Source organism: Neopsephotus bourkii, unplaced genomic scaffold (assembly GCF_033783945.1).
Source record: "Neopsephotus bourkii isolate Nb327-2 ecotype Australia unplaced genomic scaffold, CSIRO-AGI_Nbou_v1 NB_1628, whole genome shotgun sequence".
Taxonomy (NCBI): domain Eukaryota; kingdom Metazoa; phylum Chordata; class Aves; order Psittaciformes; family Psittacidae; genus Neopsephotus; species Neopsephotus bourkii.
In genome coordinates, this window is record NW_026902103.1 from 663,228 (window position 1) to 735,316 (window position 72,089).

At 40.2% G+C, this 72,089-nt stretch overlaps 1 protein-coding gene across 4 annotated transcripts; it reads right to left on the reverse strand.

The window, feature by feature from the left end:
• Window positions 1-5,368: 5,368 nt before the first annotated feature.
• Window positions 5,369-33,363, reverse strand: EMB (embigin). 4 transcript variants are annotated; one of them, XM_061373123.1, is made up of 11 exons: window positions 33,138-33,363; window positions 28,033-28,122; window positions 25,657-25,746; window positions 24,309-24,389; window positions 21,779-21,953; window positions 20,561-20,649; window positions 17,215-17,342; window positions 15,758-16,037; window positions 14,950-14,983; window positions 11,363-11,433; window positions 5,369-9,518 (listed from the first exon to the last, which is right to left on the reverse strand). In XM_061373123.1, exons 1-10 carry the CDS (start codon window positions 33,220-33,222, stop codon window positions 11,379-11,381), a joined length of 1,107 nt encoding a protein of 368 aa, XP_061229107.1. In that variant the 5' UTR covers window positions 33,223-33,363; the 3' UTR covers window positions 5,369-9,518; window positions 11,363-11,378. The 4 variants fall into 4 exon arrangements, with proteins under 4 accessions (XP_061229107.1, XP_061229106.1, XP_061229109.1 ...); XM_061373122.1 differs by having other exon boundaries at window positions 28,033-28,128; XM_061373125.1 differs by lacking the exon at window positions 28,033-28,122.
• Window positions 33,364-72,089: the final 38,726 nt, after the last annotated feature.

Here is a 72,089-nt window from a genome sequence, read left to right on the forward strand (position 1 = left end):
GCAAATTAATTCCTCTTTTTGCTTTATTTGCACACACAGCCTTTTCTTCCCCTATTAAAAGTGTCACTGTATTGATACAAGAGTCTTTTTGCCTTCCCTCTGTTTCCTCCCTGTCTCAGAAGGGAGTGTAGCAAGTGAGCAGCTCTGTGGTTATTTCACCATTGGCCAAGGTCAAAACCTCAAAGCTGGCTACCGACCAACATGAAAAGTGTACACTTAGAGAACATGTATCCCTAATACAGCCCTCCTAACGTAGGAAAGATAACTGAAGAAAAGAAAATCAACAGCATTTCAACTGTCTTTTTTTGAAATATTTATAGTGTACCACTTACCTTTATACAAAAAAAAGCACAAAGTAAATCACACGTTAAGAACACTGGTGGCTTGATAAGGTATATACATGATTGCTACATACCATTTTTCATTGGTAAAAACAAAAATCTGGACAAACTGTACCTTGGTTTCTCTTGATGTCTTGAAAGCATGACAGGAACACAGTGATATGCTTCAGGGATATCTGCCATGATTTGAATCATCCTTGGATTAGACTGTCCTTGAGACAAAGCCTCTTACCAGTACTTGCTAATGGCAGAATCTTAATTTGTGAATTTACGTAATTACTTTTTCAGCTTGTCTAAGCTTTGATATTCACAGTATGCTGCAGCAGTTAGTTCTCAAGTTTAATGACATCTCATGGGAAAATTACAACCTAACAATATGTATGTAAACTAGCTCTAGTTTTGCTTGTATCAGCTTTTGTTATCTGCTACTTAATCTTGTTCTAAATGTTATTCTGCTACAATTCTGAGAACTCAGTTTCAGATTTATAGTCAAGAACTATCATCAAACTTCCTCATCTCACTAAGCACCCTTTTTGCTAACATGTAGAACATGAATCTTACCCCTGACCCCTCCTTGCTCTGTGAAAGCTGAATATTAACCATGTGTGTTTGTTTCTTGTTAAAGCAACTGTCGGCTTATAATGCGTCTATCACTTTTTCTCTAGTTTTTTCAGAATCACAGGTATGGGACCCTGTTAGAAAGCCAAAGTACATGATTTCACTCCACATGTGTATCGGTTCCTTCAAGTAACTCCTAATGACTTCTGTGGAGGCACTACCCCTATGCTGACTCTTCCTCATTGTATCACTTTACTCGTTTGCTGTTTTCTTTACTGACCTATCACCTGAAAGATTTTTTTCCAGATACTTTCCAAACTTTAACTAATAATGAGCATAGCAAGCTCTGATCTGGTGGATAAGCTTTCCTGTATCTGCCTTTCATGTGTCTCAGACGGATGTGCTGCCCAGATGTCTCACCTGGTTTATTCTTCCTTGCATTCCTGAGCTGGTCTGGTACCAAGGAGGAGAACTTTTCTAAAAATTTTTATCTTGCAAATGCATATACAAAATACCTCTGGATTCAAAGGAAAGTCAAATAATCCATTTGGTTTGCTTTCATATATATTAAAACCATGAACTTAGAAAAGGACATTGGCGTGCACGAAGGTGGCTTTTCCTAATGTATGCTGTAACTGTGCACATAGGATGTGGTAGAAAAATTACTAGCCTCATTCCCTATGCCTGGCATCTATTTCATCAAGTGGCAAACCATAACATATCCTGCAGCAAAAATTTGCACAGAGATGACTGCTCCACAACATCCAACAGGAAGCCTCTCCTTCCCTATGAAGCCATAGCTGTTCCCCTTTATTCCCCCCTTTTCTGAGACCTTTGTAGTATTCCTCTGTATGTAGTAAGGTACAGTGCCCTAAAGTAGCCCACAGATTACTTGAAGTAACATTTATGCCTCCTGTTGAATGAACAATGAGCATGTAATACTTTACTAGGTCTGATGTACTCCAGTAAATGCCATTCTTTCTATAATACGAGTTAGGAGAAAGCTTGCTCCCCTTTCAATGCACACACATTGTTACTGCCAGAAAACAGCCAAGCAATGTAAAACTTTTCCAAAGGTGTAGAAGTCTGACGGTTTATAGGAAGACATTCAGAATATTAGTTCCTATATCTGCACAGTCAGTAACAGGCTTGGCAGAAGTTAAAAATCACCTGAACTATTTTCAGCCATAGTATCTTACTTCCTCACAATGGCATCTGATGGTGCTATAGACACCTGAAGTTCCATCTGTTTAACCTGACATAACAAGTATAGCTCAGGAAGCTAGTTTCCCCAAGTTAACAGATCTGACAAATGCTTTTGTTTACTTCTCCAAAAGCAAGCTGTGTCAAATTCCATATTTTCTACTCTATACACATGTGCCTGGCAAAATCTGGGAGCAGATTCTCCTGGAAGGCATGCTAAGGCACATGAAAAACAAGGCGGTTGGTGACAGCCAGCATAGCTTCACGAAGGGGAAATCCTGCCTGACCTATTTGGTGGCCTTCTATGATAGGACTATGGAACTGATGGACAGAGGTAGAGCAGTTGATGTCATCTACCTGCACTTGTGCAAAGCATTCGACACTGTCCCACATGACAACCTTGTCTCTAAATTGGAGAGACATCAATTTGATAAATGGACCACTCGGTGGATAAAGAACTGGCTGGATGGCCACACACAGAGTTGTGGTCAACGGCTCAATGTCCAGCTGGAGACCAGTAATGAGTGGTGTCCCTCAGGGGTCGGTGTTGGAACCAGTCTTGTTCAACATCTTTGCCCGTGACATCGACAGTGGGATTGAGTACACCCTCAGCAAGTCTGCCGATGACACCAAGCTGTGTGGTTCAGTTGATACACTGGAGGGAAGGAATGCCATCCAGAGGGACCTTGACACACTTGTGAGGTGGGCTGATGCCAACCTCATGAAGTTTAACCATGCCAAGCGCAAGGTCCTACACCTGGGTCGGAGCAATCCCAGACACAGCTACAGGCTAGGCAGAGAAGAGATTCAGAGCAGCCCTGCGGAAAAGGACTTCGGGGTGTCGGTTGATGAGAAAATGAACATGAGCCAGCAGTGTGCACTCACAGCCCAGAAAGCCAACCATATCCTGGGCTGTATTCAAAAGAAGCATGACCAGCAGGTCAAAGGAGGTGATCCTGCCCCTTTATTCTGCTCTCATGAGGCCTCACTTGAGAGTATTGTGTGCAGTTCTGGTGTCCTCAACATGAAAAGGACATGGAACTGTTGGAACAAGTCCAGAGGAGGGCCACGAGGATGATCAGGGGACTGGAGCACCTCCCACATGAAGATAGGCTGAGAAAGTTGGGACTGTTGAGCCTGGAGAAGAGAAGGCTGCATGGAGACCTCATAGCAGCCTTGCAGTATCTGAAGGGGACCTATAAGGACGCTGGGGAGGGACTCTTCATTAGGGATTGTAGTGACAGGACAAGGGGTAACAGGTTAAACAGGGGAAGCTTAGATTAGATATAAGAGTAAGTTCTTTCCAGTAAGGGTGGTGACACACTGTAATACGCTGCTCAGGGAAGCTGTGAATGCTCCATCCCTGGCAGTGTTCAGGGTCAGGTTGGGCAGAGCCTTGGGTGACATAGTTTAGGGTGAGGTGCCCCTGCCCATGGCAGTGGGGTTGGAACTAGATGATCTCAAGGTCCTTTCCAACCCTAACTATTGTGATTCTCTGTAGATGGAAAGAGGCAAGTAAAAACTTCTACATACACTGTACATTTCTGAATTGGTGGTTTTATCTTCTGGGCTTGCTTGATTCATAACATTTTCTTTCTTATTGTTTATTTACTTCCCTTCTGTGTCCTAAGAGTTCATGGTTACAGGGATTTGCATGGCCATCCACTGAGCAAACCACCACACCTGAACCTAGAACAACCCCAAGTCCCAGCTGGACAAGTGGATGCAGTGGCTGAGCTATGTGGCAAATGGAGATCAGTCCATCAAGACAAGCACACCACCATAAAACCAAAGTAATTCCCAAGTTTCAAAGAGTAGATGCATGACTTCATCTTTTCTGATGGTCTCAGAGGGAGCTGAAGATAACATTGTAGGTGCTCATCTATCAAGAAATCTAAAAGCTAATGTATTTTAATATGTTGGACATGATTATCAACTGTTTACCTATAGACAGATGAGAAGTAAAGGACTAAAGGGACTGAACAACAGTTATTAAACAATATGGGAAGGCTATTGCTATTTTATTTGCGCTGTGGAGATTATTTGTTTCTAATCCATTGGACTTGTTTGAGCTGTTACTTTATTATTTGTTTTAAAGCAATACTCTTCTACAAATTTTCCTTTATGGTTTTCAGAAGTACAATGCATTTAGAAGACTATGACCGTAAACAGCAAAGGATATAAATCCTCCTATTCCTCTCTTGGAAGAACTCCAAACTTTGACCCTCTGCTATTATTCTCCATTTCTATGGCAGATTTTTGAAAAAGACAGTAGAGAAGTATGTGGTATTGCAAACATATGGCTTCACTGTTACTCTCTCACAGTAAATTGTCCTCCAAGAGCCCAGGCTGCAGATCCTACATCTGCTTAGGATGTGCCTATTTATCAGCAGCAGTTAGGTTTAGCTTTTGCTATTTTTGCCTAGACTGGTACTTCTGTAAAAGAAGTTCTAAGTAGCAGTAATATAGCTAATGGTACTCTACTCTCTTCCAAACATCTTCCTGCCTACCTCACTATCCTGTGCTGGGGGGAAACAGGTGCTCAGAAACATTCAAAACAACTGCCAAAAGGGAAACTGAATGTACACTCACTGCTTTGCAATTTATTTTAATTATTTAATCTCATTTGAGCTCCTCAGGCAAACAGGGCAATCAGCTATGATGAGATGTGTTACTTAACACAGCATAGATGGCATAAATATGTACTAAGAAAGTGTCACATTACTTCTTTTTGTAAACATAGTAGAAGGCAACTTAATGAAGTATCCTCAGGTCACCAACTGAGAGGTGAAACTAGGTATTACTTCAATTTCAAAGCCAGGTGCAAAGATTTGTCTTCATGGGAAGACTAACACCATTTTAAATACGTTTTGATATAAAAAAATACTGACTCAGAGGCTGAGATTTATCCTGCGTAACTCCAGATTCCATTTAGGCTGTTATTTTCTACTGGAAGATAATCCTGCCCACCCACCCCTCATTAACTGAGAAAACAGAGACAGGTTCCCAATTTGAATGGCCAAATTAGAAGGGATTCATCTATGCCAAATGCAGTATATGCATTTAGACAGAAATTACTTAGGCATTACTTATCTTTGGTAATCTACCTAGAAGGTTACAGCTCCGAATAAAGGCAGTTTGTTACTCAAGCAAATCAGCAGTTTATGTCCAGCGTTAAGATATATGGGTATGGACAAGAAAACAAATGAGAGTGTGGTTTTGCTTCTCTAAGACACCAAGCATAAGATCACTCACTCTCCACTTAATGGCTTCTTAATGGTTAAGTTTATTAGAATTATTTGTAAGTACAGTATTAACAATTCACACTACTCATAACTACTCTCCTTGTTATTTCATATACATCAAACAGAGGCTATTTCAATTTCTGTATACATTTTAGAGATCAAGCAAAACAATAGAACAGTTGAGTGAGCACAAAGTATAAAATCAGAATGTAAAAATAAGGCAAGTGTGATAAAAGCATTAAGCTTAGTTGTTCATTAGAAAAATAGATTTTGCTGCCAGGTTTCCTCTGAAACTTTTAACAAGCATATTGCAAATGAGAGAATAGAAGTTAACTACAGTAAACAAATTCCTTTAAGGCACTATTATGTAACTTCTAATGTCAATTTGAAAATAATCCAGCAAGTCAGTTGACAGAAGTATTACCCTAGCAGTAATCAAAAAAAAAAAAAAAAAAGGAAATAAATAAACCCCAAATTTTTCTTTGGTTAAATGAAAGGCAGAATGGAGAAACAAATCATATTATGTTTCCATATGGAAATAAAACAACCATTTTGGCTAAGATGTAACAAACAAGTATGAAGTCTTACACAATTCAACTACAAAAATGAACTTACCAACAGTAAATTTAAACTCAGTTTCAGTAACAAGTTGTTTAATGCATTAGATATATACGAACTGGGTAAGAATAATAACAAGACTTCAAAACTATTTAAAAACAGAGGAGAAACATTTTTCAAGGATATTGCTTCCAATGAAAGATTTATCACTTGTTTTTTTCACCTGTGCAAGTGCTGAGCAATGGCAGACTGCTTTCAGTCACTGTACAGAACTTCCTACACAAACATTCTGAATGGCAGAGTTAGAAAGAAATTGGCTTTTTTTTCCTACAGATTTGTACTGTCTTCCCTGTACACATCTTAACTGCAAGTCATCTCAGTTCCTGCTGTCTGTCCCTCAGGACCCCTGCAGAATAACTGCAGGTCCTTCCCATGTCCTCACAACTATTCTTCAACTGATTTTTCCTCATTCCTTGCCCATTCCTAATCTGGGGGAGCTGTCAGCTATAAGTGCAACATGATACAGTTAATCATGGTGAGCCTGCATGTGCTGCGTAGCTCAACACTTAAAGGACCTTTCCACTCAAGAAATCTCCCTACAGTTAAGACACCAATCAGTTTCCTTCTAATTGCTCAACAGTCAGCGTGGGAAAGCTATGAGGGTGAATTTAAAGCAGGATACAAACATCATTTTCTTTGGCTGAAAGAGTTAATGGCACACAGATGCTGATTTCAGTATCAACAGCAATACTCATGGGTTTTCCCGCTCTTCCTCATGACTGCATGTGTCAAATGACCTGTAAGTAATCAATTATCTTGGCCCACTATTGGGTAATTCTTAGGTTCTCCATCCTAAAGAAACAGTCTTACAGCTCTATCTGAGCTCAAAGCTTGGAAACTCTCTTATTTGTCAATCTTCACACAGAATCTGGCCTCACAGCTGCTTGCGTTTACTTTGGACCTATGTACAGGAGGAATTTGCATTGACCACTTTGAAGTATTAGGAAACAGCCCTTCAGGATTGTTTTGCAGACCTTACAGTCTTTTCCTCTAAAAAATGGATAAGGCTTTTTTGGTATAGAAACCAATGAACTCTTGCATGAAAACAACGATTTCATCTTGGAAGACAAGATTAGCCCAACAAATGTATACAGCTGAGCCTAACAATTAGGTCAATTATGGATTAGTGTACCTTATTAAAACTAATTTTGTGGATTCTTACAATTAGCCCTGTTGTTTGTAGGAGATACCATTAATTATGCCAGTTTTCTAATATGTATCCTTTAATACTATTTATTGCCCTTTGTAGGGGAACCCAAGTTTTAAAACTAAGCAGACATACGATGAATAAAACCACTTACCAATATGAAAAGCTACTTACCAACCTAAAACCAAATGGGAAACCCCTTGCAGACATGGCAAACACAACATGCTAGAGGTAGTTCAGGACAAAACAATTGTTACAGAAGCCAATTTGACCCAACCCCAAAAGTCCTGATAGGAGAAACACATCACAGACGTAAAATCCATGCTTAATCCAGGTTTCCCAGTTCCTGCTTACCTTCAGTGCAACCCTTTTTTGCTAACACCAAAAAAATATCTTAAGTCTGGCTGATGTTGGCCAAGACCTCATACCACAGTTTCAGTATCAGACAGGAATGCTCCGTGAAGGCAGAAATAAGTTGTTACCATTTCTGCTTAAAAGGTGGTCTTTTTTCCAGATAGTACATAGCCTCCTTTTTGTTGAAAGAGATACTAATCCTGCTTTATTCCGAATCTAATTCTTAGATCTATTTAAGCTTACTCTTTTTCACTACTGAAATAACTACAAAAATTGTTTCAAGCAATATACAGAAGTAAGTCTTTCCAAACTGCAAACCATTTACTTGGTACAACAAAACAACTTTATAGCAACAATAAATTTGCATGAAAAGCTGTAAATGCATTATAGTTTTTACACTGCATAGAAACTTCAAGGCAAAATACAATAAACACAGTACCTTAGAAAGGGAAATCTTTATCAGTGTTCAGTCCTTATACAGTCAATCACTTAATGCTTATATACTTCCCATCGCTTTCCACCTGTCCTTTAACTTGTAATTTTAAAGACACAAACAATGAAAACAAAAAAGCATGTATCAGACTGGATTTTGTCCCCTCATCTCCAACAGCTAATGCTAGGCTTTCTGTTATTTTCAAATCCATAAGAACAGTAAAATCAGAAAAATAAAGGAAGGGAATTAAACATATTTTCAGTATTCCTTTATCTATGTTCAAAGAAAAATGACCAGTTTGAGGAAGTTCTGTTTAGATGTTTTTTCCTTTCATTTCCCTAGGGAGTTTGCAAATGCTGCCTCCTTTTTCCTTGCATTTTTATTGAGAAAAGTATTTTGAAGACTTGACTTTTCTCTTTCTTAAAATTTAAGTTTTTCTTTTTTTCTTTTAGATTGGCAAGAAAACACTACTAAGGCAATCAACTGATATTCTATTAGCTGCACCTTTTTCAATTGCCAATTGTGTAAGTAAATGGTGTATTTAGAATTATGGCAACTACCTCCTCTAAAGCAGTATCTTAAGTCATAACAGCAGTGTCACAACTTTTTGTGTATGAGAACTACTAGTACTCATGTTGCTTTATTGTAATACTCTGAAAATTTTAGCTGCTCAAGATCTACTCTGTGCCTTAAGAGGAGTTTAAGGAACAATACAGTATGCTGCAAGAAGCAAACGGTATCAAGTAGACGCGATGTAAGAACCACATAGTTGTATTTGTGAAATTTCTGTGCTCTGTATAAATTACAATCGCGAAACTGGGTTTGCAGCTCTCAGATCCTGCAGTAATTTTACAAGTGTAAAGAATTATTTCAGTTTCTTTGGATATGGTACTGTATCCCCTTTGCTTCTTTCATCTACTCTGGAATACTCTGAAATATCTGATCTGCACAGTCTGTAAGTATTTAGCCTATTTAGAATAACAGTATAGTAGTACATATATGTGGCAGGACATCTTCAGAAAATTCGTATCTTAAGTATTCAGAATGTACCTATCTTCCTCATTTAAGTGAAGCTAAGAAAAGTCAGAATGAAGACATTTTACTGCTCAGAGCAAACTGCAAACCTGTTAATGTGTAACTTAAATAATGATAAAGATTTCCCTTTGACAATTTCTGTCATAAGAAATGGCCGTGTCACATTCGCTTCATCTTCTAGTAAAAGGCTTTGTCTTTGGTGGAAATACTTTTTTGATCTTACAAGCCCAGCCTTGTAACACTTATAGGCCCATTCTATATCATCTGTTCATTCAATGAATGCGAAGTTAGTTCCAATTTAGAACATAAAATCAAAGACATCAGTCAAACAACAGGAAGTCTAATCACATAAAAAAAAGCTTTTTAGTAAAATAACAAATGTTACAGACAGCAGAGATCTAAATGCAGTACATTGGAACACATTATCATCTGTATAAAATAAGCAGTTTGACAGCTATTTTTAAAGCATCTTATTTTCTTAAAGTGTAGAGGAGTTTACTTAGAAGCATAGTGGACGTTTAAAATGCACAGCTGCATACTTCTGTAGCTTTGTGATCATTTCCATTTCTGCTGTACTAAATCTCCTGAATGAAAGATAAACATATTTCCTTAAAAAATCAATTCTATTATTTTGCTACTTAATATTTTACCATATTTGTTTGAAAATAAGCTTCGTTACAGTTCAGATTTTACTACTTTTTTTTTTTTTAAACAGTCCAGTTTGCAAATCTGGGTCCTTAGTGATTCACCGAGTATCATGTGCAAAAAGGGCTTTACAAGAATAGGACCTTGGAACCAATACTGGATAAATTCTTTTGTGCTAGTTTTGGCTGGGATAAAGCTGATTTTCCTCACAGTAGCTGGTGTGGGCTGCGTTTCAAATTTGTGCTGGAAACAGCATAAGTAACACAGGAACATTTTCACTATTGCTGAGCAGGGCTTACAGAGTCAAGGCCTTTTCTGCTCTTCACACCGCCCCGCCAGCAAGCAGGCTGGGGGTGCGTAAGTTGGGAAGGGAAAGCCAGGACAACCAACCCCAAATGAACCAAGGGATATCCCATGCCATAGGACATCATGCTCAATATACAGAGCTATGGGAAGAAGGAAGGGAAGTGGGATAATATGTGGAATTAAAGCATCTGTCTTCTCAAGTAACCATTATGCATGTTGGAACCTGTCTGTCCTGAAGGTGCCTGAACAACTACCTGACCATAGGAAGTGGTGAACGAATTCACCAATTTTTTTGCTTGTGTGTGGAGCTTTTGCTTTGCCCATTAAACTGTCTTTATCTCAACCCACGAGTTTTCTCACTTTTCTCTTTCTGAGTCTTTCCCCCATTCCACCAGGGGAGCATGAGCAACCAGCTGGGTGGGGCTTAGTTGCTACCCAGGTTTAAGCCATGACACTTTGAAAAACTAAGTCACAGCAATCATAACATATAGGAAAACAGAGGAGAGAACATGCTCTTGAAAGTACTTGTGATTATTTTCTGTTTGTTACTCTTCACCTGCCACTTCTCTTTCTGCTCTTTAAAACAAAGGGTATGGAAACAATCTTTCTTCAAGTAGATGGCTGGTGATGAGGAGAAATGCTACAAGCTGTGACATGAATACAAAGTCATTAATACCTCATCTTGAGATGAGAGACTGGGGTGCCAGCTGCAGAGGGGGGAATAACAAGAGGAAACAGCTACTGTGTAGGATTGGTGCTCAACTGACAACACCATCCTCTAACAAGCATTTCCATCTGGCGTAAGTAGAAGCAATTTGTAATTACGCTGTAAAGAGTAACAAGGATGAGGGTGTTCACTATATAGCTAAAGGGCTACATATTCGCTGCTTCCTTCTACCACTAAAGCTTTCCATCTATTACACTTTCCATCTATTATACTTTGCCTACTTTCCTAGACTCCTATAATCCCTTGTTTCATACCCCTGGTACTGTCACATTCCCCACTTGCATGTTTCCTCCATAAACACACTCAAAACCCAAAATACAGCCTAAAAAGTAGGGGCTTAGGTATATCAACAGTTATGCACCTCAGCACTTACCCTGCCAACTACAGATATATTTCATCAGGAACCAGGTTATTAAGCAAGTTAATCCAGGTCCTATTTTAAGAACTGCATAGGTGAATGGAACTACTAAACCACAAGGATAATGACAGCATTGAATTCTAAGGGACTGGACTCATTGTCTTGCTGATAATACATCATAAATTACTATATATTGTTTTATCTAAACAATGGTTCTATTCCTATGTTCCCACATTTAAAAAATAAAAATAAAAATCAAAACAACCAACCAAAAAAAAAAACCACCAACCAACCACACTGGTACACTGGGATGGCACAATGGATTTCTTCATCCTTGTATTAGGCTGTTAAAGAAAAGAGTAAATTCTTGTCTCCATTTCATTTCTACATACCTTCTTATGCACCAGATCAAACTCTTCTCTGCCTAGCTTCACTGCTTTCCAGACCACCGTCTTCTGATTTACTATAAGAGATGTTAAATCCCAGAACTCAACTTTTTCGTAGGAGCACAGTCATTCCAGTCCCACAACCCAGTAACAGAGTACATCTAGTTGATTTTCCCTCTTCTAACATGTCAAATTATAAGATTAAAAAAATTAAGCACCAAAAAAACCCAACTCTTGACATCTTTTAGCCAAGTAGTAAACAAAAGTCAATCACCCTCAAAACCCCACAAAGTTCTGTGCCTAAGGTATAACAGTGACACTAGTCCCAGAAATCATTTGCTGTACTATCATCTTATTCAGTGTATAGAATTTGTATATAAAGTGAATGCTTAAAACAATATACACCTCAACTTCCTCAGATTATTGGCTGAAACACTATATGATTGCTTTTTCTGGAGTACCTACAACTACCTATAGGGTGTTGGTCACAAAGACTTATATTAACAATACTCTGACTTAAAAAAAAAAAAAAGTATTTCTGAATCACTAGCCTCCTACCTAGAACTGTAGCATTACAGCATTATAGAACTGTAGCATTATTATATATATAGCATTAGAATTGTAACACTCTAATTACAGCCTCAACAATCAAATTCAGATGTACATGAGTCATCATTTGACGTAATAGACCTGAGAAGTTCCTTTTGAGACACTGATACACAATTCTAAACAGCCAGTAGCTGATAAAGCTTTCAGTTATTAAAATCAGGCAAAAAATACAACGTTTAGTAGAATTACTTCACATGTGTGTATCTAAGATAGAACTCCAAAGTAAAGATTTATCAGCTGATCAAAACCGCATCCCACATCTCATCAAGCTTGAAAACATTATTTCAGTGCACTACTGTGCAGGGTTGCACAACAAGGGCGATTTTCAAGCCAAGACATTTCCAGTCAGTCTCACCTCCATGCCTGGCAAAATGTTAGAGCAAATTCTCCTGGAAGGCATGCTAAGGCACATGAAAAACAACAAGGTGCTTGGTGACAGCCAGCATAGCTTCACGAAGGGGAAATCCTGCCTGACCTATTTGGTGCCCTTCTATGATGGGGCTATGGAACTGATGGACAAGGGTAGAGCAGTTGACATCACCTGCCTGGACTTGTGCAAAGCATTTGACACTGTCCCACATGACATCCTTGTCTCTAAATTGGAGACACATCAATTTGATAAATGGACCACTCGGTGGATAAAGAACTGGCTGGATGGCCGCACACAAAGAGTTGTGGTCAATGGCTCAGTGTCTGGCTGGAGACCAGTAACGAGTGGTGTCCCTCAGGGGTTGGTGTTGGAACCAGTCTTGTTCAACATCTTTGCCAGTGACATCGACAGTGGGATTGAGTGCACCCTCAGCAAGTTTGCCGATGACACCAAGCTGTGTGGTTCGGTTGATACGCTGGAGGGAAGGAATGCCATCCAGAGGGACCTTGACACGCTTGTGAGGTGGGCTGCTGCCATCTCACAAAGTTTAACCATGCCAAGTGCAAGGTCCTACACCTGGGTCAGAACAATTCCAGACACAGCTACAGGCTAGGCAGAGAAGAGATTCAGAGCAGCCCTCTGAAGAAGGACTTGGGAGTGTTGGCTGATGACAAACTTAACATGAGCCGGCTTCAGTGTGCGCTCGCAGCCCAGAAATCCAACCATACCCTGGGCTGCATCAAAAGGACCGTGATCAGCAGGTCAAAGGAGGTGATCCTGCCCCTCTACTCTGCTCTCATGAGACCTCATTTGGGAGTACTCTGTACAGTTCTGGTGTGCTGAACTTAAGGACATGGAACTGTTGGAACAAGTCCAGAGGAGGGCCACAAGGATGATTAGGGGGCTGGAGCACCTCCTGTATGAAGACAGGCTGAGGAAGTTATGGCTGTTCAGTCTGGAGAAGAGAAGGCTGTGTGGAGACCTCATAGCAGCCTTTCAGTATCTGAAGGGGACCTATAAGGATGTTGGGGAGAGACTCTTCATTAAGGACTGTAGTGATAGGACAAGGGGTAACGGGTTAAAACTTAAAGCAGGGGAAGTTTGGATTGGATATAAGGAGGAAGTTAAAGGTGGTGAGGCACTGTAATACATTCCCCAGGGAAGTTGTGAATGCTCCATCCCTCACAGTGTTCAAGGCCAGGCTGGACAGAGCCTTGGATGACATGGTTTAAGGTGAGGTACCCCTGCCCATGGCAGTGGGGTTGGAACTAGATCTCAAGGTCCTTTCCAACCCTAGCTACTCCATGATTCTATCATTCTACTGTGAGGGTGGTGAGGTACTGGAACAGGCTTCCCAGAGAAGTTGTGAATGCTCCATCCCTGGTAGTGTTCGAGGACAAGCTGGATGGAGTTTTAAGTGACATAGTTTAGTGTGCGGTGTTCCTACCCATGGCAAGGAAGTTGGAACTAGATGATCTTTAGGTCCTTTCCAACCCTAACTGTTCTATGATCCTTATGGAACAGCAGTATAATAGCACAATAAATTTCCAAGACATATTCCCAGCTTATAATGTAACTGAATTTCAAAACTGGTTAAAAAGAGGGATAAATACTAAAAATATATTTTTATCTATCACTGCAAATAGGAATGGAAGCATGAATACAACATAGGGAAACAAAGGTCACTACATCAAGAAATTTAAGAAGGGTGCCATGCAGAAGGACAAAGAGATAAACATTAAGTGAAGGGACTGAGAGTAAAACATGCATTAGACTGGACACATCAAAAAAGAACTGCTAGGCTGCATCTCAAAACAAAAGGAAACTTAACAAGCAGATAAAGTGACTGAGCGTCAAAGGTTGGGCTGAGGGAGAAAGGTATAGCTTATTTTAGCAAGCGAGCTTTGCATCATCCTCAGGATGGGGAAGCCTACATGGGAGCACCAACACTCAAGCAGCAGAACAGCAACAGAAGTGCCTACACGTGCCCCTTCAGCTCCAGCAGTGCAGCCATCCTTGTGCTCAGTGAGCCCAAGCTATCAGCACCACAAGAGGCACTACTCCAGAGGCTGGTGTTAACCACCAAAAAAGGCAACAATACCAGCTCCCAGTAATCCAGCAACTACAGGCTTACCCAGGATAATATGGGCTTTGACCACATGCAAGTGAGAGAAATTTATGTTAATATGGATAATAAAATAAGAGAAAAATTTCAAAGACTCTTTTATTAAATTTTTACCTGAAAGTGACTTTCCCCCTAATCATAGAGCTTCCCTGCCCATGGCAGGAGGTGATAGGATGAGATGACCTTTAAGGTCCTTTCAACTCAAACCATTCTATGGTTCTATGATTTTAGAATGAGTTCATAATGAGAATACATGGTGTTTTCAAAAAAAATGAAATCTATTCCGAACACCAAAATTAAGTGCTGCCTACAAAACAGCATTCTGCATACTGGAATTTTTAAGGAAGTCTCAAGGAAACGAATGAACTGTACCTTCTTATTCATCACTAAACCTTATCAATTGGGTCAACAACAAGGTATAATTTTATACAACATACTAATATGCAAAAGAGCAAGTATTTAACTGTAGTACACAAATTCTTTACTTACAGATGCTCAATTTGGTCAAATTCTTTTTCGGCTTCTGCATAACAGAAAAATAATTGTATAAGGTCTCAATTTAACAAACACTAGAAAAGTTCTAGCTTATTATTTTACTCCATGTCTAAGCAAAACATTTTTTTCATTTTATTAGTTTTCCAAGATTTATAGTTCAAATTATGTTGTTCCTCTGTTCAGTGGAAGTACCTGTGAATTTTTCAAAAAGCTTACTTTGATCAAATTTTAGCCTGATTTTAATACATTATATATACTATATATATACATGTACGTATAAAACTGAAACACATATACATGTAATATAGACACATATATGCATAGGGGTTTTTTACATAGATACATCACTTTACATAGATACATCATCTTGTACATCTAGTTTGGCTCACCTATATGTGCCTTAGGTTCAACCACCAACAGTGTGTTCTGGTTTGATGCATTTTTAACTTCTTACTCAATTGCTTAACAGAAGTTTCTCTCTTCAAGACTACTAAGAGTTACATACATTCCTAAACAAGTGTAGCCTCTAGATTGTCTTGTAAAGAAAAAAGTAATGACTATATCAAAACATTTATGCAAAAGCACAACTTACTGAAAGCACTTTGTACCTGAATTCAAGACTCATGAAAGAGATTTTAAAATTTAAAAATAATGCAGTGTTCTGGAAGAAAGTATTTTATCAGAAAAAACAGATGTGGGGGGGAAAAAAAAAAAATCACATTGAACTTCATACATGAAGTGTTACATGCCCTATCTTTCTACTTTTGTCTGCAATTTCAATGGAAAGCTAGAAAGGGCTTACCTTTATGTTTTACTTTTGTTGAATATATCTCGTAACAGACAATGAGAGCTACGAAAATAACAACTTCAATCACAATTGCTATGAAGGGTTTGAGAGGCACCATGAAGGACAGAACTTTAAGCTCCAGTCTTCCTTTACTTTTCCCTAATTCAAAAGTAGCTTCACACCAATATTCACCACCATCCTCCTTGGTGACCTTCAGTATCTTCAGATGGGTTATACTGGCAGACTTTTTACTAATTACATACCTGTCTGCCAGCAAAGACTCATTAATGACAATCTGAAATTAAAAAATGCAAGTCTTATTAATGTAATGAGAAAGTGGCTAAAGAAATTATTTATATTATCAATAGATAGTTCTGTATAGAGTGATGTAAAAACAACTTCAGAACAAGTGGCATTTGTGAATTATGTTTACTGCACCTCCAAGGGAAAGTTTTATCTTAGCTGTCTGCCTGTGTTCCCTTTATATTCAGTGGAGGAAAATACACTTTTAATGGGCAAGTTGTCTGACCTGTTTTAGTCCGCTTAAGATCAGATGAAAGGTAGCCCTGACTCCACTGACTCTCCATTGACAAAAGCAGTTTCAGGTGTCAGGATGCAATACAATGTTTTACCACAGCACAAAGCATGTACTTTTAAGTTGAACTGGGAATGCTGCTTCACTGGAAATTATGTTAACAGTCTTACAAGCCAGTGCTACTCTCCAGCAGCACAGAGGAGACAGATCTATTTACCTCCTCTCTAACTTATTTTAGAAATTAAATGCTGCTTCCCCCAGAAAAGGGCTAGAACAAAGTGGCTATACTTCCAAGCCTAATGGGGATCTTCAAACGTGAGTATGTGAAGAAGGGAAACTGCTGAGCAAGATTTTTCGTTATAGCCTTTAAGGCAAGAGCAGAAGTGAGAAGCGATTTCAACTCCTTCAGAATGAAGTGGCACAGCAACCTCCACATGGGATGACCTCCTTCAGCTCCAGTGCCCCAGAGGCCATACAGACGGGGAAATACAGAATTACTTGTATATGGAGAAGGAGAAAAATGGGTATGTACCTTTTCACCTCAAGCCTCCAATACCTTTCATGTCTTTAGAAATGCTGAGCTGTAAGATTTTTCTTGGTATCAAGCAGCAAAATTTGAACAAACTATGACCATTAATATAGTAAGATGAAATACCTAATGACCTGCCTGATTTGTTTCACTTCTACCTGGTCTGTAAGGGTATGGCAGGGACTTTTTGGAAAGGGAACATCATGAAAACCAGAAAAACTAAATCCCTGTAATAATGACTATTCCTAAATATCACAGATTTTTTTCCCATCACGTACAGAGATTTTAATGAGATTTAACAGAAATTCAATTAGTAGAGCCTACAGCAAAAACTCATCATATTTTACAAAGGGTCTGTACTTGGATTTTGCCACTTTGTTTCGCTTGGCAAACAGATGGAAACCTTACCTGTTTACTTCCATTGGTCATATACCAGGTCCAAGAAATGGCTGTATAGCCAGGACATTCACAAGTCATTACAGCTGTATCTCTAAGGTAACTGATCGTGGGTTTTCCTTTTCGTTCAATTTTCGGTACTATGAAATGGGAAAAAGTTCATTATGTGAGATCTACAAGTTTTAATTACAATACTGAAAAAAGATATTTAGGTATCTACTTATAGTAGTCCATTCACTTCCTTTTCCTTTAAAATATAGATGATTCTATCATTCAAGACATGATGTAAATGAAGAGTCATTTCAGGCTGATACTATACATACAGAATTTATGCAGAAACTATGAGAATCCTGTTCACAGTTGCTGTCTGATCTTAAAAGCTGCCAATTAAAACTGAAAATTAAGTGATACACAGATTGCGATTTCTACCCTTGGCCATTTCCTCTTTCTGTAAAAGCTGTGAGCTACATGCTTCAACTCTAGTACACTAGAAAAACATACTAATTTTCATACAACTCCACTCAATCAGCAAAAAGTCATAGAAGTCTATTCCAGCCATAATGCTATAACATAATGGTATACGGCAATGGCTGCATATGCAGGGAGCTTTTCTTTGCAATTAAGACAAAACAACAGACTGATAGACTCTGCAGCTAAAAATATTTTGAGTTGAAGCATGGCTTTCAGGTGCATGCCAATATAAAAGAATGTCAGTCCAATCTTGGTAAGGACAGAACATTGCCAGAAGAAACATGGCATCTGTTTGTAACTTCAGACCTACTTGTCGCAGCCACTATAACCACAGATGACCCACAGCCTTCCAAAAGCAAAATCCAAGAGTTGTTGAATATATTCAGGCATGCCACGGATATATTTGCTCAGCTGTAATTACATCATGCTAGAGTATGTATTTCCCCTTCTTCCCCTCTTTATTAGGATGTTTATCAGCATGCTTTCTTCAGATCCATTTATTTTAAATTTTACCTAGAAGTTTCAATTGTTCTATCTTGTTAAGTAACAGAACCAGTACATCTTAAATTATACTGGTCACACTAGACTAAACAGGCCAAGAATTTGTTTTCAGGAGTTATGATGGAACAATTTGGTATAAACTAAGATTTTGCTTGTTCACTCCGCTCTTCGATTGGCTGAGCACAAATTAATTTTCCACAAAAAGTTCACTTCTTGTGAGCAACCAAGCTTCAAAATTCCCATTCCAGAAACAGTTATTAAACCAATTTCTTAAGAATAACATTGCTTAAAACCTCAGAATTTGCTGCACTATACATCAACCCATCATCATTATTAGTGAAGTCTTCTCACTCCATACATATTTGTTTTAATCATTAAACACTATCCTTCCTTCTAAAGAGCTGTGGCAGAGTACCCTCACTTCTGTCAGGTAACTTCCAGTAATTGTTTACACCTCCCTGGCAATTCATAGAAGAGAAAAACCAAAAGAAGTTAAGGAAAAAAAGAACTTAACACAGGAAAGCAAACAGAAAACCCTCCTACCCAGCACAAGAGGTTTTTTTTAGTCAAAAAGATTTAGCCATTCTGATGAGTGGCAAACAAACTACAGCTACCAGCATACCAACAACACATATGACCACATTAGCCATGAACAAGGACAAATATCCATCATGAGTTCTGGGATCTGGCTCTAACAGAGTGGTTAATCCTGATTGTGCAAGGAAATATTGTGCTTTGCTCCAGATGATTTTGCAAGAATTTTTACCCAGCACTGGTGCTGTACAGAAAAATGTTGAGATGAGCAGACAGGTGATCACACCAGCATTTGCACCAGTCAAGAGTTCCACACTAGTTAATAAAGACAAGAGTTGTTTCATAGTGCATATACCTGGACAGGTGCTCAAGGAACCCTGAACAAAGGGCAAACAAATTAATCTATTCTACCCTTTAATATAGATACTAAAACACTACAAAATACCCATGAATTAATCTCCATATTTAATAATTTGATCTCCCTATAAGCATCTCATTATTTTCTGCAGACATGGGTAAAAGCTTAAATTTGCAGGGTCATGCCATGCCAGAATGGGGAGGAAAGGGAGGAGAGGCAAGACATCCATAATGCCTAACTGCCTTGTGGAAAATCATTGCAGTTAGTTACAGCAGTGATGACTTTAGCCACTGAGTCTATCAACATATTACTCATCTTTCAGTTTGAGATTTGTTCTCTCTGCATTATTGACTGGAAGATTCAAGGACTTCTCTTTCCCATTTCCTTCACTCTTACATTAATCTTAAAAAATGTCAAGCCTGTACATTTTATGGCACCAGAAGTGGCAGCATTCAACCACTGTGAAACAATTGTCCCATCTTCTTGTAATAAATCAAGCAGTCCTATGCACTGTTCTGGAAAAGATGACTTCCCTATTGAGTCATTCCTGCCCTTACTGAAACAGTTACTGTATACTTTCAAATGAATAAGGTCTCCTTTCACTTTTTTAATCTGAACAGAATTGGGTAGACTTTCAACTAAACTTTAAGCATATGCTGACAAAATATACAATCATTTTTAGAGATTAAAAAAACTTAATAAACTACAATTTTTACTTTCTTCAATATTACAAGCTAGTCTCCCTTGGCAGAAGGTTTGAAAACAGGTATCGTTTTAACAGTTATCGTAGGAAAAGGCAATAGCTCTCATTAAGATACGAAGGCTCTCAGCAGCTTGTGTTTGTTCAATTACCACATCTTGCATTCAACTGCATTTCACCTACTACTGTTGAGACAGTATTACTGGAGAAAAGAATGTAACACAGAAGAAAGGGCACTCCTACTCCCCAATTAAACACAGTAACTTTTAATGTAAGTGCTGTTATTAGACAGAATGACAGATGCACTAAAGCAATAATTTGGTGTTTCAGAAATAGAACCGAATTTGTTCAAAAACCTGCCTCCATTCTGCTAATCATTTGCTCCTCTTCTAACATCAAATCTCAAGGTAAACTTCTAAGTCATTGGCTCTGCTTATTGAAGAATTTATCTGAGACACCATCCTTTCCTCCCAAACCCCAGAAAGTGATGAGCATTTACTCCTGCTTAGGGATGGAAAAAAGAGGAAATCAGTTGCTCATTTAAGAAAAAAGTAGGTTTATATACTCTTTTGGTTGGTAACAAGTTTGGTTAAAAAGGCTTCAAAATTCTTCTTCCCTCCACATCTTTGATAGTGAGTATCACTTAGCTTGTCCATATTAGTCACTGCTTATCAAATCAAGTTGCAATTTCCATACTATCCAGAAACCATAATAAAACACACAATTTCAACAGTCAAGTGAAGCAAATCCGAAGTAAAATAAAACTGAAGGTAGTTAAAATTGAATACAATTACCTTGTAAGTGAAAAATACCACTGAGCTGTTTTTCACCTTTCAGGGTACAGTTGTAACTTCCCAACTTACTGCTGTCTGAGACACTAACTCTTAAAAGAAAAAAATAAATTAAAAAAATAATCACCAATATGGTTTTCTGATTGTATTCTCTTTTGCCCTACAACTATTGGTGACTGCTAACTAACAGTCTAAATAAACAAAGAGATTAGTAGTGGAACAGAGAAGAGACACTGCTGAAACACTGGATTCAGATTCACTGCAATGTAGAAACAGCATGACATTTTTAAGAAAACAAAAGCACAAGCACAGTTGTGAACATAAATATTTTCACCCTTTATGCTCATAGAAGGCCAAACATTTTTAAGCAGTATGATCTACAGTTTACCAAACAGGATATACTATACAGCTCACATGGTGAACCCATGTTCAATGTAGGACTTCAGAAGAGATTATTTAAATGGTTTATTCTTTCTAAAGCCAGTCAATGGCTAGCACAGCTTCAACACAGAACAGTTTTAAAGAGCTGCCACCTACTGAAGCCCAGCATCTCTGTCGGTAAACATTTCACAGGCACTTTGTACAAAGATTTACGTGGCTATGCTTGTGTATACAGAGTAGCAGAAAAGTAAAATATATTCTCACCACATTTTCCATCATAGAAATTTCAGATAAATATCACTGATGTTAAGAAACCAAAGCTATGCAGAAATCAACTGGAGACTACCTTGTTAAATATCTGTACAGGGGTTAGAGTCCAACAGTAAATAGTGCCAACTGAGGAAGATTTCTGCATTTCTTGAGACTCCTCAGAGGTTATAAAGGGCTAAGAAAATCTTTAAAACAAAACATTTTTGCGTAAAGCTGTTTTCTTCTTTGTTTTGCTAATTATGACCTAATCACTGATGACTTTCAGATTACTGCAAAGGAACACTGAGATGTAAAAGAGAACATGGAAGAACAGGGAACTTGAAAAAGTAACTGAGATGTTTTTGCAATCTCAGACTAAGACTACTTAAGTTCTGGGTAATACAGGAGTTCTTCCTTCATGCCTGTGGTAACTGCGAACTTTCTCCTTTCCTGCAGCTTCAATCTGCCAGTTACAGACATATATTAAACACTGCATCTTGCTCTACAACACACATGACTAGTGATAGCAGTGTATATGCATGGGATAACTCATTAGAACCTGCAAGTCAAACTGTAAAGAATGCTACTTACTTGATGCTCCAGCTGTTATCAGTTTTATTGGTATGACTGATTGTTTCATTTCCCCTCCTCCAAGTCACTTGAAAACTTTTCAAATAAGAATACTCCTTGTCCAATATGCAAGTAAGTTCAACTTCAACTACCTTTTCCAAACTGATAGTTGTTTCCACAGAAGTATCAGAAGCACCTAAAAAGTTTAAAAATTATTATTTACAAAAAACATTTCTCATTGTGGAGGAAGAACAGATTCAAATTTGTGTTTTACATATGCTGGATTACAAGTGGGTATATTGTGTTGCTGTTATACTTTCCAGGCTAAAACTGCAAAAATCAGACAATGCCACTGAAAGCAAGATAAGACATTCTTCTACATAATTTAACCCAAACCCAAAATTCTTACAGAGTTCTAACATACAAACATAGATATTCATTTCACTGAAAGCAAGATAAGACGTTCTTCTACATAATTTAACCCAAACCAAAGTATACTAAGTACTTAGCTCTCGCCAGGGGCAACAATATCTGCTCCCAGTCTAAACTTCCTTTTGAAATTCACATTTGGTATTTAAAAAGCAGGATTTATTGGACTAAAAATAATAGTAAGCATAGGAAAAATATTAATAATCTCAAAAAGTTTGACTTGTACCTATAAGCACCCAAGTTCAGCCAGTTGTGTATTTTTATGATACTGTGAGACAGGTAGTGTCCTGCTGCTACTGAAGATGTGGACAAAAATCCACAGCCTTAACATTTTTGCGTCTGGCTTTTCATGCTACAGCTGCTGAATTTGAAAACAGATCATCTTCAAATTATGGCTGCCTTTTGCCTTCCTAGTAACAAGCCAGTACAATTACAATACAAAACAGTACAATACAGTAAAACCACCGGACACTTTTTATGCTTATGAAGCTTGTTAAAAGCAAAAGTGAGTGTATCCAAAAAGTAGATTCCAACAGCAGATAATGCAACGGTGTTAAGTCACTGGACCAAGTTGTGGCTGCCTCATCTGTGGGAGAGTTAAGTCCAGGTTGGATGGTGCTTAGAGCAACCTGGTCTAATGGAAAATGTCCTGCTCGTGCCAGTGGAGGTTGGTACCAGATAATCTTTAAGGTCCCTTCCAACCTTAACCAGTCTATGATCATCTGAATATCTTGTATTTTCTCTGATCTACTCAGCCTTTTATAAATAACACACTTGACTTTTTACTGGTCAGCACTGACATTTTATTTCATAATTGGCATTTTCTTTCATACCTTTTAGATACAACTGTGGTTAGTCTACCCAAATACTCCACCAAAAAATTATTCCAGGCCTCACCTCAATCCTACACCTACCCTATGATGGTCAAGGGTACAGTTGTATTTCACAGCTCATTCAAATTCTTTGAGAAGAAGCAAGTTTTAAGGTACAGCTCATTGCCCTAGTACTTCAAGTCATACCTAAGCAGCAGTAAAGACTGGCTGAAGTAGAAGCCCCAGATACTCCCATAAAATATTTAAACTTCACTGGGTCTGGTACATACATTTACAGCCTGCAGAACAGCACACCAAAAAATCCAAATCCCAGCCAAAATACCACATATCTGTTGAACTAGGGTCAAAGTCACAGGTGCAACACCTTAAGCTTTCATAGCAGAGGAAAGTCAGTAACTGCAACTCATTTATTAGAGCCACCACACTTAATAAATTAGCCAAGCATAACTCACCTTGTTGTTTACAATAGAAGTAATTTTACAAATGGAATTGGTTTCAGAATAGCTAAACCTTTACAGTCAGATTAATTACACTGGCTAAAAGTAGAATCTGTACTTTGAGGTTATTTAAAAACTTCACACTTTAAATGAATGGAATGCAAAAACCCTATGCTGTTGAAGGCTAACCACTACCACAACCGGTATCTGGGACATCTCTGTACCAAGAGTACATGTAGCAGAACAAGAGATACTACCTTAAGCTTCCTCCTAGAAGAAATACAGTGTAAATGCTGTACAATAATGTCATTAAAATATCATAGCAGACTTTTGCAATGGAATTCTAAATTATCTCCTCTCATTGAGAGGTATTTCAGTTAGATTAATTTTTCTAGTTGTCCAAGAAGTTAATTATTATGGGAACTTCACATCACCTGTAGGAAGAGCTTTATCTTGCCTTTTCTCCATGCTTTAAATCCTGTAATGCTGCAAAGTTGACTGACAGCTGCTGGTTAACAAGTACCCTAGCTTATGTGGTCTTCACAAGCAGATTCACTAGTGCAAAGAAACAGTCACTTGGATTGATTTGGGGGAAGCACATAGCTATGAGCTGGTTTTACTTGCATTTTTTAAAAAGAATCTCATTCTCCACTAATAAAAATAATTATTAGAACACAATAATGCAACAAACTTATTAGTATTTCCCTTTATTGGGCTCATCACATGCTTACTGTGAGCACTGTAACTTTATCAAGAAAGTGCCATCCTAGCTACTTCCCCAACTCATATAAAAGATTGTGCATAATCATAGGCATTCAATATAACATAACTGGAAGAGGAAAAATTACATACCAGGTAGGAGTAACTCATACTGCACAGAAGTGACACTCTGATTGCTTGTCTGTCTGGACTCTTTTGTGGCAAGATTCGGACCTAACAAAGTTGTAAAGGAAGCAATGTGATATGTTATGATCCTATAAAGGTAATCATACTGCAGAACATCAATACAGTGCTGCAATTATTTCTTACAGTAATATCAGGGAAAGGACCTTGCTAAACGCAGACTACTGTGGACATCCTTTCACATACCTTGTGGGTTAGAAGCAAGAATCTGAAAACTGCAGTGTTGTGTGGCTGCTGCTATAGTAATTATGTCATTTTAGAAGATTGTTTCTAGCTTTAATATACTGTAACTGTGAATGTCAATACTCTGAAGAAGTTGTAACTATCCACTTTAAAGCCCGATTCAAAGACTATAGGTGGGCCCTAAAACTGTATAGGACTACATCAATGTTTAAGTACAGCTTGGAAAAAGCAATAAGCTTTTTTTTTAAAAAAAAAAAAAAAAGCTTTTTTTTTTTTTAAAAAGGCAAAAAACAAACAACAACAACAAAAAAAAAAAACAAACAAAAGATAAGCAAAAAAACACCACCACAAACACACACACAATGTAACACAGAAAGACAGAACACTGCCATTCCCAAAGCCACCGCCATTTAACAATATGGCCAAAAAGCTGGAGGTAGACCATCTAATCTAGATGTAGCTCTAATAGATGACCATCATCTGCCTGACTAAAATATACTCATTTCCTTCTGTGAAGGAAAACTGTGTTTAGGAAGTTTAATACACCCTGAAAAAACTCCTTTCTGTCAGGCTATGGATAGCCTACTTTTCAGGGACTACCTTTATAAAACTCAATACAGCTCTCAGGCAGGCAACTGTAAGCATGAACAGTCTGTTCCCACTTCCCTAGCTGTTTTCATGCTCCATGCATTTCCAGGACAGCAAGAAAGCAAATTGATAAACTACAGCATTAACAACAGATGTAGCCCCACTAAGTAAGCATCATCCTTCCACATCTACACACATAACTGTTTCCTTAATATTGTACTATCTGCTTACAAATCCCTAGTAAACTGAAACACACTGTGGGAGAAGGCATTAGAAGTTATGCTTAAAGGAAAGGTCAATTTAACACAGTTCTAGCAATTTTATTTTTTCAGTTTCAACAGTTACTTTCTGTACAGCTTGAACATCTTTATCTTGCTAATTACCAACAAATACAAAACTTCCATGACCATTTCATATTAAAAACAACAACAACAACACAAACTAAAAAAACACAGACAAAAACACTAGGTAGAACCTTAGAGTAGCTGAAACAACCATTTCAGTAGAATGACATGATTGCTTTTACCAGGTACAGACACTTCACGTCCAAGTGTCACAGGATCCAAAGGGCGCCCCTGTGTTTGCCAACTGACAATTTGTGTAGTTGCCATGGGTTCTAAAAGGTGACAAGAAACAAACCTGTTACAAAAAAATATTTTTCTTTCAATTTAGTGAAGAAACAAAAGCAACAGATTCCTCTTGCCCCACAGTACATAAAACACACTGGTTTTAGTTTTACATGCTTGCAAAGCAATTTTACTGTCAATTTTATAATGCATTTCAGAAATATAGAAATAGTAACTATATATTGAATCTGCCTAATCATACAACATTATAGGGGAAAATTACACTAGTTTTTGTAGAAGAAAAAGGGCTTCATTATGTCTCCTGTGCATGGATTGAAAAGGTTCATATTCAGTCAGGAAAATGGAGAAAACTGGCCTAGCTTGATTTCTTACTGACAGAAGCACTGGGTGGCAGAGTTGATCACTGCGCAGTAAAAATAGTCTCTGAAAGCCTAGGTCTCCTCAGAATTACTCCTTCCCTTTTCCTGCATAAAATACTGAACTTTGAGGCAAAGTTCTTGAACGTGCTTCACTCAGCTGCAATTTGAGAGAACCTGGCTGTGCTAAAGGAGGGCCCTGCTAGCGATCTGAATCCAAAGGTCTCTGAGCAAGCATAAGCACAGGTACCACATGCTTTCGAAGTTGCAGGCCCATTCTGTAAAGCAGTGTTTTTCTTTTATCTGCATGCCAGCTCACAACACTAAGGACACTATGCCACAGGCAATCAGCCTTTTGGCTGGCTTGTTTCATCTGCACTTTCATACCTTCCCTCCTGCTTCAACAAGTTAAAGTAACAATAAACCTGTATACAAAGGTGATGACGCCGAAGAACACAGCTACATTTGGTTGTTGCTGACAGCATACTGTTGTCAATCTCAGGTGCTATTACAAAACGGCTTTTTAAGAAAAAGAAAATTATAAAGCTGTCTCCCAGCACTAGACAGTAAATCCTGGTTCTCTAGATAACACTACAAGCAAGCCTTGATCTCTACCTGATGGAGAAAAACTAGCCCAAGTGTTTACCCCTGAAATAAGACATGAAGGCTGAAAGAGTTCTGGAGACTGTCTTTGCTTATGTGTGAAAACACCCTGTTTTCTCATGGATCACTTCAGTTTATGTCAGTCTAGTACATGCATCACTTCATTTGTTACTGAAATCTCTCATGATGATACATTCAGAAGGCAGCAGTGCCAGTCCATATGGTAACTGTTATCCATACACAAAAAACAAAACCACCTTTAGAATGCCCTGCGCACTAATAGGATCATTATACTGACTTTCTTTCTCAATTCACGTATAAATGAAATAATCAGGTTAGGTCATATTATATAAAATACTTGTGTATTTTAGTTCATGGAAGCTTTCAAAAACATCTGTGGTCCCTTCTAGATCACATCTTTCTATACAACCTGTAGTGGAAGGGGATCCTACTCATAGCAATGTGGTTGGAACTAGACGATCTTCAGGGTCCTTTCCAACCCAAACCATTCTCTGATTCTATGTATATGTGTGCTTAAGTATGGAAAGAGTTACCGAATACAACAAAACTGTAGATGGAATAACTTTTCCAAACTTGCTTGAGTTAGGTATAAATATAAATATAACTTAGTCCACGTTTGATATGTACTAACCAACATGAGCTTTGGTACACTGCTGAATTCCTCCTTCTCTGTGTTTATGAGAAAGGAGAGGTGGAATCAGCAATCATCAGTTTCTTCTCCTGCCTGGAACTTATTCTCTGCTCCCTATTAAAACCACAGTTAAGGTCCAGAATATGATGAATAAAGTCCAGGGACAACCAAAGGTTTTGACACATCCATAATTAAAAAAAAAAAAATAGAGGAAGATAGCAGCAAGGAGCCTGGCATTATTAACAGAATCACAGAATAGCTAGTGTGTGTACATATATAGTTAATAATATATATAATTAATGCCCTGGTGCAAGGGCATTATTATACCTCTCACTAGCTCAAGAGGAGGATTCCTCACACAAAAAATTACCAGGGCTGAGTGCGAAAACAGAACCTCGGACAATGGTTCTAGGTTGGGAATTATCCCATCTCCAGGGCCATTGCCTGCTTTTATCACATATATGCATAAAGGCAACAGATCACACAATTAGCAGTTAGACAGCTTTTTCCGGTTCTCAAGATTCTTACACCTTAGCTCCTGCAGTGGCTTTAAAAGACGCAGATTACATATTTACTTCTCTTCCCTCTGAAGTCACAATCTTACTTTGAAAGACTTTAGTATAAAAATGTAAACTCTACACCATAATTTAATATCACTAGGAAAATGTGTTATAGCTTTAGGTGTACTGAAATAAAACAATTACCAGGAAATGACTCATTAAGTCCATTCTTCATATTAGTCAAAGAGTTTGCCTGAGACTGACTGCTTGCATCTTGTGTTGTCATAGTCATAGCTGGATCTAAAGAAAGAAAAAAGGGTTTAAAGAAACTTTACTCTCCCTAAGTTGAACTGAGTCAGAACCATCTAGTTAATGAAAATAATTAAAACAGAATTTCCTCACCACAGCCTACTACCTACATTTTTTCCCCAAAGTTCTGAGCATACATAGAAGAAGCGTGCAAGAACTGCTTTTCATTTTTTATTTAGCTTACTTTAGGCAGGAAAAGACTAAAGAACAGAAGCAGTATTTGACCTCTAATTTCTGCAGGCCTATCTTTTCCTGTAGCTAGCCTATAGCCAGGCAAAGACATTCTTCAGGATATTCCACCAGGCCAATAAACTTTTTAAGGTGTACTCAAATTCTGTCTTGTTTATGGGCTTAGACCACCATGTTTTACGACAGTGACACTAGTTGGTTATTTTTAAACAAAGATTAGCAGATTCACTAATAAAGACCTTATTACAACCTTAAACATCTAGCCTGTTTTGTGATGCAGTGAAAAACTTCCTTTCCTACTACTATTACCCTGGTGAGCAAAGCAAAAGCATTTATCTTAAATATCGAGTTCAAGTAGTAATAATGACTAGTTCCATTTATCACCACTGCAAACCTGATACTGCTCCTGCAACACAGCTTTTGCAAGAGCCAGGCAAGACTCTAGGGTGTTGCTTTATGGTCTTGACTGGAGAAAGGACAGGGGAAGAGGCAAAAGACTTGCTTAGTTTGAGTATATTGCTGCATCGCCCTTCTATTAAGAATTCAAGGTCCCTACCTATTTTATAAAAATCAAGATGTTTAGCCCTTCCTTTCTGTTCCCACATTTGGGTGGCAGAACTAGCCACTGTAAAATAAATGCTACTACCTTCAGATGCTTATGCATTCCAGGACATATTCTACTGCCATAACACTAGGACACACTTGTTCTCAAACTCAGAGCAATCTCACATTAGTAGCTTTTCAAGTGGTTTGGCTGGTACCTATACAGGGAAAAAAGGACATGTGCTTTGCATTTGTAATTAAAGTCTGGCAGAGGTAATAATCTATGCTAGACATCCAAGACAGCAGCAAGTATAGATGAAAAGTCAAAAGCTACATCATACTTTAAAGTGTGCCCAAGCTCACCGAGAGCTGCATGCCTTCAGCAGAAGGTAGTCAGCACCCTGCCAGTTCCTACAAGTGAACAACACTACTAACACTCCTGACTCATTTCAGTGCAATGGGCATAGACCACCTACAGACACTCCCACTGGCACCTCCAGCACACGGTTACTCGAGATATCAGAGCCATGCCCAGCTTGCACCATCTGCTTTTTCAATCTGCCTCAAAAGTAAAACAAGATCGTCAAATAGCATTATTAAAAATTTAAGCATTAGCAGTCCTTAGTAACAGGCTCTTACTTCTTCATACTTCTTCACACCAATACACTGGTTCTACAGCCAAGTGTTCCCTCCCAGCCCTTCACCTAAGCAAAAAACTTAATAAATCTGCTCTGAGTATCTGCTGACTTATGACCCATCCAGCAAGAAGACCAAGTCTTATTATCTTCTCAACAAAGGTCCTGAGAGCAGGGAGAGCTATTATGCTTCCAGTATTCATGGTAAGGTTGAAGAAAGGTCCATGAATTTTTATATCGGTAGCATCTTGAGGCATTCTAAAGATGTCAAGGATCACCTGACCATCAGCTCAGTAGATGCAACACCTGCACAGTATTTAAAATCCCAAAAGATGATGAATTTAGAAGATGCTAGAACCAAGCTATACAGCAGCTCTGTTATCACTCTGCAAGGAATGCAGATAACCTGCAACATGTTTTGCATACTAATATGGTTCCCATCTTGGCTGCCTTCCTTGATTCATGTATCAAGTGAAAGCAGTTCAAGTAGCATTCTTTCTAGTCACTACCGCTTCCACATCTTAGCTCTTATCGGTCCACATCAAACTATATAGCAGAGATAACATTGCACCGCTCCTCTCATATACACCTGCTGAATAGCATCAGAAATCAACACGACCCAGCACTGCATGCTTAGTGTCACCAAGTCAGGCACTAATGTAAGCAAATCTGAGTAACTTCTCAAACTACTGAGTCATGGCTGCATATCTTCCCCTACAATTGATGTGCATTAGATTTAATCAATAGTGTGGTGGCTTGCTATTCTCTTGGTGCCCCAGTCTTTATGCAGGAAGGAGCTGGGGAGAGTATGAGGTCATTAATTTGTTTTTTCTGCCTTACCTCTCCTCTATATTGCAGCCAGTACTTGGGGGATAGAGTGTAGAAGTACCACACTTATCACCAGAGCAATTTCACGCTTTAAAAATCTATTCATTCTTTTTCAGACAGAAAAGTAGCTGAATAGAAAAGCACTGAGATATAATTTCGTTTAATTTAACATCATCAATTTAATGTTTAATTTAATGCCAGTTTATTTCATACCAATTTTCACAAGTCTGTGGAAGCACACAGCATTCACTATCCAAAACCAGCCACCAGAACCTCTCAGTACTCCAAGGAAAGGTAAAAGCTGCATGCTGAGCCCTCCTGAAAGCAACAGAGGATTCACATAAGTAAGAATTCCAAATGCCCTGAGATAGAAGCCCTTCCCTCACGACAAACCAGAAAAATCCAACCTGGAAGCAAAGTCTTTAAGAAATTAGGTGCATCCTCCACTCCTGTAACTCCTTAGTATCTTTGCCGTCAGAAGCTAGGAGATGAGATGTGGTGGGTCTGCTTTTCCTCAAGGAATGCTGCAACTAAACTAGGCAACTAAACTAGGCAATCACAAAGGTTGCCTAATGAAGCAGCAAACTCTGAAGAACAGTGTTGTGACACCACCCTCCCTTAGAAATTACTCTCAATTCAGTACAGAGTAAGTGATTTTTTTTTTCAAAACAATTAACATTTACAAGACTAAAAGACACAAGCAACAGAACAAGAACTCTTCTCAAGCTACTTATCAAAATAAAATCGAAGAGGCCTTTTGTGGTTTCTGCTTGTCCAGCTGCAGAAGACTGCAACCCGGCTTTCTGCAACTGTCCTTGTGCACTTACTACACCCTCTGGTTGTGTCTATTGCAAGCACCCCTTTTGCCTGAAGAAGTCTGCTGAACCCCCACATCCCCTGAACACATACTGTTTCTGGACTTCACAGGAAGGCAATTTTAGTTCTCCACCCTCCAAAAGAACATGATTCCCCTTCACTGCACGTGCACAGATGGCCCCTGTGCCTGACAAGCTTTTTGTACGTTTGGTTAATAACCAATGAAAGCTTAAAATACTTTTTCTCACACTTAAATCACCACGGTAGGAAGTATGAAGACTTCCTACCTAAACAAATATAAAAGCATTTAATATAAATCCAAAAAACAACAGCCTCTATATAGATAAAGGGTACTAATGCAGGTGGCTTATTTCTGAAGTCTGCTCAAAGCCAGACTTGATATCCGCCACTTCAGGAAGATATGACTCCGGAAATTTTGGAAACACAAATAGGATTTTGTCGGGTTTGGGTTTTTTGTGTGGCTTTGGCCTTTTTTAAAAAAAAAAAAAAAAATTGTTTGTTTTTCAGAAGATTATATTTCACTGATGGGTTTACATAAACTTAGAACTGCTTCAACTACCTTTAGGTAGTTTTCAGCAGTAGCAGTCACCAACAAACATGTGGCTAACTTGCTAGAATGTGACTCATGTTCCTACAATTATCAGGCCATTTACAGTCACAAAACTTTTTGATTAATGAAATAAACTGTTTGAAAAGCCTTAAAGCTTTGTGTACATAAATACACATGTATTTTACAGTGTAAGAACTATAGATTTTCCTCTGAATGCATAAATATATGTATTTTAAACAAGCGTTAGTAAGTGCAAAACGCATTTTCTGTCCTTATATATTCATACAAATCACAATATTTATGTATTATATGAAACTACTACAAATTCTACAGAAGTTATCATACACAGGGAGCAGTACTGCTTCTCTTAGTATCACAAAAACCAACAAAGGCACAAAAACTTGTATTGATATGTAATTGCTTATATACCACATCCTGAAAATACAGCTAAACCACTGACAGTGGACTGAAGTCTCAGCAATAATGCTCACATACATGCATTGGCAGAACTTTCTGCCTTGGGAAGACACACTCCAACAGTCACGTCTTGCACAGCAGACATTAGCAATCTCGTATTTCCTTCCACTACCATTCTGTACTACTCTGCAATACTCCAAAACCAGCAATTAACAAAAACACACTAGCTTTAGGGAAGGAGGAAAAAAAACCAAAACCCCTCCTATTTCTGTTGAAAACTACTAAAGGAAGCACAGAGCCCAGACAGTCCAAGCCCCTCTTCCCTCTTGGATTTTAGATGCCCCATTTAAAAACCCAACCTAAAATCCTCCAAGGAACATTCCTCACAACCTGCCAGGCATACTTATAGTTTATGCAACTTACCAATTTGTGCGTTTTTCAGAACTTAAAATAATGCCTTACCCAATAATCATAAGGCAGCAATAAAACTGTAAGTGCTGCACCTACAACAAACCCCTCCGAGGCAGGGAGCCGGGATGTTGCCAGACCCCAGGCCCAGTGCGCCCTCTGCCTCTCAGCCAGCACCGCGCCGACCACCATGTTACCGCCAATTAAGGGCCGGCAGGGAGGGGATCCCTACTTCCAGCAGACCTATGAGAAACCCAAGCACGTTTTTGAAACTAAAGGCGAGAGCACGCTGAAGCACAGGGAAGACGGCACCAAGCAGCTCCGACCCCAGGGAGGGTCGGTGTCGCTGAGAAGAAACGCCTCAATTGTTGAACAGGCAGGGTCGAGGAAGACCCGCCTCGCCGCGCCACCGCCTCGTTTCCTGGGGAGTCGGGGATGCCGCAGGGCAGGGAGAACCTTAGCTCGGCCGCAGGTCCCAGGTGGTGCCCCTGGCCCCCTTGGCTCCATTCCGCCCCGATTCTGAGAGCGGACAGGGTGGCTGCAGCATGGCAACCACCCAGCCCAGCCCAACCCGCGAAACGAGGGGCATTTACCTGCTGGGCTCCCGCCCAAGAGACTGAGGTAGAGGCAAAGCAGCAGCAGCCTTCCCAGGCACTTCCCTGCGAAGGCGGCAAGCATAGTGCCACAGCCGCCGAGATCTGCCGCTCCCGGCGAAGCACAGGCAGTTGGCTCGGCAGCGGTCACTGGGCAAGCCTCGAGCGCGCAGGGGCGGCTCTGAGGGAGAGCCGGCTGCGGCACGGATCAGAACCAAAACAAAGCAGCCCAGGGGAGTGCAGGCAATGACTACGAGAAAAAGGCTGCGGAGGCACCAGAGGCACCAGCGCTGCGCCTCACAGGGAGAGCATGTTCCCGCCGTACTTTCTGCGGCGGGAGGAAGGGCGGGTGTGAGCACCGGTGGCTAATTGGCGGGTGCCCCGCAGCTGACCCTGCTCGAAGCTTCGCTGGGGCTGCTGGGGCTGACAAGAGCGCGGGTGGGGGTGGGTCCAGTCTTGCCTGTGGCGGGAAGCAGGTGTTGCTGTAGAACCCACCTCGGCTGGAGCAGCCCTCCTGACGGCAGCTGGCTCTGGTAGGGTCTGCCTTGGGGAGTCTGCCTGGCACAGCCGGCCTCGTGCTTTAGCAGGTGCCCTTACGGAGAGCCCAGCTTATAAGGTCAGTTGCAGTGGGTTGTACTGTGTGAGAGCTGTGGCTTTTCACAGGCCTTTCTCTGAATCGCCGGGTTTGGGCAGCAGTGCCCAGGGAGAACCGTTTCTAACAAACGTGCCTCAGGATTTGGATTATAGAATCAACTAGGTTGGAAAAGACCCTTAAGATCAAATCCAAAAGGCTTGGCGCCTTCAAACTAGCAGTTTAATTGCTCAGACTGTTTGAATCTATATATAAGTGCATGTATGGTAAAACTTGTCTTACATATAAGTATGTATGCATTCGTTACTTGAGAAATAACTAAGTTTTGCAGCTGTCAGGGTGGCATTCTCTGAAGGAGAATCTCGATGGGGTGCTTGCTACCTATTCCTATCAAGGTACGATAGCTTTGGCTAATGCAGAAGTTGAACGCTGTATGAGGTCTCTATTGATGCTAAAAGGTCACTGCAACTAAGCTGATACTTCACCTTAGCTCTCCTATGCTGGCAGAGCTGTAGAAGTTTATGCAGAGCAGAAATCAAATGCCCGGTGTGTTGAGTTTCTAGCACTGCCCATGTTTGACATGCTGCCGTCCATGTCCTCCAATACCAGTACAGTGTCCTTCAGATTAAAGTTTTCCATCATAAAACTTCCCCATAAATAAAATTAATGGCAAAAGACTGGGAACAGGATTGTTTTGTTAAGCCCCTGCTGCCTGTCACAGGAAGCCTCAGGTTTCCTGCTGGCTAAATGGGACCACGTATAGATGGGAGTCTTTTCTGTTAGAAGAATTAATGCCCTTCATGTTTGTGGAGCCTTATGTACTCCAGCTCTAAAGCTGTTCAGCTCACGTACAAAGTGTGAGAGGTCATGCATCTGAGTAGTCAATGCACATTGATGCCTATACAGCTGTAAATCCACTGCTTTTGAAATACAGCTCCAACACCAAGTTCTGTGGTGTGACAGACAGCAACAGTGTGCTCTAGGGAGGGATTGAACCCCCAGTTTTGTTAATCTGCCAGCCTGCTACCACTGCACAGAGCAATGAGATCGAAGAGAGAATCCAATTCAGATAAGGCTATTTAGGAATGGTAGAACATGTCAGCTTTTAACAAGAAAAAAGATGGAGCTTGAAAGCTGTTTTATCTGAACCAGTTAGGCATGAATAGCCTCATCTCCTCGGGGGAGAAAGGAGAGAAAAGGCTGTGTTGACTTCTTTTAGATATGAAGGGGTTGGTTTGTAGTTAGCTCTCCCTGGACGGCGTGAAAAGAAAACCTTATGTTCACCTGACTGGTAAGACAGATTTTATCCACATATGAACCATGTGGATGGGTTCACAGTGTTGAGTTAGTCTGTGTGGAAATCTGTGTGGCTAAACTCCCAAGCTGGCCAGAGTGGATATGTGAAGACAGCGTCATCTAGCACTAGCTGTAATTTCATCAGTCCTTGCTTAGTGAAAATTGTAGAGGTTATGATGGAGGTGATTCATTTTGAGTTACTTGACATTATGTCCTGTTTTATAGAACTGTCTTCTGTCTTTCCCACCAAGTCATCTCGGGCAGAGAGCAACAAAGCAGTCTGGAGACATGATGACCTTTTCAGGATTCCTTCTCAACTTCTTCAGGGCTTGTCCTCTGCTGAAAGTACATCCAACATGTACCTAATTCTGGGGAGGGAAGAAAACAACTGATTACTAAACTCTTTCTGAGAGTGGTGTATTTTCCTATACTCATTATATGAAATGCACCAACCACAAAGCAGTCAAAGGGAGAAAGGCAAAGAGGAAGCAGAATTTGGAGGAACCAATCGAGCAAAGAACTAAACAGTTATTTAAAGGTTTCAGTGCTCCAGAGTTTGCAGTACCATAATAAAAAGGTAGTACATAATAATAAGCTAGTAATAATTACTATTATTACATAATAATAATCCAGTGCTGCTGCTGGATTTGGTAGATCATTAAAAGTGTAGGAGTGAGAGATTTCAGAAATTACAAGGTTAGTGTTAACAAATTATGAGAAAGTAAAATATTGGGGATCTTAAAAAAATCAGCCATTTTATTTCTTTGCATTTGGAAACACTGGTGAGGAGTTTCACGAAATGTATCCCTACTTAGATTTTACATACTAAGACTATCCTGCTCCATCTGTTAACATACAGCATATTTTCCTTTTCTGTCTTAAGTCTTTTCTCTCACTTCCAGAGAGAAACTTTGACTTGTTATCACATGGTAATTAATTGGCAAATGTGACAGTCATCTTGGAACAAGGATATTCAACACTCATTTGTTGAACCATACTCTGGTTTACAAGAAAACTTTTAAATGAAACTCTAAAAATTGCTGTGACATGCTGATTATTGGCTGAAGAAAGATGTGGATAACAATTTGTACTTTCACAGCTACCATGTCTATGTTCTCAAAGCCCAGTCTTTGGCATTCCTTTATTTCTGTTAAAAACTAACCGAGTAAAATAACGAAAGGACATACTTGATCCAGCAGTTTCCTTGGCTGGAGGTTTGCTTTTTCATCAGATCCACTCAAACTGTTTAAAGGTAACTAACTCACCTGTGAGAAGAACCTGGAAAAGGAAGAAACAGTCAGAAGAGACTGAAAACCTCTTTAAATGGCAGTTCAGATATGCTTCAAGGATGGTGCTTAGCAGTTTTCAGTATTTGAAGCCGAGTCATCAAGACCTTACTAGTCTAGGTTTTTCTAACATTCCAACAGTAACAAGTAGGTATTTGTTTATGGGTGTGAATTTTTTTGAGTGGAAAAGTATCAAAATAAACAGTGGGAAATAGGAGAATCAGTTTAGATTTACGTCAGAAATTAGCCTTGTAAGCATGGCCAGGAGATAATTTTGCAAGGCTAGATAGTGGCCAATCTGTATGGGCCACTATCAAAAAATGTGTGTTATGCAACATCTCCACAAGTCCCCCATTCTATGGTAACAGTCAGGTTATAATCAAAAAAAAACAATGCAGAATGCATGTTTCTGAAGGCCAAAGCAATATACTGAATGCTAGAACAAGACTAGAACCAAAATTGTATTGTCTTTCCCAAACACTTAAGCTTTTGCTTGCCCTCTTTGAAGGATTTTAAACTGACCTCTTGACTGGATTTAAAATTACTGGCCAGATTATGCAATCTGCGTACTCTGCAATTGCCTGCTCTGCAATGTCTGCATTCTGCTGAGCAGTTGTAAATCCCAGTACCTCCTGTAACCTCCTCAAAGGCAATTTCAAAGATTAAGTATATAATCTCTATTGAGAATCCTGCCATTTATCAAATGCTTAGTGTCGTGTTCTAAGATTGGAGCTGTAGATGAAACAGAAGTTTGGGCTGTAGTGCTTTAGAAACATATTTCTTAAAAATCTTAGGTTGCTACCGGTACCAATTTTTGAGATTGGCAATACTGATCATACGAGATACACTATCAATTGTTATTGTGCAGGATTTGCTTTTGTGCAGGGTTGCAGATGATGCAGTAGGACTTTGCTCAGAAAAGGCTTTATTCACGTGGCAAAGCCACCATCATTGGGAACTGGCAACCAGAAAGTCAGCCAAAGTAAGATTACTGGCAACCAGAAAGCCAAGTAAGATTTCTGGCAAACAGTTCTTTTGTCTCTTCTGCTTGCACACACACAAGCACACACACAAGCACACACACAAACACACACACATAGCCTGAACAAAATTGACATTTTTAATGGAAATAATGGAAAGGGGGAAAAAAAGTATTTTGTTTAAAATGCAGTTGAAATCTTATATACTGACACCTGCAAGATTACCTACAATCTGTTATCTTAATGTAGAAATTATAACAATGTATGCCACCCTATTACAGGGGTTTTTTTGCAAGCTGTTGCTTCACAGTGTGCAGAAAACATTTTAAATATCTCAAGCAAGACCACACTTTCAGGGAGGGTGCTATCTTTCATTACAATAATGTACCTGGAAAAAGTAAGACAGCTTCTGAGCTGGACACAATTTAAGAGCAATTACTCTGTATAATTGTAATTATGCTGAGGGTACAGGGTCTCAACTACTGCTTTAATATCAGAAAGAATAAATTATCCATTTCCCAACCTTTAAGGTCTTTAAAATGGTTTCTCTTTTGTGGTAAAGATAAAAAATCATAAGAGGCCTTGTATACAATAACCTATCCTGGAGAGTCTCCTCCATTCTGCCACTTGCTCAATTATTAGCAGCGCTAAGTGGGTGCACTAAGTCATCCGGTGAAACAGGCCTTGTTTACACCACTGAAATTTGTCTATGAGGGTTCCTCCTCTGGGGGAAGTAATGCACATGTTGCACAAGGCAATGCTTTTCTGCGTTTTTTTTTGTTTTGTTTTGTTTTGTTTTTTGTTTTTTTTTGTTTTTTTTTTTTTGTGGGTGTGATGACAGAGTGTAGACTTTGTCTCATTCTGCTGACCTATTTTATGGTTTTCCTGGGCTATGGGTCGTTTGGTTTGTGGGATTTTTTTTCCAGGTAGTTGACACTAACCTAGTTCCTCTGAATTTATGTGGGTTTTTTTTTAAGTTTGAAATATGTTTGTAATGCTGAAGATAAGACCTGAAGATAAGACACCATAAAAAAGTAACAAGGGAAGTGGCCTAAGCCTTAGTGATAATATTCCAGATGGAGGGAAGTCATTCACAATAAAGATCGCTCCATGCATTTATTAGTCAGCCTCAGTAAACTTTAGAAACTTTAACAGCATCCTTTCACTTTCAATGCAGTTTTCCCTTTAGTCTTCATGTATTATTTTAGAGTGAGGAAAAAAAGTGGAGAAAGCTATGTAACTAAACCTGTTATTTTTAATATCAAAATACGGAGTTTTAGAAGTTTTTATTAGACCTGCTTTTTAAATCTTTTCTCTCTTAAATGAAAGCTACAGGTTTGTCTTGTTTGGCTTGTTTTTTTTCCTGAAATCACGGACTCCACAAAAGGAGCAGAAAAAAGACGAAAAAGGATTGCAAAAGTTGTGATAAAAATGTTCAGTACTTTTACTGACTGCAGAGTCATAACCAAAACTGAAGAATTGAAGTGGGAAGAACTATGCTGTCATTTGATCACTACAGAACTTGGCAGTGCACAGGTAAGGTATGTGCCTCTCCTCATCAGCGCAGAGGCAGAGAACTCAGTCCCTATGCACTGGGAATACCTAACAGTAGTCACTGTAACTGACTGTGAATATTCACTTTCCTAAAACTGAACCGTGCACAGGTTGTCAGAAGCATGCCATCTGAGGCAGCACAAGCAGATGTACCCTGGAATCCACATGCTACAGAAATATACCCCTTTTTCTTGTACCATACTGTTCCTCTTCAAGAGAAAATTCCATCTCAAGAGTTTACTGCAGTGATAATTCTCATAGCACTTAATTCACCCAAGTGCAACATTTATTTAACAGGTACTGTTTAAATACCCTCTGAAATGAATGCTACTCAGACTTGAATAGCTTAGTACTGTAATTAAAAAAAAAATACAATTTATGTTCATCCAGAGAGAGGTGGTTTTCAGTATTTTTCTTCAGGTGGGAAGGAAAACATCATTCTAGAACAAAACTAGTTTTTCACATATGGAAGAGCTTCTTTCAGGAATTTACTGTTTTCCAGTCTGCAGTTATTTTGTTTGAAGAAGTAGAAATGGCATACAGCAAACGGAGTTCAGACAAAGGAAGGAAACCTACAAGAACTCTAATAAAGAAACCTAATTGTCTGCAGTAAGAAGGAGAACCAGGGGTCAGGCTTTGCGTGGCCAGAATACTTACTTGTACAAACCATTTTCCCTCACTGGCTTTTTAGTCTGAGTATACGTCATAATCCTGCGGTTTCTTTGATGCCTGAAGTGGTATGTGCTCTTTACTTCTGCATAGAAAACATTTTCATACAGAGCTGTGAACAGCTTCATTAAAAGTGTCCAGTGGCATCTGTGAGAGGGGAACTACAGAATTGTAAGACAGTCATCTTACATATCTTTTTAGTTCTGTTCATGCATAAATTTTATTTGACACTGGTAATAATGGAGTTTAAATGCCTTTTTCAGCTGTCCATATGTCACACCAGAAGTGTTCAAAGATGACTTAAGGTGACTTTTTAACAACAAATTTGTTGTGTTTGGCATTTCCACAAGGAATTCATTAGGGTTATAGTAAAACTTGGCAATATTATAAGTATTTCCAGGGGAAAATACATAATGTAAAATAAATATATATTGTAATTTTATAAGTATATAGTATTATATAAGATATACTTAATATATATATTAAAGTGAAAGAAGGCTAAAATATGTTAGTGTGTAGATTGTGAATTTCAAAGAGAAAAGAATGGTAGTAAGTAGTTTTTATGTTTAGGTATGATGCAGCTATTGTTAAAATATTTCCAAATACATCTGTACTCAGCTGGGGGAGGATTATGCAAAGATAGCTTATCCTCACTGAGTTTTACCTTTCAATACTATTGGGAAAACAAAAAAAAGATTTCTCATTAAGAGAAGAATGTGCATTTTACATGAAAGAAGCTGTATCTGTTGTACTTTGGGAGAAAAAAGATCCATTGAGATAAGCCTGTTTAGGTTTTAGACATGGTAAGTTTTTTGTTGTTTTAAGAGGTAATTCAGTGAAAGCAGCAGTTTCCCCATGATTTGCAGGGTAGGAAGAATGAAGCAAAGCCCTACTGAAGACTGGAGTTGTCATCAGTTTTTTTATTTATTTTTAACTTTTTCTAGTTTTGAGGCAGCATTTCGTTCATTCTGAGTGAAACACCTCTGTGCCTCTGTAGTCAGTCCTTTCTCTGTAAAGCCGTTAGGTTATTAGTTGTTGTGACTAGCTGACATTCAGTGAAGAATTCTGAAACCAAAGCAAGCTGTAGGAGGCAACACATTGTTTTATCCCTCTTTCCTTTTGCTGTATCTTGTTAGTAGTTCATATGTACAGCCCAGATGAGAATTCCTCAGTTATTTTTAAATTCTTCATGAGTAGGTAGAATGACAGACTCCTGTGGTTTGGAAGTGCTGAGTGATGAGGTTGTATCTCGGGTACATGAAGTACCTCCTTAGCTGATCCTTAGTCACGTTGTCCTGCACAGCTCACATTAGCAGTGATTAATGGCTCTGAAAATAAATAAATAAATCCATTAGTTGCAGATCTTGTTTTTAATTTATGTGAAAATATTTTCTACTGTAACCAAGGAGCGTAATTTATCTCTGTGTTGTTTCTTAATAGACAAAACAAAACCAAGGCTCAGGCATTGTTTTGTGCTTGTTGATACTGCTAAGATGGTAGCTTTGGTCAGATACTGCTTTTCTAAATGATACTTGTGTGTGGTTCAGGAGTCATCTGTAGCAGATAATGTGGATACCACCATACTCCTCTGCTGCAGGGTAAGAGCACTGTTGTGTCATTTAGTTGCTGGGCCAGGAAGTTGTTTCTTATTTAATAATGCAGATATTAATAGTGTGCTTTTATGGAATGTTACAGAATATGTGTCTAGCCTCCACAGGGTCATAGGAGTCAGTGCCTCCTGCCTCAGATTAAAATCATAGGATAGTTAGGGTTGGAAAGGTGTTAGGGTTTCAGGTGGGATCTCAAAAACTCAGTAGCTTGACCTAACTGGTCCTGCTCTGAGCAGGGATTTAGGCTAGATGATGCCAGAGGTTCCTTCTAACTCAAAGCAGGTTTCTGATAGTGTAAACCTTTGTCAGTCACACATTCTGTCATAGCAATGAGATACTGTGTGAGATGTGGTTCCCCATGTTCTTTAGATTCCTTATTATGTATTCTTTGAATAAATAATTTGTCTTTTCTGGACCATCACTTAAAGATAGATGGCTTTTCTTACCCATGTTTTGCTCTGTGAAGTTTAGAAGTGTCTCTGTGCTAATTGTGGGCACTTTGTTGGAATATTTTATGTTTTCAGGGATAATTTCTCTTCCCTTTGTTTTCTCAGAAGGGATGTGTATGCCTGTGATAAGTGCATTTTCAGTCATTTAGGCCAGAAGATTCTGAGCTTATGAACGTGACATGCAAATACCTACAGTGTGAAACCTGTAGACAATTTCTGTTATTGTATAGTAAGTATTTTTTTATTATCATTTATTTTAGCCTACTTTAAGGCAGAGGATGCAGCAATTTTATATTCTGTCCTTTTATCGTAGCTATGTTCCGTTTTCCTGAAAAGTTATGTAGCTCAAGATATAAAAGAAAGGGTTTGCTTTGTTGCATTTACTGCTCATTTATGTAAACATCTGATGTTAAAAATGTTTCTTTCTCTTTTCAACATAGGTAAATAGCAAGAAACAAACAAGGGACACTCAATTATTTTCCCAATTATTAGGAGCAATTACTAGTGCACCACCTAGTGCAATAAGGTTTCAGAAAAAAGTGTTAATCAGTCTGCTGTGAGGATGTTAGGTCATTTCTGACTGCTTAGATGAAATATATTCCTCTGACTGACTTCTTGTAATACTTGAAACAAGTCTTTCAGAAGAAAATGTGATCTCTCCATGTGGGTCGTATTCCCATGCTTGCCAACATTTAGTGTGTTTGTCCCAACATCAGACTTACGGGTAATGTTAACTCCACTGACACACTAAGTGGCTCACCCGAGATAACCCAGGAAAAGTGTTACACTTGACTGTTCTTTTCTAGCTTTTTCTGCCCTGTGCCACGTTTGTTTTGATTCCCCAGGATAAAGTTGAGTAGATAAAAAAGGTTACTCAGGGTGCATTGAAAGAGTCAGAGGCATTTCCTGCTGACCTGTTTTATTACTCTTGTAGGCAAGAGCAATCCATGCCCTTTGTACAGACAGCATGTTTGGACTTGGCTTGGAAAGAATTTGTGTTGCCCCTGTAATACATAGCACAAATCGCAAGGCGAGCATCTGAGGCTGCACACAGCTGTGTGAACATAGTGGTTTTGGTGTAAGCAGATGTTTGAGCGCTTATACACACTGCATTATGTTAGAAATTAGATTCCAAGTATGACTGGTATGAAAAACTGCTGTTGTGCAACGGGTTCATGATCCTCTAGGACTTCTGCAAGGAATTTAATTGTTTGTAGATCTCTAGGACTTGATGATTACAGGTCTCCTGGACATATAGCTAGTGTAGTATATCAACTGGGAAAACCACTATTTTTTTTTAAGCTGAAGTTTTACTGAAGTGATGCACTGATTTGAACTGTCCTGGGATATTCAAAGTGGGAGTAAAATTCAGTTACAGTTTCTTACTGGTACACATTTCTTTTAAACATGTCTGAAAATTTAATAAAATTATTTTAAGCTTCTCACAGAGTTGCTAAAATGAGTATTATGAATTCTAAATTAAGGTTTTTCTTCTCTTGATAATACACTCTTCAGGGTAATGGTGCCTCACTATCAGAATGTCTCAAGTCAGTGGCAGTGCAGGTATTAATTACATTTCTTTTAATCCTTGAATAGTTTATACTTCACACAGAGACCAGGACCTCCATGCAGTAACTTAACTGAACTTAGCAGCAGAAAATTAGGAGAATAAATTTAGATCGCAAAAGTTGCTGCCAGAAAAGTGTGACTGTGGTTGGAAAATACATGATCCTCTTTTCACATGGCTTTCTTTGTCACTGTTCTACTTAATCTTGATAAAGGGGGGTTGGACTAGATGGCGTTTAAAGATTCTTTCCAACCCAGATCATTCTGTGATCCTGTACAGGTACAGACAAATTTTCTTCAACATCTGTTATGCCCCAGTTTATCAGTGCAGCATAATTCATGACTATTTTGACAGCTTCTCTGCAGCACCATCCTTGAGCAGAAAAAGGGAAACCAGTTCTAAGGCAGCTCTTATAGGATCACAGAATGGTTAAGTTTGGAAGGGACCTTAAAGATATCTCATTCCAATCCCCCTCCATGGGCAGGAACACCTTCCAGTAGACCAGCCGTTCTTGTAGGCCCCTTTAGGTACTGGAAGCTGCTCTAAGGTCTCCCTGGAGCCTTTTCTTCTCCAGGCTGAACAACTCCCAACCTTCTCAGCCTGTCTTCATAGAAGAAGTCCTCCCAGCCCTCTGAGCAATTTTGTGGCCCTCCTCTAGACTCACTCCAACAGCTTCACGTCTCTCTTGTGTTGTTGTCCCCAGAACTGAACGCAGTACTGCAAAAGGGGTCTCAGGAGGGCAGAGTAGAGGGGCAGAATCACCTCCTTCAACCTGATGGTCATGCTTCTTTTGATACAGCCCAGCACACAGTTGGCTTTCTGGACTGTGAGCACACACTGCCAGCTCATGTTCAGTTTCTCATCAACCAACATCGCCAAGTCCTTCTCCAGAGGGCTGCTCTGAATTATTTCTCCCCCCAACCTGTAGGTATGCATGGGATTGCCTTGATGCAGGTGTAGGGCTTTGCACTTGGCCTTGTTGAATGTCATGAGATTTGTGCTGGCCCACCTATCAAGTCTGTCAAAGTCCCTCTGGATGGCGTCCCTTCCCTCCAGGGTATCAACGTGACAGTGCACTATTTTTCCAGCTGTTCTGTGCTGCAGAAGTTGCTCTGCCCACGGAAACTTCTTGAATCACATCTCTCCTTCCTAGTAGGAAAAAAAAAATAAAATTTGTGTGCATTTATTGCATTTTTGGCTGTTTCCCCTTTAGGCTATGCATTCATTCTTGAAAATCTTTGCATACTTTAGCAGACCTTTACAGCATACTCTGTGATATCTCCGATAGAAGCAATACAAGTGTTATTAATGGAGAAACAGAGATCCTTGCAAGGAAAGCCCATCTCTAGATGGGCTTGTAACAAAAAACATGACATGTTCCATACAACACTTAAATTTAATCTCACTGACAGACTGAGTGATGACCTAGGCTTGTTTTGCTGGGAATAGAATTCATTTTCCTCACAGTAGCTGTTGTGGGCTGCGTTTCAAATTTATGCTGGAAACAGCATAAATAACACAGGAACATTTTCACTATTGCTGAGCAGGGCTTACAGAGTCAAGGCCTTTTCTGCTCCTCACACCACCCCGCCAGCAAGCAGGCTGGGGGTGCACAACGAGTTGGGAAGGGAAAGCCAGGACAGCCAACCCCAAATGAACCAAGGGGTATCCTACGTCATAGGACATCATGCTCAATATATAGAGCTATGGGAAGAAGGAAGGGAAGTGGGATAATATGTGGAATTAAAGCATCTGTCTTCTCAAGTAACCATTATGCATGATGGAGCCCAACTTTCCTGAAGGTGGCTGAACACCTACCTGATCAAGGGAAGCTGTGAATGAACTCGCCATTTGCTTTGCTTATGTGCGGAGCTTTTGCTTTACCTGTTAAATTGTCTTTATCTCAACCCATGAGTTTTCTCAATTTTACCCTTCTGATTTGTTCCTGAATCCCACCACGGCAGTGTGAGCAACTGGCTGGGTGGGACTTGGTTGCTACCCGGTGTAACACCACATGGCCTTTCAATTACCTCATTTCACACCCTTTCTCTGCAAAAAAATGAATCTCTGATCACATACTTTTTGGTGGTGGTAGGCTGATGTTGGAAGAAAAGGACACATTTTTACTGTCTGCATTTTCCTAAAACACATACTGTGTAATGTTGTGTAAGATGAAAAAAAAACCCTACACTTGGAGCTTTTCAAAAGAGAAGCTTTTCAAAAGAGATGGGATCTTGTAATGGCAACCTGAAGTCAACTGAAGCCGGATACATCACAGTTTCCAATTCTTTGTCTGTATGCCAAGTATGCAGCTTATCTGATTTACAGTATGACTGTCCACATTTAGTCCTAAACAGGCCTCTTCTGTAGTTAAAAAAAAAAAAAAATAAATAAAAATTAAATTTCTGGGCTTTTAAAGAGGGAGCAAATTACAAAAGGAAAAATCTCGCAAAAGGACCGGGCTTCTCTGGGAATTGAGCATACATTTTTCAAGAAGATTTCTACTGAGAGCAGCAGTGCTATCAAGTATCTCTTTTATGTCTCTTATTCAGACAATGTCTTTGTGCAGTGTTGGCTAATTTTTCAGTCTTACAGCAGAAGCTAGAAAATAATGCTTATCAATTGCATGTTTGTTTCTTGCTCTCTTGGTGTTACCTACTTGCAATAGCTTTTGCCATTTTTTGTGTGTGTGCATGCATGAATGTAGTTTGAATGAAGAAGTACAGTCATCAGTTGTATTTCTTATGAAGAAGATATGTATCATCCCCATAATGTTAGTTTTATATAGGTGTTTTTTTATATGTACTTTTCTTCCTACATAGACCTGTTTGTAGAACACTATCAGACTGTGAACTACAGGCTTGTAGGAAACATGCATTAAGTTCTTCACAGGTCTGCACTAAGGTACCAGTTTTACTGTGAGCAGGGACTGATCAAAGTGCAGGCAGGAGCGTGCTTGGGATCATACTAAACATTAGTGTGTGATTCATTCAACTATGTCATATGAGGAATGGTTGAATCTCACCCAAAGTCCATAGATAGACTTTTGACATGGATAAACTTGAACTTGAGTACAGATTTGCATCTGTATCTGGAAGGCAGTGTAGACACAGCTGAAAGAAACCATGTTTATATGAAACACAACTAACAAATATGCAAATCATGCTTAAAGCAGGAAACTTTTTTCCAATGCAAAACTAAGTTTTTGTATGGTAATGGCAAGTTGTTGGGTTTGTTTTTTTCACAAATAACAGTAGTCTGCCCTGGGGTACAACTGTGCAGGAAAGAAAACTTTATAGGTTCTGCCTCATTATCCTTGGGCAGCTTCACTGCTGATACCAACATATTGACTTGCCAACACGCTGGATGCGGTAACAGCAGAGAGAGTAGATGAGTGGTGGCAGCTATTTTATTTTGAGGAGGAAGGTGATCTCTGCTCAGCTGGGAGATAAATTGATTTTTATCACAGTCTGTCTTCCAATAAATATATTTTTAAATCACAATCTCTGTTTTAAAAATCAGTAAACCCTGTTAAGCTAGAAAGAAGAAAAATGCACATATCTGCAACAATTCAGTGGTGGGTTAAACCTTTGTATAACAGAAATCACTGATATAAATTAAGAAAACACTTTCCCTTTTAAAAAAAAAGAGTAACATCCATCTTGAAATCATGCAGAATCTGCCCTTCTCTGAGTTCTCACCAATTCTGGTTACAAGTGTTTATCATTAAAAAATATAAACTAGAAGAGAAAATTTAATTTGGTTTGACTTTTTTGCATCTTCCGCTGCACTTTACATAGGGCACATTTATGCTCTCTGGCTTGGGAGTGCATATCTGAACCTCAGTTTTCTCTAATGAGCTAGAGGAATATCCTACTCCTGGCACGCCATCTAGTTTCCTCTGCATTTATGACTAGAAATCTTCTTGGAGAAGAGCCAGCCCTCTCGGACTGCTTGATCACCCTCTGATACTTAGTGTAAGTTGTGCATCTCCTGAATTCCAGCTCCAAACAACAGAGGCACAGTGCCTTGCAGCAAACATCCCAGCAGCCAGGCTCTGTTTGGACACCAGAAACCACAAGGTTAAGAGCCAACATCCTTGTAACTGGACCATGCAAAGCAGGCACTGTGAACACACTTTTGAGTGGCAGTTCCCTTGTTCGTGTTTAGCCTTGAGATTGCAGAGAAACTCCTGGGGCTACAATACCTGGTACTGTTTTAAACACAGTTAAGAATCTGATAGCATTCCTCTATTATAATAAATCACTTTCTTATACTTCTTTGTGTGTAGTCTCCAAACAGTTTTAGATTCCTACTGTGTTTTATTATTGCATTGGACACACACATTTAGTCCCTTTATCCTTTGATTTTAAAGCCATCCTCCTTCAAAAACAGATCAGCCTATGCACATTTTCTTTTTTCTCAGCTTACTACTTCTTCTCTTAGGTAGGACATATCTAACAGTCAATATTCCAGTTGCTTTTAAATGTACTACAATTATCTGTATAGAGTATGATATGGTTGCACTACATATAGTGCAATAATGTTTTGATGTAAGAAGCTCAGAATGCAACAAGACTTCATACTGCAATATATAGAGTACTGAATACTTTTATAAAGGTGACAGCATTCACTCACTGCTGAGACAAGTTAGTTTTAAACTGCTGACCTCTGAGATGAAAGAGGAGGTGATCATTCTCTGGAGATACCTAAACAGCTGTGTAGTTTTAAATGTAAAATATTTCATTGATCCTCACTAGAATATGCTGCATGTTTGGTCATTTGGGAGATCTTAGATTTTTGAGTGCAGGTGGCAGGAGCCAGGTGAGACTGGTTGTTGTGGATCGTACATTTAGTGAAATATCATAGTCATCATCAGTGTTCCTAATAACTGAATTTTACTGATATTATTGAATCACTGCAGTGTCTTGTTTTCTCTGACTTGCATTATATTGTTCTGTTAAGTATTGCATAAAAATTTAATGCTGTGATACAGTGTACAAGACATATTTAAAATGAGCACATTAATGTATGGGTGGTTTAAAAGGAGATGTGGAGTATTTATTGTCAAAACAGAGGGGAAAGGTTAGAACAAAAAATGAGCTGTGTGTTTTTACAGGGGTCTTTTATTCCTAGATTTGAATGCCATTTCAATATTGATGACTTCCATAGGGAGCTCTAATAAATGCTTAAGCTCACAGAGAATTTCAGAGAAGCACCAGAAACATAATGGTGATGAAGAACTAGTACAACCATGAAAAAGCAAAATAGACTTTATTAAACAGAGTGTTGTCAACAGTGGTTTGAAAAGGTGAAAGATACTCAGCTGTCACCAGTGTGTCAGATCCTTGTTTTTTCATCACTTAAGAGAAACAGACATTTTAAGTGTGCAGGATTGCATCTAAGAATGTCTCATTTCCTCTTAATAGCAAGCTGCAAGATGATGAACATCAATTATGTGACTAGAACAAGAAGTGTAAATGTTTTAATGTGGTCTATGATTTTTCAGTTATTTCTGATAATGCGTATATCACTTCAACTTTTCAAACCATTATTCACCTCTCATGCCTATTATAATAGTAGGTTGGATGGTGACAATGTTTAGTGTTTCAGACTCTTGGAAATCTGAGAGAATAGTGAATATTGGATGTTAGCAAAGAGTTCTTTTTGTTGCAATCAACACAATATGAGGAGACAGCCTTAGAAACAGTACCTTGTCTCTTCCTTGTGAACATTAAAGTGCATTATTTAAAACACTTGAATGCTACAGTTAATCCTGGTGTATCTGCCTAAATGCTACTGAGGACATCCCTGTAATCTGGTAATCCCCAAAGCAAAGCCTTAATTATCTAATTGTAGTTGATAATTCCAGAGTTCTAGTGATGGTGACAAATACATTGTGAAAAATTTCATCACAGGAGCTTTTGAGAGCTTTCATTTCTTTTAAAGAGAGGAAAAAAAAAAAAAAAAAAGTGTGGTTTAAGTCCTTAGAGGTTTGGCACAGCACCTTAAATATCTTTAAGTGCTAGATGCTTCGTGTGGCAGACAGCATCTAGCAAAACTAGTGGGAAAGCTAGGGAAACCATATTAGGGAAAAAGATGCTTGTTGTGTGTCTTACTATTTCTTTCCTTGCCTTTCCCTATGCATAAAGTCAACACGTACTTATTTCTGGGGTTTTCCCCTTGCTGTGCCTACCGAAACCTCCATGAATTCATGGTGAGAAAAGTTGTGACTTGAGAAAGTTATACCTCAGAGTAAGACGAGTCATTTATTCCTGGTCTTTCCTTGCGCTAAATTCTCTCTGTTTATAATCCAAATGCTGTTCTAGGTTCTGTCTCAGTTTTGTTGAAGCAAGGAATTCGTGTACTCCTGCACATGAAAATCTGCTCACCTATCTTATGCTGAATTTAGAATGGCCTGTTCAGTACTACAGTCAGCAATTTGCATCTGTTTTTATGCTCTAATCTGTCATCATTTGTATCTTCTCAGGGCTCGTGCTTCTCCCCCTCAAGAAAGGGTTGTTTTTTCTCTTCCCTTTCCCTCAGGCTTGTCCTGACACTCTTCAGAGCTTTGTCTTTTTAACAGATTCTTTTCCATCCCAGGACCAAGAATGAAGACAATGCTTTTATTTTTGTACCTATTTAGTATTGTGATTTTTTTTATTTCATTTCAGTAGCTATGCTTGTACAAACACTTCAGAATATATTAATTTCCTTCAGGAAAAAGGTAAAGCAAATTTGCCTTTGTCTTGCTAATGGGGGACTTAAAATACATAACCAGATATTGCAGGTTCATTCTCAAGGCAAGTGTTATTGATACCAACATCCTGACTAAATTCCCTTTCTACATGTATAATTAGAACAGATGTAGAGATCTCTGTCCTAGGAATTGACCCTGACCTAAATTGGTTGATGGATGAGATATTGTGAAATGACAACCTCTCAACATCCAGAGTGGGATAACATCCCCATGTTGAGGCAGCACTGAGATAGGACTTGCTCTTTCACCATTGCAGGCTCCAGCCCCGTCCCTCACTTCCCCCTCCTCCCTCTCTCTGCAACAGCTCTTATATTTGTCACAGCATAATTAAAGATTAATTGGGCCAAAGATACAGACTGAAAAGGAACATGAATCTGTCGTGTCACGGCCAGAGCACTTGCAGAAGAGGGACTGGAAATGCTCCAAATCCCATATTTGTACTTTGTTCAGTAACTGTTCTTGAAACAGTGTTGAGAATCCATTTTTTATTTTCATTTTGTGTTTCATATTCTACTTTCAGTGTGAAAGTCTTACCCAGTAGGTATCAAATCATGGGGTTTTTTGTAGTTAAAACCTTTTTTCCAGCCCTGCAGTGGGAAGCAGAAGAAGCCGCAGCCACAGGGGAAGGTGCTCAGCCCCAGCCCTGAGGTGTTCATGGCACTCTTAGTAATGCCAGCACTTCTGAGTACAAATGTGAAAATGAGTATTCCCTCACAGGTCAGAAATCAAGAAGACAAATGAGGTATGAAGCCATACAGGTGACATCCTTCTCTTGCCTCCCCACAGGAGACATGTTGTGTCCCACCTGGTACCTATGTGTGCCAGTCCAGGAGGCACCAGCAGGTCCTGACTGGTCCCCTGTGCCCCTTAGCCTCCCATGCCCCCATTTTCACCCAGACCAGGCTGTCAGTCCCTGCTTGGGCTGCGTTTTCATAGAATTATAGAATCAACTGGTTTGAAAAAGACCTTTAAGATCATCAAGTCCAACCATTACCCCAGTACTTCCAAGTCCTCCACTAAATCATGTCACTGAGGGCCTCATCTACACTGATTTTGAACACCTCCAGGGACGCTGATTCCACCACTGCCCTAGGCAGCCTGTTCCAATGCCTGAGCATTCTCTCCTAATATTTTTCCTAATTATTCCTCATAGCCAATCTAAACCTCCCCTGGTGCAGCTTGAGGCTATTTCTTCTTGTCCTATCACCTGTTAGTTGGGAGAAGAGACTGACCCCCACCTCACTGCATCCTCCTTTCAGACAGTTGTAGAGAGCCATAAGGTCTCCCCTGAACCTTCTTGTCTCCAGACTAACCCCCCAGGTCCCTCAGCCGTTCCCTATCACACTTGTGCTCCAAACCCTTCACCGTTGCCTTTCTGGGGACTTGCTCCAGCACCTCAATATCTTTCTCTCAGTGAGGGGCTAAGAAATTAACACAGGAGTTGAGGTGCAGCCTCACCAGTGCCCAGTACAGGGAGATGATCACTGCCCTGGTTCTGCTGGCCACACTACAGGTCAGGATGCTCTTGGCTTTCTTGGCTGCCTGGGCACAAGCTGGCTCATGTTCAGCTCTGTCAGTCAGCACCCCCAGGTCCTTTTCTATGAAGCAGCTTTCCAGCCACTCTGCCCCAAGTCTGTAGCATTGCATGGGGTTGTTGTGACCCAGGTGCAGGACCCGGCACTGATCCTTGTTGAACCTCATTCCATTGGCCACAGCCCATCAATCCAGCCTGTCCAGATCCCTCTGCAGAGCCTTCCTATCCTTCAGCAGATCAACACTCCCACCCAACTTGGTGTCATTCACAAATTTGCTGAGGATGGATTTGATCCCCTCATCCAGATTGTCAATAAAGATATAAAGAACACTGGCCCTAACACCGAGCTCTGAGGGGCACCACTAGTGGCAGGTCGCCAACAAGATGCGGTGCCATTTACCACCACTGTTTGGACTTGGCCATCCAGGCAGTTTCCAGCCTGGTGAAGTATCTTCCTACCCAGGCCATGAGCAGCCAGTATCTTCAGAAGAGCGCTGTGAGAGACAGTGTCAAATGCTTTACTTACTTAAATCCAAACCCACAATATCCATAGCCTTTCCTTCATCAATCAGACGGGTCACCTTATTGTAGAAGGAGATCAGGTTGGTCAAGCAGGACCGGCCCTTCATGAACGTGTGCTGACTGGGCCTGATCCCTCCATTTTCCTACACGTGCTTTGTTATCTCACTTAGGATCATCTGCTCCGTGACCTTCCCCAGCACTGAGCTCAGGCTGACAGGCCTGTAACTTCTGGGATCTGCTTTCATGCCCTTTTTGTAGAGAGGTGTCACACTGGCCAACATCAAATCCTCCGGGACCTGCCCATTAGACCAGGGCTGCTGATAGATGATGGAGAATGGCTTGGCAAGCTCCTCTGCCAGCTCCTTCAGCACTCTTGGGTTTAACCCATCTGGCCCCATAGACTTGTGTACATCTGACTGGAGCAGGAGGTTGGTAACCTGGGGACTTCAATCAGCTCCCGTCTCTGCCATTCAGCTCAGGGAATTGAATACCCTGGGGATGGCTGGTGTGACTACTGAAGACTGCGGTAAAGGTAAGCATAAGTACCTCAGCCTTTTCCTCATCCTTGGTTACTAGCTTTCCCCCAGTATTCTATAAAGGATGACCGTTCTCCTTGGCCCTCCTTATACTGCTAATATATTTGTGAAAGTACTTTTTATTATCTTTTATGGCAGTGGCCAGATTTAGTTCCATCTGTGCCTTCGCCTTTCTAACTTTACATAACCTAACAATATCTTTGTACTTTTCATGGAGTGACAGTCCCTTCTTCCACAGGTGATAGATTCTCTTTTTTACCTGAGTTCTAGCACTATCTCCCTGCTTAGCAAGGCTGATTTCTAACCTGTCAGTTTGATTTTCAGCACACAGGGACTGCCTGCTCCTGTGCCTTAAGGTTTTCATTCTTTAAGAGTGTCCAGCCTTCCTGGACTCCTTCGTACTTCAGTAATGTTTCCCAAGTAATTCTGCCAGCCAGCATCCTCAACAGGCTAAACTCAGCCCTTTGGAAGTCTAAGGCAGACGTTTTGATGACTGTCTTGCTGACTTCTTCAAGGACTGAAAATTCAATCATTTCATGATTGCTTTGCCCAAGACAGCCTCCAAACCATTACATCACCTGCCAGTCTTCTCTGTTTGGAACAGCAAATCAAGCCATGCATCTCTCCTAGCTGGCTCACTCACCAGCTGGGTCAGGAAGTTACCGTCCACACCTTCCAAGAACCTCCTGGGTTGTTTCTTTTCTGCTGTGTTGTACTACCAGACATCTGGTAGGTTTAAATCCCCCACAAGAACAAGGGCAAGCGATAGTGAAACTTGTTCCAGTTGTTTGAAGAACACTTCATCTGTTATTTCATCATGCCTGGGTGGTCTATAACAGACTCCTACCAGGATATCAGCTTGGTTGGCCTTTCCAACCCACAGACTTCTCACTCACAACATTGAGTTCAAGGCAGCTGATGCACTCCCTGACATACAACACAACCCCACCACCTCTTTTTCTATGCTTATCCCTTCTGAAGAGGCTGTAGACATCCAGTGCAGCACTCCAATCATGCAAATAATTCCACCATGTTTCTGGAATGGCACTTATATCATGATTTCCCTGTTGCACAATGGCTTCCAGCTCCCTGTGTGCTTGCTTCAGGTCCTGCCTAGAGTGGGGATGACCAACAGGTCCTCCTGTTGGAGCTTGTCTGCAGTCCATCTCCTTTTGCTCCTGACAGGGCTGCCTGGAGGTCCCTGGGGCTACCGATAGATGCTGTGACCAGACATCTGCCTCTTTCAGGTATATCTTCATCTCTCATTTCAAGGTGGCCAACTTGGGCAGAGAAGTATTTCAGTGGTGGAGGCCAGGAAGATGCAGAAGTGTGAGAGGACAGGAAGGGTCTACCATGACAGCAAGTGCAAGCAGGCAATGGTGCCATTTGTGTGCTAGGCTCCGCTCCAGTCACTACATGAGTATTTCACCATATGACAGTTTAATTAGTAACAGACCTTGGATCAAAGACCAGGAAAAAGGCCCTTGTGAAGTTATATCCCTTTCATGCTAGCCCCTAAAACCCAGTTACTGAAGAGGGACTTGTGGCAGCAGCCCTTGGTGAGAGGACACCTTGCAGAGGGGACTTTGAACAGATGCTCTTTCTCCTGCTTACAGAAGCATCCTACCTTCTGATCGTTAACTCTGGCTCCTGGGACTCACTGTGGAGCTGTCCCCTGGCTGTCTTGCACAGACCTAGTGTTTGGGAACTGGCTTTCCTCGGGAAGGGAGGTGTCTCTTAGCAGTGCTAAAAAAACACCCCAAAACACAGAGACACATGCATGGATTGTAGTACAGTCTAGTTGGAGAATCTGAGCACCTCAATCCTAGCAAAATTAATGCCTGATGTACAGAGCTAGACCTTTTGAGAGACACTTATCAAAGGCACAGCCCATGGCACCCTGTGACATTTGGGTGTCTCTAAGGGAAAGTGCCAGCTAGTGGTATTTTCAGGCTGAGTAGATCATTCCTCTCTAAACACCTCTGTCTTTGAAGGACCTCTGTCTTCCCTGGATCTGCCCTAAGTTCATACTAGTTGTTTGATTGTTACATACCTCCTAAGGGTTACATTTTCTTTAAAGCGTTCACATAATAATCTATTCAAAAAAGTAATCTTTCATTGCCTCAAGACAGGCAAACTCTTTTGTGATTGTCATTATGAATTTCCTCAAATCCAAGTGCTTTTACATAGTTCAGTCTTTAGTATCCTCTTTTATTCTTATTCAGGAAACTATAGATTTGATAACAGGCCGGGTTTTTAATATTTTATTTTATCTAAAGAAAAAAAGTACAAGGAGAAATATGGTAGTTTTTATTCCTTTAATCATGATTTTTTTTTTCTGAAGTAGAGCAGTGAATTCTTGCTAACAACATACCCCTGAATGACGTAAAATAATCTTATCTGTAACTCGAGTGTTTTAGCAATTCTTGAAGTAAAAATACACCTGTATTTTGCTCACCCACTACTTTTAAACCTCAGTAAGAACTGCTCATGTTGTACAATAGTCAGCATTTTACTTCTATTTTTATGCATGCAATTTGTCATCAGTTTGTGCCTCCTTAGGACTTGGCAATGATTTCTTAAGTAGTTTCTTCTAGTTGCAGTGTTCCTTTGAAAAATTACTTTTCCTTCCTGAGGGTCCTTGGTAAAAGGCAGAATAAGGTATAGTGGCAGAAGTATTACAAACTGAAGCAGATGGCATTTCAGTTTCAGAGAATATAATGAAGCACGTACACAATGTTAACTCTACATAGCCCAGATCATTTCTTGTATTATGTTGAAAATCAACCAGGCTTTTCCAGGAGGAACGATTTTCGCGTACCTGAAGAAGGTATCAGTAAAGTAGCATACAAATAAATTGAATCATTCCAAACCAGGAAGACTTGGAGAGGTCAATAATAATGGCTGGCTGGTGCTTCTGAAGATGTCTAGTCCTTTCTGATGATCATGTTTAAAATTCTCATGTAACCCAGAGACTGTAAGCAATTCCAGGTACTGAAACATCAAGATTCAGAGAAGACTAGAACTGACTCATCTACATTCCACTCCAATCACTTCCTTTGGGAACTGTCACTAACATGATTAAATCAGTTTTGACCGATACATCATGGTCATCTGAGAATAGATTTCTCCACTATCAAAGGTGAAATAAAGTTTTTGTGGCTAAACTTTAAATACGTCTTCAGATCAAAGAGTAATTTGAGTGTTTTTTTAAATGAGCTCTATCATTGTTTCAAGACTGTTCTATTTCACAGAGAAGACTGCTTATAGTTCACTTTGGAGAAGGACGGAATTATGTGCTACTATGACAGAGTAAATAACACTGGTAAACTATTTACTTACCACAATCAGCTGTATTTTTAGGGATAAAAAATGGTATTAAATCTGAGATTCCAATTTCTGGAACAGGCATCAGACAGTGTAACTACAGAGGCAAAATCGTAGAATAGTTAGGGTTGGAAAGGACCTTAAGATCATCAAGTTCCAACCCCCCTGCCGTGGGCAGGGACACCTCGCTCTAAACCATATCACCCAAGGCCTCGTCCAACCTGGCCTTGAACACTGCCAGGGATGGAGCATTCACAACCTCCCTGGGCAACCTATTCCAGTGCCTCACCACCCTAACAGGGAACAACTTCCTCCTTATATCCAATCTAAATTTCCCCTGTTTAAGTTTTAACCCATTACCCCTTGTCCTATCACTACAGTCCCTAATGAAGAGTCCCTCCCCAACATCCCTATAGGCCCCCTTCAGATACTGGAAGCCTGTTTTGATGTCTCCACACAGCCTTCTCTTCTCGAGGCTCAACAGCCCCAACTTTCTCAGCCTATCTTCATACGGGAGGTGCTCCAGCCCCCTGATCATTCTCATGACCCTCCTCTGGACTTGTTCCAACAGTTCCATGTCCTTTTTATGTTAAGGACACCAGAACTGTACACAATACTCCAAGTGAGGTCTCACGAGAGCAGAATAAAGGGGCAGGATCACCTCCTTCGACCTGCTGGTCACGTTCCTTTCGATGCAGCCCAGGATACGGTTGGCTTTCTGGGCTAAAATTAGTGTCTTCAGTACAAAACAATAATAAGCAAGATGTCCCTTGCTTGGTTTTAGTATTTTTATGCTCTTGTCTCTTAACTGTCTTCTGTCTTGCAGTCTTTACCGTTTTTTCTGTCAACACATTCTTGGATTATAACTCTTTGCCATGATACATGTTTAAGCCCTTTTCATTTGTTATTCATTCTTTAAGACTGGGTTAGTAAGTTGTGTACAACATACACTGTCAACCTTATATAAAATACAGAAACAGTTGCCAGTGATAAATTTTGCATGTGCTTCAAAATTGGATCTAGTGTTTATATCTGACTTTAGGCTGCCCTACAGTATTATTAAGCAGAATAGTTATTACAACCCAGAACAGCACAGTCTGGGTATATGGATGGCTGTTTATTAACAGCAAGATGATAGTTTAACACAAACCCTCCTACCTGGTTTTGCTTAAACTGCCAGTGGTCAAATTCCTTCAAATACACAGCAGTGATATTTCCCTTCTTCAAAACAGGAAATTGCACTGTGTAGTAATGATCTAACTCGGAAAGAGAAAAACTCTTATCCATATGAGAAAATAAACTAGTATTTGGAAAAACATGTACATGAATTTGAAGTTACCACAGACACATTGAGATACTTAACCATATCATGTTTTGAAAGGTAGTACATATTGGTATATTGGAAATACATCAATTAAAGTCAAGTAAGTTAAGGAAAAAAAAGTATGATGGGAGGCAACTTTTTTAAATTGAAAGTAAACCATCCACTTTTATTGTCCACTTGGCTTATGTACCTAGTACTGATTCATAGAACTTGCAAAGAACTCACCAACAAAGTTGACAAGCAGGTATTGTTTATTGCAGCGCTGGGGAACACAGAGGATATCTCCTCCTAATGTGTCTCGTCTGAAGAGTCTGTGATTATATTGTTACTTAACATATGTATTCATTACATTTCCAGTAAATGTCATACATATTCATAACATTTCTGAGAACCACTTTCCATAATTCCACGCCCATTTCCGCATGTGCACAGGAACATGGTAGTGGTCTTTGGGCCCCTTGGTGGTTGTTTCTTCATTATCTTCCTCTTTAGGTTTGCAAAGCCCGTTGTCATGCCAGCAAACACTAGTTTGGTTCTAGCTGCTTATTGTAAACATTTACCTAAGATACTTCTTCACTGTCATCTACCACAAAGCTCTTACCCATTGCTATTGTTGCAAAGCCACCAAGCTTAATGTTACTTAACCACAAAGCAGAACTGATTTTACTTATTTACAAAACATTATACTTCATTTTGTATTTCTTTGTTTCAGTACATTTCCTTTCTTGTTCACCTATTATTTTTAACCCCTCCCCTACTTCCCAAAGCCCTTGGCCCCACTTATCTCCAAGATGATCCAAAACAAAATCGCATCAACTAACACAGGGAGCAGTCTTAGAATCTAAAGAATTTGTACAGCCAAAAGGCGATTTATAGCTTTTACAAATAGTGACTACACAAGGCTTTAGACATCTTAACTGTATAGTTTTGATTATATACAGCATTTTGAGGGTAGTGGTACACATCTTTCATAGAATCATAGAATCGCAGAATCAGTTTGGTTGGAAAAGACCTTTAAGATCATTGAGTCCAACCATTACCCCAGGACTGCTAAACCATGTCACTGAGGGCCTCATCTTCACAGTTTGTGAACACTTCCAGGGAGAGTGACTCCACCACTGCTCTGGGCAGCCTGTTCTAGTGCCTGAGCACCTCCTCTGTGAAGAAATGTTTCCTAATATCCAACCTAAGCCTCCCCTGGTGCAGCTTGAGGCTGCTTCTTCTTGTCGTATCACCTGTTAGTTGGGTGAAGAGACTGACCCCCACCTCATTACAACCTCCTTTCAGGCACTTGTAGAGAGCCATAAGGTTCCCCCTGAGCCTTTTCTTCTCCAGACCAAACCCCGCCCCAGGTCCCTCAGCCGTTCCGCATCACGCCTGTGCTCCAGACTCTTCACCAGCTCCGTTGCCCTTCTCTGGACCAGCTCCAGCACCTCAATGTCTCTCTTGTAGTGAAGCCCCCAGAACTGAACACAGGATTCAAGGTGCAGCCTCACCAGTGCCCAGTACAGGGGGATGATCGCTGCCCTGTCCCTGCTGGCCACACTATTGCTGATACAGACCAGGATGCTGTTGGCTTTCTTGTCTGCCTGGGCACAAGCTGGATCATGTTCAGTGGCGGTCAATCATTGCATTCCTTTCTCACTCAGATGCCTATTATTTGCTATAGCCTCAGAGACAATTAAATATAACAATTTAGCAAATCTTATAATTTCAAATCCTTTTTACATTTTCTGTTATGAGGTTATAAAGCACAAACTGACTCCTTTTCTCAGTTATTTCTGGATGTAAATCAGAAAGTAGACATACAGAATATTTCATGAAAGCTTTTTTTTTTTTTATTTTTTTTTTTTAAGATGGCAGATCTGTCGCTGCTCCAGGAGGACCTGCGGGAGGAGATCGACAGATAAAATTTATGTGGAGAAAGCTCGAAGCTGATATGCAGAGAACTTGGAGTGTCTTGCATCTCTGACTGTGCTGAACTTCTTCCTGCCAGGATTCATCTGAAACTCTTGGGAACTCCAAACGCGCAGTGCGGCCTGTCTTGGCTCGGCCCGGTCTGGCCCGGCCTTTCCTCGAGCACACCCGCAGCCTGGCCTGGCTGACTCAAGGCCACCTGGGCAGCTCTCAGCACCATCGGTGGCTCCTGAGCATGGCCTGCGGCCACTTTCCATCAGTAAGGAGCCGCCGAGCGCGAGCGGCCAGGAGCACGAGCAACCAGAGTGGGTTGAGGCGGTTTGTGCGGGCAGGGGAGTGGGATGACCATCTGATCAGGAGGACTCGCCTGGAGTGCAGGAGGAGGAAGGACTGCTTGCTTGTGCAGAGAGACGTAGACATACTGATCGACCAGATAGATCATGGTGGCAACATGACTGAAAGCTGTAGTGAGGAATAATGTGGGTACCCAGACTGAGTCTTCCTGCAGACATGCAGCTGTGCAGGTCTCTGGCTGCAGTAAATGCCTGACCCTGGCACTTGTACTGGAGGGAGCCAGTGACACCACTTGTGTGAGGTGTGAGCGAATAAATGATCTGCTCAGGCAGGTGGTTGAACTGAGGGAGGAGGTAGAAAGGTTGAGAGCCATCAGAGAATGTGAAAGTGAAATAGATTGGTGGAGCCACACCCTAAGGCAAGGGCAGAAGGAAGTGGTTGAACAAATGATAGATCCTCTTCCCTCCTACCATCAGATAGAAGGAGTGAACTTAAGGGACAGGGAGGTATGGAGGGAGGTCCCTCCTCGGAGAGGTAAGCGAAAACCCTCGCAATCCCTTTCTCCCTCCCAATTGCCCTTGAATAACAGGTATGAGGTCTTGGAACTACAGGGCCAGGTAAATGGAGATGGAGGGGAAGATCTTTCTAGTGAGTCACCTAGGGCTTAACAGTCCTTCACAAGGATTGCTTCTATGGTTCACACAGTGGGGAAACTCACCTCATCAAAAATGCTGGTGTCTATTTAGGTAGAACAATTACACTTGTTATTCCGGGCTGTGCAGAGGGCATTGCTTGACTTGGGGCTCTGTGCCCTCATAAACTGGGGCCCACTGTTCCCTGACTATCTGGAAAATAGTTTTTGAGACTGCAGTTTAGAGTATCATGGTGAGCATTCCTTGCTGGTTAGTTTGTGTCCTTACCCCCTTGGCAACCTCCCCCTCTCCAGACTCAAGCTGTTTCTGTCACCTTTGCAGTAAAGAAGTAACTGATACAATTGCATCATGCTATTTGTGTTCTAAAACTTCCACTTTGTGATGATTTGGTGTGTCCTCACATCAAGTGTTTCATGCAGTACAGACCAACTGGCAATTTTTAGGATCCCTGGTGTGGAGTGACATATTCTGTACTTCAGCAAAAGGTTTATGGTTTAGGCTATCGGATTTATGTTCTTGCCTGTGCAAGGGTTATGTAGACTACTTGACTGTAATCAGTGTATGCAAGATCAGATTTGGACTTGAGAAACTTTTCAGAATAGCTATAATCTATTGGAGGGGTTTGCTATGGTCCTGTCCCCTCTCTTGAATCAGCATGTTGCTTAATGTATAGTTTTATAATGAGCTGCTTCAAGAGGTGATTTTGCTGTAAAGTGCTTTTTCATGTACACCTGATTTTTTACTTCATTCCCTGTACAAGCTCACTGGGGGTTTGCAGAAACTCCAATGCTGGTCTAGCAAAGCCAGTTAAAACACACAGCCAAAGGCAGGAAGCAAGTGGACTGTGGAAGCTTGAACTTGATTGGTCAAATTCCATCATCATTTTTTGAGGAAGAGAGTCGGATGAAGGAACTGCTGTGTACAGTATTTTGCAGAGGCTGTTGTTTACATTCACACAGAAATTCGTATGTACAAAGTTTAGTTTGTTTGTTTTGTTGCTTTTTTTTTTTTTTTATTTCTTTATTGGCTTTCCTGTTTCCCTGCTTGTGTGTATGGTTAAAAATCTATTTACAGCCATTTTCACTGATCACATTTTGACCATTTGAAAAACATGGCCCTAGAGAAAACTAAAGTCTGTGTCAATCAAGTATTTTTCTGAGACTTAAGGATTTCCAAACTCCAGAGGTGCTCAAACTTGTTTTTCTGGACATTCCTCTTACTTATTCTTTCTTTCCTCTTAGGAGAGTATCAGAGTGATATATGAACAATTTCTCGTTCTATCAAGTAAAAAAAAAAAAAAAGTTTGGGTAATTTTTATTCTCAGCAGAAAGTAATCTCCTTCACTGAGTAATGTGGCAAGTGCATTCATTCCAGATTAGGGAAAGGTGAACTGAGTTCCTTCCTCTTAAGGAGACAGATCTTATGCTTCTATACAGAATGGCATTAATACCCAGCTCTCATATGAGTGCTCTTGCTCTGCATTTGTGAAGCTTTTCTTCTTTGAATCAAAAGTGCATTGAGCGTGGGCCTGGAATCTGCCTGAGTGACTGTTAAACAAGGGAGCTGAAGGTTCATTACTTCTCTGTTCCAATCAAGGCAGAAACAAAACCAAACCTGGCTTCTGACAAGTGTTCCAAGGTAGGAGCTGAGGGAATTTTTTAGAGGGGGTCCTCTTCTTGAACTCATTTCACCTTCTGTAGAATTCTTCAGTAGATGCCAAGAGATCAAGATGTGAGACATTGATACGAGGTCTCCTCAGGCCTTGTAAGCTACAGAATAAAAGGATGTTTCTTCACATTCCAGTTTTATGTTTTCTTGGTTTTCCTCAAATGAGTGTCCCAGAATGAAACTTTTTGTTTCAGGCTGATAAGATTAATGTTGTGATAAATGGACCAGAACTTCTCTGTCTCCTATTTCAATCACAAAAAGAGATGACAAAAATAAAGTCAGCTTGATACAAACCAAGCATGATTTTCCATTTTCTTTGATTCAGCAGCAGAATTCCCAGTTGAAAGGAGCTAAGAAGGCTGAAGACCTTTGCCCTGCCATTTTTATGAAGGTATGTATCACCACTTCATTTTTTAAACACCTGTATGAGAACAGCTACCAGGTACTGTGTTGTGTGAAATCTGTTCACTCTACTATTTTTAATAATTTATAATACTTTATTTATGATATATGTTGGAATGATGTTACTTAATACTGTGTCTTTCTTGATTATATGTGAGAAAATGGGGGAAATTAAGAGACCATCTCCCCATCAGACCCACAAAGTTATATTATAACACTAGGGGAACCTTAGGGTAAAATGCAGCTGCTACTTCCAGGGTGGGATGCAGTCCAATGACTCCAGTCGGTTTCTGTCAGGATGTGCGAAGGCTGCAGGGCTGCCCTGGGAACTATCACCAGGTAGATTCCATGCATGCCAACTGCATCCCACCCTGGAAGCAGCAGCCACATTTTACCCTAAGATCCCCTTAGCGTGAAATTAGGAAAGTGGGGAAGACTCCATCCTAACTTCTGGGAGCAGTAAATGGGCTGAACTTGTCTTCTGCATAGAGACACCTATTTAGTAAGAACTTTATCTTATGCATGCTAAATAACTCATGCCAGCTGTTCTTAGTGATTACAGTCTGGTTGTATATCACTTCAAGCTTGTTTTCACAGACAGTCCCTATCACCAGCAATCACGAACCTTAATTTGTCATGATTTTATATTAATAAAGAGTGTTATTCCAGAAACTGTCAGTGTTAGTCCTTCATGGGCACCTGCAGTCACTGGCAGCAGGTAACATGTTCAGATGAAGGTGTCAGACCCACTGAGGGGTCCCCCTTATGCTGTTGGCATTTTTCCCTGAACAAGTCAGTTGAATGCAGCTAAATGCTCTGATGCAGCAGGACTGTTCAGTGAAGGGTCCCTATAATGGATGCCCACAGACTGATCGGGCATAAGGATCTTGGCTTTCCTGGGGTGCTAATAGACAGATCAAACACTAAGGGTCAATAAAATCTCCTTCCGTTCACATGATGCCATGTAAGTAGTTAAACATAGTTTTCTCTCAAAGGTAAGCACTAATACTGGTACCAGACATGGTCTAATGGTGAATGGCTGCATACTGACATCATCCAATAAAACCATTCTGCTGGCTGAGTATTTTGTAAAACAAGCAAGTGTAAGGGGTGGTATTATAGCCAAATTGTAAGGGACTTGTAAATGTCTCCATGAATAATTCTCCTACTATTTACGCAGCTCTGCCATTGTGACTGAGTTTACTGAAATGAATATATCAGTGCTGAGTATTTTAGGAGTCTATCCAGCTATATTTCTCTTTTAGCATTCTCTTCTCAATAAGAAATATTGTGCCAAGAGATGTATCTATGTAGTTTACAGAATTTAGATAATAATGTAGGAAGGTAAAAAAGAAAACAAAAACGGGCTTTATAGTAAAGACCAGCCCATAGCTGCATAAAAAAGTCACCAAGATATGAGAACTGAGATAAATCATATGTAACATTTTAACACTGTTTTACACACCAAAACCTTACAGAACAATTCTATAAACTGCAGTACTATAGAGAAAATGATGGACATATTAATAACTTATTTCTGAGAATGGTAGATGTATAAAGAAAAGTTTACTGAAATGTTATCAGCTGATTATTTTATGGGATATTTCTCCTAACCCTTGAAATATTCTGAAAGTTTTATGTGCTAGCCTCATGGTTTTCACCATTTTGAAAGAAAAAAAGGAAAGCATTGAACATAAAATGCTATATAAAAATATAAATTAAATAAAGTTTACATCTAGGAATAAACAATAATGACATAGTTTCAACTATGGCTGTTTTTTTATACTATTCTCACTGTCCTGGGTTCAGCATCATCAGTCATTTTTCTCCTTAGTAGCTGGTGCAGTGCTGTGTTTTTGACTTTCAGCCTGGGAACAATGCTGATAAAACCGATGTTTTTAGTTGCTGCTCAGTAGTGTTTACTCTGACCAAGGACTCTCTGAGTCTCATGCTCTGTCAGGGAGGAGGGGAAACCAGCAGGAAGCAGAGACAGGACACCTGACCCACACTAGCCAAAGAGGTATTCCATACTACAGCACGTCACGCCCAGGATGTAAAACTGGGGGCAGTTAACCAGAATGGCTAGATCACTGCTCAGGTCGGGCTGGGTATTGGTTGGTGGGTGGTGAGCGGTTGTATTCTCTTCCCTTGTTATTTCCCTTATCATTATTATTACTGGTGGTAGCAGCAGTGGTTTGTGTTATACCTTAATTACTGTACTGTTCTTATCTCAACCCATGGGAGTTACATTCCTTCGATTCTCCTCCTCATCCCTCTGGGAGTGGGCGGAATAAGAAAGGGGTGAGTGAGTGAGGGGCTGTGTGGTTCTGAATTACTGGCTGGGCTTAAAACATGACAGTTCTTTGTGGTGCCCAGTGTGGGGCATGAAGGGTTGAGGTAACGACAGATCTGACCGGTGTGTGTCTAATCCTATTTGTGATAAGCATTTATAATTTTGGATTAATAGTCACTCATCACAATGCTGATTTACTGGCTCTCAAAGTTGTTGCTCTTGATCTCGAGGCTTCACCATGTCGTACCTTACTTACAGCCAATATTTTCTGTGTTAGTGTTTACCGGCTGCGGCGCTTGGGCTAAGGTTCTTATTTCGCTGTACTTCATGGTAGTGACTTGTAATACAATAGACCAATTCATCATGAAATCGGTCTGTGTGGTCACCACCTCTATACTTTGGGAGGTATATAATAGAAGTGAAAAACAATATGCCTTGTTTGCTGATGGGTCCTGCTGTATTGTGGGAAAGCATTGCAAATGGAAGGCAGCTGTATGGAGTCCTCTACAACTTGCAGAAACTGCTGAAAGATAGGGTGAATTGAGTCAGTTTGCTGAGGTGAAAACCATCCAGCTGGCCTTGGACATTGCTGAACAAGAAAAGTGGCCAGTACTTTTTCTCTATATTGACTCATGGATGGTGGCAAATGGTCTGTGGGGGTGGTTGCAGCAATGGAAGCAGAGCAACTGGCAACGCAGAGGTAAACCCATCTGGGCTGCTGCGCTGTGGCAAGATATCGCTGCCCGGGTGCAGAGCCTGGTGGTGAAGGTAGGCCATGTAGATGCTCATGTACCCAAGAGTCGGGCCACTGAGGAACACCAGAACAACCAACAAGTGGATAAAGCTGCTAAGATTGAAGTGGCTCAGATGGACTTAGATTGGCAACATAATAGTGAATTATTTTTGGCTTGGTGGACCCATCACACCTCAGGCCACCAAAGCAGAGATGCAACATACAGGTGGGCTCATGATCGAAGGGTGGACTTAACAATGGACACTATTGCCCAGGTTATTCATGAGTGAGAAACGTGCTGCAATTAAGCAAGTCAAACAGTTAAAGCCTCTCTGGCATGGAGGATGATGGCTGAAGTACAAATATGGGGAGGCCTGGCAGATTGACTGTATCACACTCCCACCAACCCCCCAAAGCAAGTGCCATGTGCTTACCATGGTGGAAGCAACCACCGAATGGCTGGAAACATACGCTGTGCCCCATGCCACTGCCCAGAACACTGTCCTGGGCCTTGAGAAACAGATTTTGTGGCAACACAGCACCCCAGAAAGAACTGAGTCAGACAATGGGACTCATTTCCACAGCAGCCTTATAGACATTTGGGCCAAAGAGCACGGCATTGAGTGGGTATATCACATCCCCTACCATGCACCAGCCTCTGGCAAAATTGAACAGTACAATGGGCTGTTAAAAACTACACTGAGAGCAATGGGCAGTGGGACTTTCAAACATTGGGATACACATTTACCAAAAGCCACCTGGTTGGTCAACACTAGGGGATGTGCCAACAGGGCTGGCCCAGCCCAGTCAGAATTTTTACATACTATAGAGGGGGATAAATTTCCTGTGGTGCACATAAAGAATTTGCTTGGGAGACAGTCTGGGTTATTCCTGCTTCAGGTAAAGGCAAACCCACTTGTGGGACTGCTTTTGCTCAGGGACCTGGATATACTCGGCTGGTAACAGGGGAACATAGTTAAGTCCAATGTGTATCTTTAGGGGATTTGATTTTAGGGGAAAACAGCCAACGAACTCAATTATATGCTGTTGCCTGCTATGTAGCACTTTTATAGCCCACCAACTAGATGTCTTCAGGTCACCAGTGACTGGCCCAGACTCCCCTTCGACCATCATTCCAACAAAGAGCAAACTTTGACAAAACCAGACAAGCTCAGCAGTGACCAGACGAGTTCCGTGATGTCATCAGCAGGCAACAACCCAGCACTGCCCACTCTCTCTCCTGCTCTGAAAGACTGTCACAAGAGATGGAGCCTGACATCATGGACCGGATGAACTCAGCAGCTTTGTGAGGATTGGTCCATGCACTAATGAATGATACCTCTCTCCTCATGTGTATATATACACCTATATATATATGTGAGACAAAAGTGATGGTATATTGAAAAATGTGGGTTCTGAGCATGATGTGAATGGTATGGAATAAAGGATGGATACTGTCCTGGGTTTAGCAGTAGCAGTCATTCTTCTCCTTCTTAGTAGCTGGTGCAGTGCTGTGTTTTTGACTTTCAGCCTGGAAACAGTGCTGATAACACCAATGTTTTTAGTTGCTGCTCATTAATGTTTAGTCTGACCAGGACTCTCTGAGTCTCATGCTCTGTCAGGGAGGAGGGGAAGCCAGCAGGAAGCAGAGACAGGACACCTGACCCACACTAGCCAAAGAGGTATTCCATACTACAGCACGTCACACCAGGATGTAAAACTGGGGGCAGTTACCCAGAAGGGCTAAATCACTGCTTGGGTTGGGCTGGGTATCGGTCAGTGGGTGGTGAGAGGTTGTATACTCTTCCCTTGTTATTTCCCTTATTATCATTGGTGGTAGCAGCAGTGGATTGTGTTATACCTTAGTTACTGGACTGTTCTTATCTCAACCCATGGGAGTTACATTCCTTCAGTCCTCCTCCCCATCCCTCCAGGAGTGAACAAGCGGCTGTGTGGTTCTGGGTTACCAGCTGGGCTTAAACCACAACACTCACAGAGCAAGGATAGTTGTATAATTAACTTAATCTATTTATACAAGTATATTCTTTATGTTGTGTTAGAATAAGCAGGTCTCATACTACACAACCTTTCGTATAAACACACTGTAAGCCTTGTAAAACAACCTTATCAGTCTGTCGTGGTTTAACCCCAGCCAGACAGCTTTCACTCACTCCCCCCCCTTCTTGCCCTCCCCCTACTCCTGGAGGGACGGAGAGGAGAATCAGAAAGAATACAACTCCACGGGTTGAGATAAGAAGAACAGTTTAGTAACTAAGGTATAACACAAATCACTACTGCTACCACCAATAATAGTAATGATAAAGGAAATAACAAGGGAAGAGAATACAACACCCCATCACCAGGTGACCGATAACTTGCCCCCCCCAGCCCGATCAAGCACCGACCCATACCTCCTCCAACCCTGCAGTCCACCCAGCCCTTCCGGCTAACTCCCAGTTACCTCCTGGGCATGACGTGCTGTGGTATGGAATACCTCTTTGGTCAGTTTGGGTCAGGTGTCCTGTCTCTGCTTCCTCCCGGCTTCCCCTCCTCCCTGGCAGAGCATGACACTCACAAAGTCCTTGGCGAAACCAAAACATCATTTTTATCAGCTCTGTTCCCAGCCTGAAAGTCAAAAGCACAGCACTGTACCAGCTACCAAGAAGGAGAAAAATAACTGCTACTGCTAAACCCAGGACACAGTCACAAGGCAGCTCATCTACATTTTGCATTATATATAATTAGTGCTAGATGGGACAAAATAAATACAAAGTTCAACCAAAACAGGGCTCCAACAGGATTTCTAAAGTGGGTTACTTCACTGTTGGCTACCTACATCTTATTTCAGAGAAAAATCAAAACTGAATCGAGGAAGAAGAGGAAAGACAAAAAGGTCATATAGAAGATGTGAAAACAACATGTAGTACAGAAACTTTTTTTTTTTTTCATGGTTTTACCTCATTAATTTTATTATTTTCAAGTAATATGGTATACACCTCGGCTGTGATAAAGGACTTGTCTAAAACAGTGTATCTTTATTTTACTTTTAGGATATAACTTTGGTTTTATTGAATTGTTTGTGCATCAGAGAAGGAATCTGAGAAGGTGGATAGCACTGTGAATGCTCAAACTCATATGCTGTAGAGGCTTTTGCTTCATTAATGGGCATATCCTAACAATTCTGCACAAAGTCACTTAGGAATTTTTTCAACAATGACTGTGAATGATTTTGGTACACTTTGCTATAATATCCTGTATTAAAGGAGACTTGCTTTTAATATAAAACATTATTAGGAGTGTATGAAAATAATATTACTAGAATAGGCAAAACTTCAATACGCTTACAGAAAATGCCATTTTTTGTTACATCCTTCATACAAACTTATGGGTTCTAAAATTCCAAGTATGGATGTGGCACCACTAAGAAGTGTTAGAAAAATAACAATTTCTTTTTAATTTGTAACTTGTTTGTATCAGTAGCACTACTCATGCTGAAAGCTTGAATGCAATTTGCGAAAACAAGGTTTTGATTATTAAATTTTAACACCCAAGGACATTATGGTTTTTAACAAGAAACAAGAATACTGACATTATCTCCTTTATTGAAAAAAAACAACAACAAAATCAACAAAAACCAAAATCAAGTGAAGTACTTAAATATTTCTTCTCTTCCAAGTAAAAGAAATCTTACTTTTTTTCTGCCAGTAATTTCTGAACTTGATTTATTAACTCCTCTAGCTTTTCACTCCCCTTCCTGCCTTCCCTTCTCCCTGCCACACTGAAGATTTACTTCAGACAGATGTTTTTGTTGTAAATATTCCACATTTTCTTTTGCATTTGAGATATGTGTCCTTGAGGAGTGTCAGATTTTGTTTCACTGCCACTTCTGCCTCATTTTCTATCTTGTAGACAGGTAGCAGTCTCCCCACTGGACATCTAAAGCTGGTCATCTACTGAATAGTCCTCTGAAGATAGCACACAGTTTTAAAAGGAAACAGGTGATTGTGCTCACCTTTAAAAAGAGGTACGCATGATTTTGTACGAAGTGCAGCACATGCAGCAAATACATGAAAAGGAGTGAATTTGTTTCTCCAGATACTTCAGTGGGTTTAATTTATAACTCCACAGACATTTTGCCTAAGATTTTCTTTAATTGATCCAGTCTGATTGGTTTATAGCAGAGACTGAAGATTTTTAATTGTTTAGATTATGGTGTTATTTAGCTTAACAGTGACTTCCATATTCTGAATACTGTTGTCTCACATGTTACTTCAGGGTTAAGATAACAGGGAAGCCAAGGAACGGGTTGTCTTGTGGTAATCAAGAACACTGCCTGCAAACAAATTATATGGATAACTACCAAAATGGTTAATGGGATGAATACTATACAAGTTTGGCTGTTTTCTAGAAGCTAAATAGGCAAAACCCCACACAATGTATTCCCCTCTGTGAGTTGTATACAGTATCTAAACTATTTATGAAGCAAAAAACTTACTCTGGCTCCTGCCAGGTTGCACAACTATTTTACCACATGAGAAACAATGTAAAAGATGGCCTGTGAACAGTTAAAAAGCCGAAATCCTTTCCTTAGCCACAGGGGCACTGGACAGAAGACTGTGGGAAAGTGGCTAAGGAAGACATCCACATGAAGCCTGAAAGTTAGGTTTTTGTCTGCAAGCTTGGGATGCTTTTGATAAGAGTTAGATAAGACAGTTGCATAGTCTCATTAATTATTGTTAAATGTCACCTCCTTTTATGTCTAGTTCCTTGAGATTAGAGTGCCTTGGTTTAAGAAGGCTGACTGAACATTGCATTAACCCCCAGTTCCAAACTTCTGAAGGGAACAATTGCAGGCCCCAAATCTAATTACATCTGTGAGGTTAAACAGCAGCAATAGCTGAGCAAACACTAAATGAGTTTGCTTGGGTATAGCAAGAACTGTAGTTGCAGCAGCATGAAACTCTGCATGTGCTGATTTTCCCTCTCTTTCAGCTTCTCATTTAGAGTTTGTCTGAGATCAAAACAGTACCCCACAGCTTGCAGCATAAATGAGATGTGGTCTACTGATGGAATTACTCCTCAGTTTCTAAGGGCTAATCTTAGAAGGCACTGAGTGCTTTCCACCCTACCAATTTCAGTTAAACTGAGAGTACTTAACAACTCCTTTTAATTTGGGGTTACAAGTTCTTACTTGAGATCAGGCACAAGTTGGCTGCAATGGAGGTAGTTACAGCAGGAAAGCATCAGTACCTGATAACAGATGGTGACATAGTGAATCATATTTACTGCTGCAGAAAAAGGACTAAATGGGGTATTTTTAGCAAGGTAAGTATTTTAGAGTTTTGAGTAGTTTCTGGCATGACTATATGCAATTAAGAAATTACAATTGGGATATAGGCAACAGAGAAGCTTTATTTTAAGGCTTTTTAACCATGTAGTTGCTCAGCAATTGAGAGATTTGCCAGGTGTTAAGTACAGCTGTAGTGAATGATACCAGTGATACTACAGATTTCAGAAACAGTCTCTATACCCTTAAGCCATTATCATCTGGGACTAAGTGTAAACTGGAAGCAGCAGTGCTTACCTGTGACAGCAGTAAATGCAGCTAGTCTGTGAGCATAGCTAAGGCAGCTACTCCATGAGCATAGCTAAGCCATCCAGGTTCCCTGTGCAGTGAACGGGAGCAGTAAAGCTCTTGGAAAAGGGATTTAGAATAGCTGTAAAGGGAGCACAGCCAATGGCCAAGTAAGGAATGGAGCTGGAATTCTGCCTCTTGCCTGAGCTTAGGTGCTTATCTGCACCCTGGACATAAGCACCTCGGACTGACTGGGAAGACATCTGTTACGATTAGCAGGATGGTGTACCTTCACCACTGGTTGACCTTGGGGGGTAACTGCACTGCAAGAAGAGTCAACTTAATGTTAACCTTCAAGTATATGCTCACAACTCTCAGCTTCTGGAGAAATATCCTAGCTACCAGAGTAATTGAGATGGAGGCCCCATTGCTTGCCTTACTGAGCATTGCCATTGCACAGACAGAAATGTCTGTGATTCATGGAAATAAAGAGGATGCTGGCAAGAGGCAACTCACTTCAGGAGCTGGCAGGAAACACAGGGTTCCCCTTCTTGATTTTTTTCTGACTGGCATCAGAAAGTCATGGATAAAAAGTTTAAAAATATTCCTGCTTGCCTCTCTTACAAAACTCTTTTTCTGTAGAGAAAACTCCATTTTTGCCATCTTCCTTCAGCTGCTCATGAAGGGAGATGCCAAGAGTTAGGTGGAAGAGGGAAAGCAAATGGATGGGGTAGACAAAGAGTTGAAAAGAGGGAATAATGAGATGCACTAGCAAAAAAAGTTCTTAATGGTATAAGAGTCAGTGAGGAAACAAAAAAGGAACAGGAGAAATTAGGCTCACAGACAGAGACTGAAAGATGAGATGACATTAGTGAAGGAGAAAAAACAAGTTAAAACCATCATTAGAAAGTGTAATGCAAAGAGCTACAATAAATTGTGGTGTCATTTGGGACTCTGATTGCATGATTTATTGAACACTGCTAGGAGCATTTATCATGCCAGCAGCCATTGGCTTAGTGAGTGTGGGCATCAGTGACATTTGGAAGGATGAGTACTTGATCTCTGATAGAAAATTAGAGGTCACACATCTGTGTGTAACAACTGTACATGTACATCCTTCCTTTTTTTTTTTTGAGGTGACTATTGCTGCTAGTTTATATACATATATATATTGTATATTTATTTTTTATTTAAAAATAAATACAATTGCTTTGGAAATTTCAACACTGAATTTAAAAAAATAAGCCTTGGTCCTCTGGTAAATAAATGCTTTTATTTTTTTCTCCCTCCATGAAAAAAACAAAAACAAATAAAATACATAATTCAGCCTTCCAGTATCTGAAGGGGGCCTATAGGGATGCTGGGGAGGGACCCTTCATTAGGGACTGCAGTGATAGGACAAGGGGTAATG

What these genes read in the sequence shown, in the direction of transcription:
- EMB (XM_061373122.1), bottom strand. Translation starts at nt 33,222, where the DNA reads ATGCTTGCCGCCTTCGCAGGGAAGTGCCTGGGAAGGCTGCTGCTGCTT. An exon ending in ACGTGAAGTGTCTGTACCTG is followed by an intron (nt 24,390 to 25,656) that starts GTAAAAGCAATC and finishes CAACTTTGTTAG; the next exon opens with GTCCGAATCTTGCCACAAAA. An exon ending in TTTGACCAAATTGAGCATCT is followed by an intron (nt 11,434 to 14,949) that starts GTAAGTAAAGAA and finishes CATCTCTTATAG; the next exon opens with TAAATCAGAAGACGGTGGTC.